Consider the following 72089-nt stretch of genomic DNA (forward strand, 5'->3'; position numbering starts at 1 on the left):
CCTTGTGGTAGGGTATTTGTTTACCAACTCTGTTAAATTGTACTGTCCCAAGTGCTTAATACGGTGCTCTATACACAATAAGTGCTCAATAAATATGATTGACTGACTGAACTCTTTAATGGCACATTTAAATATCTTCGTAAGGAAAAGTGCATGAGTAAACTGAAGGATGCAACTACCAGCTTAGTATGGAGAAAAGAGAAAAAGTGGATTGAATTTATAAGGTCAGTCATCTGAATTCATTTGAAAAACAGGAAGGACAAGGAAAAGCAAAAGGAAATAAGGAATAAATGCAAATTATAATCACTAGGGATTGAAATGATTTTCCTCAGGAATCAGAAAAGGGCTACTTCATTTTTCTGGTTTGCATGCCCCTTGTTTTCTGGTGTTGTCAGGCTTCAGAGAAGAATTTCTGCTCATAGATGCTGTGTTTTAGGTAGATGCAAGTCCAGTTAGGAGTTTTGCATTTCAGAGTTAACCCGGGTGTCTCTGTGCTTGAACACAACTCCTCCTAATTTGGCTGCTTCTAAGTGCTCGTTAACCCAGCACTCTGTTGAAGGCATTGTTTTAGATGTCCAAGCTGCTAATATCAGCTTTTTGATTGCCTTGGAGGCTCTGAGGAGCCATTTATGTTTGCCTGGGGTCAGGTGAGATAATGAGGATGAATTGCCTCTAAAAGGCAGTGCTTGAGATTGGCCTGAGCCTGTGATTTGAAGAGGCTTGTTTATCTTGGCTAAGGGTATTATCTCAAATAGTGGCAACGGCAGGATGGGATCATAACATGTGTATTAAGGACACTCCGCTTTTGTTGCAACTCTAATGTGCTTCATTATTCTTTATATGCGTCTTGTCCACATTGGTCAGAATCCAGTGTAATATTTCAAACTGCATTGCTCTGACACATAGTTGAGGAATGATTATTTGGGAAGATGGATTTACTAATATTGTTTCCTTTGGAAGTGCATGTAGCCTATCAAAGTCCATCTCTATCTTTAATGAGTTATGCATTCTTCCTGGTTATTATTGTGCCCACACCAGGGAAACATATTTTTCCAAACTCCAGTTTTCATTTTGTGACCTATATTTTAGAAAAAAAAAATACTCAAAGCCCACCTCAAGATAGCATGGGTGAACCTTGAAGTTGCCGCACATGTTAAAAGAGACCTGGTTTCCCCCTTCCTCTCTTCCCCTAACAACGACAAACTGTTTTAGTTATCCTTTTCTCTTTCCTCTGTCCTTCCTAAAATCTTAATGCCATCCTCTATGGTCATCCAAGAGTGTTAAGATTGTCCTCAAGGTGGTGGTCCCCAGCTTTAAGGAAGGCCAAGAGAGGAGTACGGAAGGTAATATTAGGGAGAAGCAGCGTGACTTAGTGGAAGGAACACGGGCTTGGCAGTCAGAGGATGTGGGTTTTAATCCCATATCCACCACTTGTCTACTGTGTGACTTTAGGCAAGTCACTTACCTTCTCTGTGCCTAGGTTACCTCATCTGTAAAATGGGGATTAAAAGTGTGAGCCCCATGTGGGACAACCTGATTACCCTGTATTTACACCAGAGCTTAGAACAGTGCTTAGCACATTGTAAATGCTTAAATACAATGATTATTATTATTATTATTATTGTTATGAAAAAAATCTTTGAACAGTAGCTTTCAATGGACCGATTCATTAAAGACAAATGGAGCTGAAATGACCCAGAATGCCTTAGGCACTACCTTTTAAGGTTTGAGGAAGTTATTCTTTTCCATGGTCAATGTCTACAGTGGTTTAAGAGGCAGCTAGGCCTGGAGGAAACAGCAAGGGATTGGGAGTTGACTTGCTTGCCATGTTGTGTGACTTTAGGCCAGTCACTTAATTTATCTTTGCTTCAGCTTTCTCATCTATGTGAGCCTGGCATAAGGAGCAGGGACTGAATTCTATCGGACTGTCTTGTATTTATCCCAGTGTAAATCCTTATTATAAGCACTCAATAAGTATGATAAGTATTGATTGCATTGATTGATTATACTATTATTATGGTTGCTGTTATTATCATTATTATCATCATCTATGACAGCAATTTTATAATGTGAGCAGTTGGCTTCAGGACAACTGGATAAGAGAATATATACAAGACTCAGCTCAACCCGTTGCTACTATTAAAGAAACCCACAATCCTTCCCCAGTGTATTGTCACTAATTCCCACAATATTCCACCAACAAAAACACTCACCCCAATTTGACAAAAGGCTAGTAAAGATTCCAGAATATACTTTTATGAGTATAGTCTGAAATAGACCTTTGAATCAAAGGGGGAAATGGAGTTATGTGCATAGCATTTACAATACTTGGGGTCACAAAAAAAATTATTAAGGTGTTTGTTATAAATCAAAGCCCTCCAACTCACCTAAAATATTATTTTAAAAAGAATCTATTTCACTTGATCTTATTTTAAATTATGCTATCTTTTAAACTTATTACAAACTATATAAGTGAGAGCATTCTACGGTTGACTTTTTTCAAATTAGGAATTCATTTATGACCCTCGAAGTTTAGGCATTATTCTAATGAATGGGAGAAGTAACAGAAATATTAACTGGCTAATTTCTACTCATGAGTCCTTACCGTATGGAACTTGGTGTGATTCTAGAGATACCTTTACACCTTTGAATCTAGGGCAGAGCTATTTCAACTAATTCATTGTTGGTAGCTTCACCCATTTCAAGAAAATTCTTGGTCTTTTTTGTCTCTGGATTGGTTTGAACCCTGCCCTCAGAGGTACCAGAAGATGAATTCATTCCTTATTCTTCCTAGTTCTTTGACCTTATTTAGGTCAGTTTCATTGGTCTACTTTCTTCCAATAGGTTAAAAGCAAGTGATCCATGAAAGAGCATTGAGGGATATTTTTCTTTAAGTAAAGGCAAAGAAAGAAAGGATAGAAAACAAGAAGAAAGGCTGAAAGATTCCTTTCATGTTAATTCCATTAATTAATCAATCAGGGCAACCATTACCAGGGGAAAATAAAAAAAAACCCCATCAGAATGGGGACATGAAGGTTGACTTCTTAGCTTGCTATTTAGAAGTTTAGATTTTTAAAACAATGTATATTATTGTATGATCTGATGTAAAATAATGCAGCACGTCAGATATGTACAATAGCAGAGGCATGATATATCTATGGAATTGAAAAGTTGCATGTCCTAAACAATTGCAGTAAACTGGCTGGGGTCATGGGCTGAAGAAGACCATGGGTAAGAAAATACTGAGGCACAGTCCTAAATAGTGTTGAAAGACAGCAGCAACAGACCGATCAATCAATGGACTATATTGAGCACTGACCAGGCCATCACACTACAATCAAGCCAAACCAGAAGCATATGGAAGATCACGATGCCAAGGCAAAATTGAAAATAATTTAAGTTGTTGCGTGCCACAAAATAATAAAATTAATCATTATCATCAAAATAGGGGTATTTGTTAATAACTTGCTTTGTGCCAAGCATTGCACTAAGGACTGGGTAGATACAAAATAATTAGGTTGGGCAGAGTCCCTGTCCCACATGGGTATCACAGTCTAAGGGGTGGGAGAAAATGTATTTATAATTACCAACATCATCTTAGACTGTCATTAGTACAAACCCAAGTCTACATATTGACACCCAAGTGCTTAGTACAGTGCTCTGCACACAGTAAGCGCTCAATAAATACGACTGAATGAATGAATGATACTGTGCATATATGTACATATTTATTATTCTACTTATTTTATTAACAATGTGCACATATCTATAATTCTATTTATTTACCTTGATGCTAGTGATTCCTGTTTACTTGTTTTGATGTCTGTCCCCCACCCTTCTAGACTTTGAGCCCATTGTTGGTTAGAGATTGTTTCTATTTGTTGCTAAATAGTACTTTCCAAGCGCTTAGTATGGTGCTCTTCACACAGTAAGAGCTCAATAAATACAAATTGAATGAATGAATGAATGAAGTATTTCATCCCCATCTTACAGATGAGGAAACTTAGGCATAGAAAAGTTAAGTAATTGCTCAAGGTCATACAGCTAGCAAGTGGAAAAAGTGAGATTATAACACAAGTCCCCTGACTCCCTTACATTTGCATAGTGTGGAACAAACTATTAGTAAGCATCTGTCTTTCAGTCAAGCTCATACACACACACAGACAGATGTGTCTAGCCATATGTGTATATAAATACATATGTGAATGCATTTGTATATGTATATGTATTTATATGTACACTTGTATAAGTGTATTCACATATAACTTACCCTTCATAATTGCAGCAGCACAAAAACTGATGAACTAATCTCCATTGGGAATTTCCTGCTAAGTGAGTGTATCAAATATTAGTTCATACTTACCAACATTATCTTCTACTGTCATTAGTACGAACCCAAATCTACATATTGATTATAGCATCAGCCAACAACAGGGCTTGAAAGGATGCATCACTGCATCCATGAAAATTGCTGAATATCAAAATCAATCAATCAGTGGTATCAACTGACTGTTTACTGAGAAGCAACTCAGTCTAGTGAAAAGATTATGGGTCTTGGATTCAGGGGACCTGGGTTCTAATCCTGACTCCAATACTTGCCCGCTGTGTGACCTCAGACAAATCACTTAACATCTCCGTGCTTCAGTTAGCTTATCTGTAACATGGGGATTCAATATCTGTTCTCCCTCCCGCTTATCAATCCAATCAATCAATTAATACTATTTACTGAGCACTTACTATATGCAGAACAGTGTACTAAACTCTTGGGAAAATACAACAGAATTAGCAAACACATTCACTGCCCTTAACAAGCCTACAGACCAGAGGACATATTTATAGTCTAATATCTGCAGTCTATTTAGATTGAGACAAGGATTGTATCCAATATCATCATTTTGTAGCTACCCCAGCACTTAATACAATGCTTGGCACATTGTTAGCACTTAGTAAATGCCATTATCATTATTATTATTGTTGTGTGCAGAGCACTGTACTAAGCATTTAGGGGTGAACAATACAACAGAGTAGATAGATGTGATCCCTGCCCTCAAGGATCTTAGAATCTAGGGGAATACTGGAACAGCACTACCTAAAGTCGCACTAGCAGTAAAACCGATACATTAAAAATAGGTGTCAAAACCATCAAGAAAGCACAATAGCAGCTACTGGAAAATGAAGTCACATAATAAGTATAATCACACTAGCTTTGATATAAAAGTTGTTTACCCTGAAGCAATTTATTTCATGGAAATATAATGAATCTCCAGTTAGCAGGGAGGATAATATATACTGAACAGTAATGACATTGCCCAAGAAAAGCCTCACTTTAGATGAGACTGCGGGAAATACCTGCACTGAGTCTGTTAGCCGAAGACAAAGTACAGGACAATGCTTTATTTTTCAAGTTCATATTTAGAAACCTAATCCTAGTTATATTTTTCATACTACAAGCTGCGGATTCTGAAATTTCTTGTAGGTGAAATTAGCTGAATGTGAGAATTATCAGGAATATTACCCTTGCATTGCATACAGATTACCAGTATCTTGTTGTGTATACTATATTGAGTTGCTTGAGATGTACAGTGAATGATTTCATGCGAATTCATGAAAAGAAAGAGAACCTAAAATCAAACCTCTTAAAAAAAAATCTCCTTGCCCAAGGTTCCATTAAAAAAGAAAAAAGTACATAAAACTTTCTAGATATTGATTGTGACATAAATGACTGACCTTTTGATTTCAATTTTTGAAGGCAAAAAGTTTAGATGGCACCTTTAAAAATCATTTCATTTAGACAATTTGTTGTGACACTCTGTGCTTGATTTATCAAATGCAAATATAAACATATTAAGGTCAAAAATCTATGAAATGTCTTTTGTCCTCTTTTAAATTAGTCCCAAATACTCTCAAAATGATATATCATACTTGAAAAATATATCAATCATCATGAAAATTCATATGGTTTTATGGTAATGTTTGTAGGTCTTTTATCATACACTAATTAATAATAATCAGTCAATCAATGAATCCATCAATTGTGAAGCAGCGTGGCTTAGTAGAAAGGGTCCAGGCTTGGGAGTCAGAGGTCATGGGTTCAATTCCCAGTTCTGCCACTTGTCAGCTGTGTGACTTTGGGCAAGTCACTTAACTTCTCTGTGCCTCAGTTACCTCATCTGTAAAATGGGGACTAAGACCGTGAGCCCCACGTGGGACAACCGGATAACCTTGTATCTCTCCCAGCACTTAGAACAGTGCTTGGCACATAGTAAGCGCTTAAGAAATAGCATCATCATCATCATCATCAATGGAAATTGAGTGTTTACTGTGTGCACAGCACTGTACTAGGTGCTTGGGAGAATGCAATAGAGCTGGTAGACACAATTTCTGACCTTTAACAAGCGTAGAGTTAGAGAGAAAAGTCTTCAGTTTCTTATCTTAGATACATTATTTTTATTTAAGTGTACCAGAATTACCCTTGTGCAACATATATCCCATCGTCTTTTTTGTTGTTATTTTGTTTATGAATTAGACATGCCTGTCCACATTATTCTGTCTGCATAAATACTCTTTCTCTTTGTATTCAAAAATGACACTGCTGACATTGTTGCTATGGGAATGTGCAGGTGAAGCTGAAAAGACAGATGAATGACCAGCCGTCCCTCTAGAGTGCTTGTGGAAGGTACTTTGCTCTGTAAATGTAGCTGGTATTTAGCTAGTCACTGTCTGTGGCTCTATATCCTTGCCTTGTGGGTTGTCAGACTTTCAAAAACTAGAGGTTTGATTGCTGTATTAGAGGTTGGTGTGTCACCTAGCCAGTCTATGCACTTGGCTTGGAACCCCTTAGGCACTTTGACTCTCATCCAGGACCAAAGTATTTATGCAGTCTCCCCCTGCAGATTGTAAGCTCCATGTTGGGAGAAATCACCTTTACCAGCTCTCTAGTATTGTACTATCTTCAGTTTAGTGTGCTGCACACAGTAAGTGCCCAGTAAATACTTTTTACTGACCTCACCTGAAACAAAGTTAATCGGGGAAAGGATCAGAGAAGTGATTTAGGAAGATGGGGAAGGGGCTATCGAACAAAAAGGACCATGTTTTTCAAGGCAATAGGAACCAAGTGTAGGAGTGGTGCTCGAGACAAGGAGAGTACAGTCTCCCTCGGAGAATTCTGTGGGAGGGATCTACAGAGCAGGTTTGAGAAGCCCAGCTACGATCGGCTGAAAGGAACTGTGCAGGGAGAATTGAGGAGATTATTTTTCAGGGAAGTGAAAGGCTTCACAAGAGAGGGGAAGAATGCCCCAGTGGTGAATAGCTTAAAGAAAGACAATTTGAGATTTGGACTTTTGTTTTATCTGTTAGCTAATAAAGACTAATATAAGTCCACTAATTATTAAAAAATGGCTAAACTTACTCATGCTGGCTGGAAAACACACTGATTTGAAGCTAAGGATGGAGAGAGGGAGAGAGAAAATTAATAACAATAATGTTTTTGAAGTGCTTATTGTGTGTCAGGCACTGCACTAAGTAAGCGCTGGGGAGACAAGTAAATCGGGTTGGACACAGTCCAATTCCCACATAATCCCCATTTTACAGATGAGGTTACTGAGGCACAGAGAATCCAAGTAACTTGCCCAAGGTCACACAGCAGACAACTTGCAGTGCTGGGATTTGAACCCAGATCCTTCTGATTTCCAGGCCCATGCTCTATCCACGAGATCACACTGCTTCCAGGACAGTGAGAGATTATGAGCAAGGGGTTTGTGATAAGAGAGACAAGATTTGAACTGTGGTGAGTAGGTTGACAGTAGCGTACAAAGTGTTCAGATTGGGTTGTAGTAGGGGGAGAGCTGATTGAGTCAAGGAGTGGTGGAAGCTTATTGAAGGGTTAATTTGAGAGTGCTCTTTGGGGACTTCTAAAACCTTCTCCAGTTCTAGAAAGAGAAAAACACTGATGATTTTAGGAGACTGGGCCAGCTCTAGAGGATCTGAGATCTCCTATCAGCAACTTTGATTGTAATTGCAGCCAAGAGAAGGGCTTTGAGGGTGAGGAAGTCTCCAGGTATCTCGAGAAACTGAGGATCTTGCTACCTGAAAGACATATTAGCATTGTGTGGGTGCCTTGCTTTTCATTTCTTTTTCTAATACCCATCGTATCTCATGCCGCCTAGTTAACATAATTTGATAACCCCTTCCAATATTCTTTTGTCAATGAAAACCTGTGAAATGGCTTGTCACTTAGGCTCAAGTGCCATGCTGTGCTGTTGTGACTCTGGAAAACAGTCTTTGGCATCAAGATGCCTTCTTCCGTAAGTGTTCCTAGAGAGCAGTCATCAATTTACAGATGGTTCTTGATGGCTTTCTCCAGGATTTTTTTGACACTTGTAGAGGTTAGGTTACATGAGTTTCTTGGAACTAACAGTAGATTCCAGGTGCCTTTCTGATTCACTGAGCACTGATGCATGAACAGCCCTTTTCAACTCAATTAGCCACATAAAATGATTAGATGTGTCAGATTTAGATTCTGTATTTTATTAAAAAACGTTTTTTAAAGGACCCATTCTAGTTGCATTTTCATATTTTCAGTCAATGTCATATTTATTGAGCACTTGCTGTTTGCAGAGAACTGTACTAGGCACTTGGGAGAAGATAATAGAAGAATATAACAGAGTTTGTGGACATATTCCCTGCTTACAACGAGTTTACAGTCTAAAGGCGGAGACAGGTAAACACGTAAAATATGTATAGGCACATTAAGTGCTGTGGGGCTGAGCCGGGGAAGGGGGTTGAATAAAGGGAGCAAATCAAGGCAACAGAGAAAGGAGTCAGAGAAGAGGAAATGAGGACTTAATTGTTATTTCTTAAATAAAACTTTCTGCACTTCATTTTAGGAGAATGAAACAGGGGAGTTTCAGGGACCAAGATGAACACAACATAAAAATAAGCTAAGAGAAACAGAAAGGCTGATAAAAGTAATTTACATTTATATATTTTTCCTATATTATTTGTAATTTCAACAGAGAAGCTGTGAGGCCTAATGGAAAAATCACAGGCCTGGAAGTTAGAGAACCTGGGTTGTCTTCCTGGATCTGCCTACTGCCTGCTGTATGATCTTGGGCAAGTCATTAAACTTCCCTGTGCATCAGTTTCCTCATCTATAAAATGGGGATTCAATACGTGTTCTCCTTCCTATTTATGTCATGAGCCTAATGTGAGACAAGGACTGTTTCTGACCTGATTAAGTTGTTTCTAGCCCATTATTTAGAATAGTATTTGATACATAGAAGGCTCTTAATATAGTAATAATAACTGAAAATAATTTTAAAAGTTGGAGCATGTTATTTCCAGTTTGACAGTTCTCATTTGATTAAAAAATTATTAATGTAATTAGAGTGAATTCTCCAGTGAGAACTGATCAAAAGGTCAAAGTAGTCTTAGGAACCTTCGAAGAACATGCGGAGAGTTAGACAGATTCATCAGAGGAGGAATGCATTATGAACTCCAGTTTGTCACCATGATCATTTACTACTGGCACTGCCTCAGATCTGAATCAGTTCCTCCTAAAGTATTTAGATTCCTAGATTCTCATCTGGTATCCAAAAGCCTTGAGAGCATGGAGACACTACTTGAGCTGCTTCATATTTCTCTGCCTTAAAACTTTTGAAGTTGTGTATCCTCAAGTCCCAATAGTTAATTGATTAAATATTAATAATTTTATTTATTCATTAGCTCTACAGTCTTCCTTAATAACCAAGCTTTCTATTGACATAAGCGTTCACGCAGAAGGATAAAACTAAACCAGTTTTCTGCTCTTATGTATAAATAGGCTTAGTCCCATTATTCTACCTTGAACCAGAGGGACAAAACACTTTTATAGGTTATTTTTAAAATCTCTGGACGATAATTGCCACTATACAGTGACAGAATGAGCACATACAGGCTGTTTACCTATATAGGTACAGGGTACTGTGTTGAAAAGGGAGACAGTGTAATTCTATATTCTTTCACTGTTGTAGAGGATGCTTCATTCTCAGGCTAGAAATCACACAACTCTTGCAGCAAGATGATGATTTCCTATATACAATCTGCTTGACCAGCCTGGCACAATGGCTGTCTGGAGGATTTTCCAAGCCCTGGTCTCTCCAAATAGGCAAAGTTATTCAATTAACAAATTTCATGCACTGAACCATGGGATTATGGTACAATTCAATGATGCTTATTGGCAACAATCAATAGTATTTCCTGAATGCCGGTGTTGTGTTGGTATAAAGAAGCATAACACTTTCCCTTCTCTCAGGGAATGTTCATTGTTCCTTATTTTCAACTAATTTCAGATTGTGAGCCCCTAATTGGACAGGTTCTGTGTCCAACCTGCTTAACTTGTATTGACCCCCCTGCCTACTACAGTGCTTGACACATAGTGTGCACTTAACAAATACAGTTATCAGCATCCAAATAGTGGGGAAAAGGAAGAATAAAAAGGATACACTTGGTAGTAGTGGGAATATGCCAGAATGAAATATCTGAATCAATATTTGAAAGTATCAGTATCCAAATAGTGGGGAAAAGGAAGAATAAAAAGGATACACTTGGTAGTAGTGGGAATATGCCAGAATGAAATATCTGAATGAATATTTGAAAGTATATCTCATGTACATAAGGACTAGGGGTTTTGGATTGGGGTGTTGGAAATTTTGTCAGGGAAAGCTTGCTGGAGGGAAGAGTGGTTGAGGAGTTCTCTGAAGATGGGAAGAGTTGTGGGCTGGTGGATTCAGGGAGAGGAGGAATTCCAAGGATTGGAACACAGTGTAAGCAAAGATGACCTGCAGGGCCTCCATGCCATTGTTTCCAATGGCATTCATACCAAAAGGTACTAGGATCACTGACCACTGGACTACCTCTGCCCCCTAGATTTTAGCCTATCCATGTACCAAGGCATCTCTACTTGGATGTCCTCTGTCACCTCAACTTAACAAGTCTAAAACAGATCTCCTTATCTTCCCACTGAAACCACAATGGCTTTCCCAACACTGTAGATGGCACCATGTTTCCTATTTCACAAGCCCATAACCTTGCTGTTACCCTTGAGTCCTCTTTCTCACTCAAGCCACGTATTCAATCTGTCACTAAATGCTGTCCGTTCAACCTTCAGAACAGTTCTTCTCCTCCAAACTGCTACCACATTAATCTGAGAACTTAGCCTATCCACCTTGATTACTGTATTATCCTCATTTATGACTTCTCTTCCCACTCCACTTCATACTTCACTCTGCTAACTGGATCATTTTTCTACAAAAACGTTTAGTCCATGTTTCTCCACTCCAGTGGTTGCTCATCCACCTATGCAATTAACAGAAACTCCTATCCATTGGCTTTAAAGCACTTAATTACCTTGCCTCCAACACACTGCCTCACTGCTCTCCTACTACAACCCAGTCTGCACACTTAGTTCCTTTAAGACCAACCTGCTCATTATACCTCAATCTTGTCTATCTCACCGCTGACCTCTTGCCTGAAGCTCCCCCCCCTACATCTCTACCCTACCCCCTTCCCCTCCCCACAGCACATTTATTACTCTATTCATTTTATTAATGATGCATATATAGCTATAATTCTATTTTTTCTGATGGGATGGACACCTGTTTACTTGTTCTGTTTCGTTGTCTGTCTCTCCCTTCTAGATTGTGAGCCCATTTTTGGGTAGGGACAGTTCTCTGTATGTTGCCGATTTGCACTTCCCAAGAGCTTAGTACAGTACTCTGCACACAGTAAGTGCTCAATAAATACGACTGAATGAATGAGTGAGTTAATCCCTGACAATTACTCTCCCCACCTTCAAAGCTTTACTGGAGGCACATCTTCTCCAAGAGGTCTTCCCCTACTAAACCTTAATTTCCTCTTCTCTCACTTCCTTCGGCACCGCCTTTGCACTTGTATTTTCACACTTTGTTCACCCCTTCCACAGCCCCCAACAGTTATGTACATATCTGTAATTTTATTCATATTAATGCCTGTCTCCTCCTCTGGACTGTAATCTAACTGTGGGCAGGGAACATGTCTACCAACTATTGCACTCTTCCTAGTGCTTAGTACAGTGCTCTGTACACAGTAGGTGCTCAATCAATACAATTTGCTGATTGATTCTTTCTCTTCACTCTCAACAGTTCACTCGGATATCATAAATCTAGCTGGCTATTCATATGATGATCACTTCCTTTCTATTGGTTCAGTAGAAAGAGCACTAGTATCAGAATTAGGACACCGGGTTTCTAGTTCAAGTTCTGTCTGTAGCTGGCTAAAGTTGTCAAAGTATACATGTCCCTACTCCCTCCCTGCACTCCATACTCCAGCGGGAACAATGACTGTCTCAGAAGAGAGTAGTAATGGTATTGAGCAAGCTACTAACACTACCATCCGTTCTTCTCTGCAAATTCTCAGTACTAATGTCTCAGAATTCACAATCATCAACTCTTCCTGACAGAAGAGTACATCATCATCCTAAACAATGCTAAAAACACTGCATTCAGTACAAAGAGGCTTCTATGACATCAGCTGGGGACAACTTATTTTCCTTCTCTCTACCTGTGTGATCTCCTGTACTGAGACCTTCTTTCTCCTGAAAACCTGAAGGCTGAAAAAGGGGGAAAAGGATAGCTGAAAAACGTCCCTGAATGTCCCATTAATGACCTCTATAGTTCCTTCTGCAATGCCATTTCAGGTACTCTTAAGCTTAAAAGCATCAAAGTTTTAATGTAGGCTGGGTCTGTAAAGGCCAGACATATTTTGGGAGGACATCTTCCTGCAGAAAATTGGGCCTTAAATCTGCACAGGATAAAGCTAATGCTAAGCACTAACCCAACGGGGGAATGCACAGTACCTCGCAGCACGGGTCGATGTTTTTTGAACCAGGAACCACTAGCCCCACTCCCCACCAGTCCACCCTGGAAATCAGGTCAACAGCACATCCTCCTGATTGGCAGTGAGTATTTAGGGTTTTCCCAAGCCGGTCCTCTAGGCACCCTTGCAGCAAGCAGCTCAGAGCCATTATCTACCATCATTAGGGTCAATCTGGTAATCTTCCAGGCCAATTAATAGGCATACACAAGGACACTTCCTGATTAGTCTATTACTGAGCACCTGCAGAGAACTATTCTAAGCACTTGTGAGAGCACAATAGAGTTACTATAATCCTTGCCCTCGAGGAACTTACTGTCCCTTAATGAATTCAATCTACAACTTTTTATTTCATATTGAAAACCTAGCTAATAATAGCTGATTCACAAGTCATATATAATTAGCATCATTAAGACAAAACTGGATACCATGACATTTTTTCAACTTGCTCTTATTTTGCCCCATGCAGGCATGGTCATCGGGGAGAGTCTTGCCACACAGAGGAGAATGCATTCAATCCCGGGAAGTAGATTTCTCTTCCCACTTTCCTCTTTCCCTTCTGCATTAAGTACAGAGAACATCAGGCTGAAGTTAATCATAATGCCATTACACCTTCCAAAAAACAAATTGCTCTGCACATAAGCTATAAAAATTATGATTTTCTTATCTTCTGGAGAATGTCACAGAGTTACTAAAAATCATGGCAAGTAATTTTTAAAAAGATGTCTATTTAAAAAAAATTACTTGACAATTTTTAAGTGGGAAAAATGAATTATATGTATCTAGAGGTGATGTTGACATTGAACTAACACTTATTAAGATGACAACATTGAAACTCTATAAGGGTATTTTGCAACAAGGTCTCCAGATGGTTGGCTGAAAAATTAATTTCTCATATTTCCCTTTGAGCCCAAACACCTATTCTTGTTAAATATGCCAATTGTAATGTATTAGCTGAACAAAAATGAACAACAACTGTCTGAAGGCACCTTGGCTCATATAATGTTTATCCACATTAGTAAAATCCCCAGAAAACTTCCATCTGACTCAATTTGCTCATATCTACTCCTGCACTTAGTAGAGTGCCTGGTACATAGTAAGTGCTTAATAAATATTACAATTATTACTATTGTTATTGGTAGTAGGAGAAGAAAATATTAAGGAAGACTTACTCAAACTCAATATTTATTATGCACAGTGGCTGAAAGTTCAGATAATTTGGGCTTCATTTGATCAGAAGCAGAAGACAATTCTAACCTCGACATCCTTGGGAAATGGGTAGGCATAATCATTCCTTTCAAATACAAGTGAAAACCAAGGCATGCTAGAGGACATGTTCAGGGTATCAGAAAAATGACAAACTATAGATTTTTCTAAATCTTACTATTCTGTTATAACTATTACATAATTTTGCCTCTCTGCCTCACCTCTGTAACTCAAAGCACACTCTATTCAATGCCGGCTATCAAAATTTTTTCTTTCTATAGCTTATTTTGGACAAACTACAAATCAAGTGAAGTTGAGCAGTTAATTAATGAATCTGACAATCAGGTTATCTTGCATCTACATCAGCATATAGTACACTGCTTGTCATATAGTCAGCCCTTAACAAATGCCACAATCAATGGAGAGTCCAAAACTACCTCTCTTTCTCGTAGAGCTGATATTTAGTCTAAATTACCCAGTTAATTGCCTCATTTTGACTGTGCAGACCACAGTTCCAAATCACTGAAAATATATAGTTTCAGAGAATGCAGTTTTTAGGTGAATATAGAATGCGTCCAGGTGAAAATTTTGAACTATAGGCCAGATAGTCTCTTCATCATTTTCTAGCCTGGAGCCCCCACTTTAACTATTCTGCTCTCAAGTAATACACTACAGCATGTTATCTATGCCAAATAGCTGACTACAAAATCAGTTGGAGATAATTAAATAAATCCACTCATTGATAGATAATTGCATACCAGAAGTTGATAATACCATGGGAGTGGAGAATATTTGGTCCATGATTCCCCACTTCTCATGATGCTCCACACATTGCCCATCCACCCCCTTACTTCCCTACCACTGGCTTTCAAAGCACTAGCCCCTTCCTATCTTACCTTGTGGATTACTTACCTCAACCCAACATGGTCAATTTGCTCTTCTAACACCACCTTACTCATGGTACCTTAAACGTGTCTGCCTAGGGGCCAACCACTTAGCCACATCCTGCCTCTGGCCTGGATCCCCTTCCCTCTTCATATCCCATACACCATCATGCTCCTCATCTTAAAAGCCATATTAACATCACATCTCCTTCAAGAGGCCTTTCCCAACTAAACCCTAATTTCCTCTTGGAAATTTGGAATTGTACCCTTTATTCACCCCCCCCCCCCAGCCCCACAGCATGTATGTACATAGCCATAATTCATTTTTTCATAATTTACTCATAATTCATATTCATTAATGTTTGTCTCCCACTCTAGACTTTGGGTAGGGAATGTGTCTATCCATTCTGATGTACTGTACTCTCCCAAGCACTTAGTACAGTACTCTGCATACAGTAAATGCTCAATAAATACAATTGATTGATTATTGGAGATGACTTATCTAAATAACCTGTGAGAAAGATTCATGTAGTAGCCAAGAGACCTTTATCAGAAAATAAGCCATGGCCTTTGAATCAAAAGACCTGGGTTCTAATTCCTGCTCTGCCACTTGCCCGCTTTATGACCTCAGGCAGGACACTTCACTTCTCTGGGTCTCACTTTACTTTCTGTAAAATGGAGATTCAACTCCTATTCTGTCTGTTTTCTTAGACTGTGAACCCCCTAATAATAATAATAATTATAACAATAATAATAATGGTATTTGTTAAGCACTTACTATGTGCAAAGCACTGTTCTAAGCGCTGGGGGGATACAAGGTGATCAGGTTGTCCCACGTGGGGCTCACAGTCTTAATCCCCATTTTACAGATGAGGGAAATGAGGCACAGAGAAGTTAAGTGACTTGTCCAAAGTCACACAGCTGACAATTAGCAGAGCCTGGATTTGAACCCATGACTTCTGACTCCAAAGCCCGGGCTCTTTCCACTGAGCCATGCTGCTTCTCCTATGAAACAGGGACCATGTTTGACCTGATTATTTATACCTACCCTAGTACTTGGTACAGTGATTAACACATAGTAAGTGTTTAAACACCACAATTATTATAGTTGTCATTGTTGCCTTAAATGATTTGTTTTATTGTGTTTAATGTGATCACCAAAGGGTGAAGAATTGAGGATGAAGTGGGATGGGACAGGGAAGGAGATAGAATGGAAAAACTGGCCTTTAGCCAAAAGAGTTTGGGGGCACATGCCCAAGGCAAACTGTTCTCTCTCATCCAATATTTTAGTTTGCCCTTTGTTTTCTGCTTTCTGGGTATGTGATCACTGATGTACTTATCTTGATTCTGAACAGAACCTGAAATCAACATGATTTTTTCTCTTCTGAATGTTTTTGGCTGCAGAGCAAAAATTGAAATGAAATGAGGCAGTGGCTGGACCTAGGGTAAATTACGGGTTGCAAAACATTTTTGTAGTTTTAATTTGACTGGAAAACTTCAGTCTTATTATCCAGATTGGGGCCATTGATAAGCACCATAAGAAAATGAATTACTGTAACGAGAGGGGAATGAATAATAAAATGATGAAAAATAGAATACCTAAGAGTCCAGTTCATTTAACACTTGAGCCATCCAACTCTAAATTTGAAAGGTTCTTTAAACTGCTCATTCAAATCCTATTTGTTCTTCAACTTCCCGTTGAGAGGGAGAGTTGGGGTTGGGGGAAACATTTCATTTTAACATAGGGAAACATGGAGAGACAAAGAAGCCTGAAATGAAAGGAAAGCTTTTTGAGTCAATGCTTAGGCCTTTCTCAACACCTCTTATATTTTTATATTTGAAAGGGAGTCATTTCGTTTGAAATAGTTATGGCTGTCAGATACCTCACTGACTATTCTATGGCCCTACCTAATTTTTGGTGGGGGCAGGGGTGACCTTGAAGCCTGGAAATTTGTACTTTTGTACTTTTGTACAATTTGTACTTCCCAAGCGCTTAGTACAGTGCTCTGCACATAGTAAGCGCTCAATAAATACGATTGATGATGATGGAAAGTAACTCAAAAGGGGACATGTGTGTGAGAGGAAGAAGAGGAGGGAACCATTCTGCCTTATATCCTGTAGAAGTTCAGGGTTTTTCCACCCAAATGTTGGAATGCCTAGAAACATATTTTAAATGCCCCAAACTAGGAATGTGTAATAAGAGAGGAGAGCCCTGCTAAAATATTGTGATTAACACAAGGGAAACTTAATAGACAATGCTATTATAGGTGAAAGGCTGCTAATTGCACTCTTCCCAATAACTTATTGATTTTAATCAAATCTTACTAAAGCAGCATGCCAAGAGCAAGTGGATAATGAGCTGGAGAAAACACAACGGTAGGAGATGAACTGAAGAAATTATTCATGTTAGATCTGTACAAAATGGAACGAATATTCTTGATCAGCATTTATACAAATATAGATTTGTCAGGAAGGTGTTATCTAAATTGCTTCTCTCACAGTCTATGGGAAATTACCATAACTGTTAGCATTTTTAATTATTTTGATCTGCTGAAAATAGATTAAACTGAATGGGAAATTGACTTATTAAAGCTTATATAGTTGAGCTAATATGACATTTGCTCATCACAAAATCTTTTACTCTAATAGGCACACACTCTCCCTGTTTCATAGTTTGAAACATATTGCAGGGATTGGAAAGTGGAAGGAAATACCCCGACAATAATAATAATAATAATAATTTTGGTATTTGTTAAGCACTTACTACGTGCAAAGCACTGTTCTAAGCGCTGGATAACCACTCCAATCAAGAAGCCTCTTACAACTGAATAAACCTGTAGGGAAGAATCTGAAAAAAAACCATCTAATATATTTGACAGACAGAACTGAATTTTCCTTGGGAAAAAAATCTTTATCAACTAAATGTAACACTTAAAAGATGGAGAACCCTTGAAATAGATCTTGTGTTATAAGAGCATTGCTCTGTGTAAAAGTCAGCATAGCGGGAAACATTGAAGAGCTCATATTTTGGCCATTCGTTGATGATGAATGCTATATCGAGCGTGAATCATCACTGTCCCTAGGCAATCCCCATCTCATTCTATGAAGTCCTGTATTCATCTCGTGGCAAAGTCTTGTTCAACCACATTGAGACACTGAATTAGACATCAAATATGGTCAAATATCATGGTTTGATAACATATTTAAGGCATACCTTAAATAATTTAGTTACAAAAGACCTCCTTCAGTATTTTCTAAACTAGAATTAATTCAATTCAATTGTATTTTTTGAGCATTCACTGTGTGCAGAGCACTGTACTAAGCACTTGGAAGAGGACAATACAATGATAAATAGACACATTTCCTGCCCATAATGAACTCAGGGGCTAGAGGGGGGAGCACAGACATTAATATAAATAAACATATTACAGATACACACTTAAGCACTGTAGATCTGGGTGGGAGGAGTGCAAAAGGAAGCAAGTCAGGGTGATGCTGAAGGGACAGGTGACTGTGAGCCCGTTGCTGGATATGGACCGTCTCTATATGTTGTTAACTTGTACTTCCCAAGCGCTTAGTACAGTTCTCTGCACACAGTAAGTGCTCAATAAATATGACTGAATGAATGAAAGTGGAAAGGAAGGGCTTAGTCAAGGAAGCCTCTTGGAGGAGATGTGCCTTCAATAAGGTTTTGAAGTGGGGGAAGAGTAACTTTCTGTATAATTTGAGGAGGGAGGGCGTTTCTGGCCAAAGGCAGGATATGGGAGAGGAGTCGATGGTGAGATAGGCAAGATCGAGCATTTTTTGAGCATTCACTGTGTGCAGAGCACTGTACGAAGCACTTGGAAGAGTACAATACAATGTAGTTTAGAAAATATTGAAGGAGGTCTTTTGTAACTAAGTTATTTAAGGTATGCTTTAAATATGTTATCAAAACATAATATTTCACCATATTTGATGTCTAATTCAGTGTCTCAACGTGGTTGAACAAGACTTTGCCACGAGATGAATACAGGACTTCATAGAATGACATGGGGATTGCCTAGGGACAGTGATGATTCACGCTTGGTATAGCATTCATCATCAACGAATGAAGGTTAGCATTAGAGGACCACAGTGGGTGGGTTGAGTTGTAGTACAAGAGGAACAAGGTGAGGCATGCGGGGGCATGGTTACCGAGTGCTTTAGAGCAAATAGGGAGGAGTTTTTGTTTGATGTAGAGGTGGATAGGCAACCACCGGAGTTTTCTGAGGAGCAGGATGATGTGTCCTGATTGTCTCTGTAGAAAAATGATCCAGGCAGCAGAGTGAAGTATGGACTGGAGTGGGGAGAGACAGGAGACTGGGAGGCCAGCAAGGAGACTGATGCAGTAATCCAGGCAAGGTAGGATGAGTGATTGTATTAACGTGATAGCAGTTTGGGTGGAGAGGAAAGGGCAGATATTAGCGATGCTGTAAAGGTGGGACCACGGGATTTGGTGATAGATTGAACATGAGGGATGAATGAGAGAGAAGAGTCAAGGATAATGCCAAGGTTATGGGCTGGTGAGACAGGAAGGTTGGTGGTGCCATCTACTGTGATGGGAAAATGAAGGGGAGTACAAGGTTTGGATGGGAAGATAAGGAGTTCTGTTTTGGAAATATTAAACTTGAGGTGACCGGAGGACATCCAAGTAGAGATGTCTTGAAGGAAAGAGGAAATCAGAGACTGCAGAGAGGGAGAGAGAACAGGGCTGGAGATTAGATTTGGGAATGATCCACATAGAGGTGGTAGTTGAAGCCATGAGAGTGAAATATTTGCTTTGCCACTTGTCAGCTGTGTGACTCTGGGCAAGTCACTTAACTTCTCTATGCCTCAGTTACCTCATGTGTAAAATGGGGATTAAGACTGTGAGCCCCACCTGGGACAACCTGATCACCTTGTATCTACCTCAGTGTTTAGTACAGTGCTTGGTACATAGTAAGTGCTTAAATGCCATCATTATTATTACTATCATTATGAGTTCTCCAAGGGAGTGAGTGCATATGAAGAGTAGAACAACAATAATAATAACAATAATAATGATATTTGTTGGTGCTTACTATGTGCCAAGCACTGTACTAACCACTGAGGTAGATACAAGGTAATCAGGGTGTCCCACGTGGGCTCACAGTCTTAATCCCCATTTTACAGATGAGGTAACTGAGGCACAGATAAGTTAAGTGACTTTCCCAAAGTCACACAGCTTAGAAGTCACGGAGGTGGGATTAGAACCCATGACCTCTGACTTCCAAGCCCATGCTCTTTCCACTAAGCCACGCTGCTTCTCGTAGAAGGGGAGCCAGAACTGAACCTTGAGGGACCCCCACAGTTAGGAGGTGGGAGGCAGAGGAGGAGCCTACAAAGGAGTCTGAGAATGAATGCCAGAGAGGATTCGTATATTTGCTGCTTAGGTATCCAACCCAATTGTCTTATGCCATCGAGTCATTTCCTACAGATACACACACTACGGACACATCTCTCCCAGAATGCTCTGCTCTCCATCTGCAATCGTTCTGGTGTGGTATTCATAGAGTTTCCTTGGGAAAAAATACAGAATTGGTTTACCATTAGAGAAGCAGCATGGCTAAGTGGAAAGAGCATGAGCTTTGGAGTCATATATCATGGGCATGGGTTCGAATCCCGGCTCCGCCACATGTCTGCTGTGTGACCTTGGGCAAGTCACTTAACTTCTCTGAGCCTCAGTTACCTCATCTGTAAAATGGGGATTAAGACTGTGAGCCCCACGTTGGACAACCTGATCACCTTGTATCACCCCCAGCGCTTAGAACAGTGCTTTGCTCATAGGAAGCGCTTAACAAATGCCATCATTATTATTTATTTATTGCCGCCTTCCACACAGTAAAATCGAGTCTCCTCCCTCAACTATCCCCCATATCGCTGCTGCCCAGCATGGGTGAGTTTTGACTTATAGCAGATTGCCTTCCACTTCTTAGCCACTGCCCAAGCTAATGAGATTAGGCCTCTGCTTTACTCTCCCTCCCATACTTGAGACTGGTAGAGTATTGGAAACTCTCCAGGTGTGACCCTGAGAGGGGATCCAACCCAATTACCTTGTATCTATCTGAGAGCTTAGTACAGTGCCTGGCGTACAGTAAATGCTTAACTACCACAATTATCATTATCATTATTATTAGGTGAAGAAAAGCTATGACCTACAAGAAGAATTCTGACGGAGTTCGTTAAGCTCTTACTCTTTTGATTAAGAGAAGGTATATTAGGTACAGGGCCATTTCAATAATAAATTCCAACTTTGCCATAAAATAAATAGCCAAAAGAACATAGTACTTATGACTCTGGAGTCTTAGAGCTTAATTTTTAAAAGGAATGTTAATGCCCACCAAACTACACATATGCTGGATGCACCTTCCAAAGGAGTATCAATTCTGAGGTGGTACTTCAGGTTATCTCTGCACTAAGTCTTTCACAAGACACTAGTCCCCCAAATAACTTTTATTTTATTTGTACAAACATTTGAACCAAAGTATTTTGTCATTTTATCCCATCTGTAAAAAGCATATAAGGTAGTTTGTGAGCCACACATTCATTCATTCATTCAATCGTGTTTATTGAGAGCTTACTGTGTGCAGAGCACTGTACTAAGCGCTTGGGAAGTACAAGTTGGCGACATATAGAGACGGTCCCTACCCAACAATGGGCTCGCAGTCTAGAAGGGGGAGACAGACAACACACATGGATGCGGACCCTTTTCAATCACTTCGCTATTCACTGATGCCATAACTCAGTGCACTGTATTTGCTATATGCCATACTTACTATTATATTGTTCAAAATGATTGTGTATATGGGGGAACATAATTATCTGGATAATTTGATAGTAAAGACCTGGGATGAGAGTTCAAATAGAGCAATAGGACAATTACAACACTGAGCAACAGTCCAACAAACAGTTCACTGCTGTCCAGAATCCTGAAGAAAGACTCGGGATATCAGCTCTTCACAAAAAATGGAGGAGGGAAATAGATGGAGATCTAGCCTATGAAAGGTTTGGGGGAAGAAAGGGAGGGGGAAAAAAGTAAATTTTCATAGTTCAAGGATGAGGGAAGGTAGGAATAGACCGTACGGGAACCTAGCTTCATAGAAGCTGTCAAGGAAGTAATATTTTTTTCTCCCAGGTACTTACTACAGTGCTTTGCACAGAGTAAGTGCTCAATAAATTAATTGACTGATTAGGCGCAATGATTCTTCAGGGAGGAAAAGAAAGCACTACCTTAATAACCATTCCCTCTCTGGTGCTCTGATGTGAGAGGAGGTAAAGTGAAACCCTAATCAATCACCACACAGATCCAGGAGGAGAAATCCCTTTTTAGGGCTATTTGCATTTAGGTACAAGGCACTGCAGGAAATTTCATTAATCTCACGCTGCTTTATGATTTGGAGAAGAGAGAGAGTGATCTACAATAGCTTTAGTCCAGTTACCCACTCCTAAGTACACTTACTGTGGATTGGAAGTAACAATTAACACTATCTCTTGATTTATTTGGGTTTCTCAGTAACTTTCATGTGATTATTAACATTTGTTCACAAATTTCATCTTGTGTAAACCTTTTCAAGTCGCAACAGTAGTTTGGGGTCACCAATTTTCTGTTCCCTTCTCCTATTACAGTAATAAAGTAGGGAATGGTACTTCTTGGAGCTAAAGAAATCTGTCACAGTGCTTAGTTATTGATATCGATGGGGATCCACCTTATTTTACCTTTGTTATAGTTGAAGGGCTTATTTTTCTTCTCCTCTACATTCACACTGTAAATAACTTTATGAGGAAGTCAACACTTTTGATTGAAACAGATTGAGCAATCTCAGCAGACCATCTAACATAACCAACTGCTTAGTACAGTGCTCTGCACACAGTAAGTGCTCAATAAACATGATTGAATGAATAACTGACTGTGAGCCCACTGTTGGGTAGGGACCGTCTCTATATGTTGCCAACTTGTACTTCCCAAGCGCTTAGTACAGTGCTCTGCACACAGTAAGCGCTCAATAAATATGACTGATTGATTGAACTGAGAAGCCATCTCAGGAAAACTGACATTCTTCTAAGAAGCTTACACTGAGCTCATTGTTTCTGACTCCTAAATCTTAAAATAAAAATGATTCAAAATCATGTTAAAAAATCACCCAAGAATAGGTTGGTTAGATACATTTATATTAACATCACCACCTGCAAATTGGAAAGGTGCTACTGAGTAGATAAAAGAAATAAAACAAATTAGATGACTTGTTATCAACCTGAACGTGACTTATAGAAAAAGATACATGTAAAAGAACACTTTGGGACTTTTCCTTCCACAAGAAACATGTTTTATATCATCCAGACACTAAGTAGATTTCTTTCACAAAAACTGTTACATTATCTGGGTAAACATGTCAATCAAAGACTACAACTAGCAATTTACAAAAATGATGCTAGATTTCACACTGAAGGAGTAGGATTCCAGGGGGAAACAGTGTTTGTATTTACCTCTTTGTTACTAGAACAATTTTACTTAAAAGGTTTTAAAAAGAACATATCACAAAAATTGAGTATTTATGCTATCAAAAACAAGCCTGTTATAGTCGTAAAATGTAAATATGAGTGGCTTCTCTTTTGGTTCATTAAATAATCACAAAAATGGTACAAACTGATGATATTTAAGAGCATTTAATGACATTTTGGTTGTTAATTATTTATTAATTTCCCTAGATTTGTGGAGTTTTCACAGACTTAATATTCTATTAAGAGAGCATCTGTTAGATGAATTATCTTGTTTTTTAAAGCAAATTTTAGTTGATTGCCATAAATCTACATAATTAGATATAATTATGATTCTGTATATGCATAATTTATTTATAAGATATAATGAAATAATTATGATTCAAAACAATGCTGAAAATTTACTCCTTAAAATTAGTAAGACTGTTCTATAAAATGACCCTTTACGAGATTAGCAATTTCATAATGTATACCCTATCCCAATTTCTGCAATATGGAGCTTTTAGAGGTAATTCGATTTTAAATAATAATCTGGTGAATTAAGAAACTATACAAATAATTTCACTGGCCAGACTTCGAACAACAATCTGAATGAAGAACAATTTTAAAATATCAAGAAAAGTGTATTGATAATAGGTAAAACGTTTTTCTTACTAGACCATTAATGAAAAAGGCCTAAATAAAATAAATAAAATTTGAAGAGTTTTTTCATGTGATAGTAACTTCCAGGTTGCTGGCATTGTCTTAGAGATATTTAACCTGTGAGATTCATTTTCTGGCAAGAGAGAACAACTAAGACTAAAATTTAAAAAAATTTTGCAAGCTTGAAATTCTTCCTACCTGGAATGTCCTTTGGTGGTGTAACATATTATAAAGCAAGAGAGAAAAACAGACAGAGGGGAAAAACAGGAAAGTGAGAAGAATAGAAAAAAATAAAGGAAGAGAAGTTGCATCCAATCGTTTGATATTGGCAAATGGCAGATAAACTCTGCATAGTAACTGGTGTGTTTTAGTTAAAGCCCTATGTGTTTAGCAGCAAAGCAAGAGAGGGTGATACCTTCTTATCTTGCCAGAATTTTCCTCAGAAAAACCTGCAGGTTTTTTTGTGGGCTGACAGTCCAAAAGCATTTGATTCTCTGATGCAAATGAAAGAAAAGTGAGGACGGATAGAGTTAAATCTGGATATTTTACTCAGCACACACCCACACAAATTTACACGTACCAATTGCAAATTCTCTAAGTGGCTAAAGCTGTAAGAACCCAATTGGTTAACTCTGGACCAAACTATACAAGGTCAGGGATAGCCCAAAACTAAGGAAAAACCCTTTAGAAAATACCCAAGTAACTAGATACACAATGTTAGTGCTCCCATCAAGGAGGATAACCTAAAGGCACTTACCCACTGACAGTTAGTCAGTCAGTCACTCAGTAGGATTTGTTGATCTTACACTGTTCCTGTCTGAACGGGGTAAAACTGACATAGGTTTAAAACTGACATAGGTGGAAAATAAGTTGGAGGGTCTGCCTGTTTCGAAACAGTACTAATGAGAACAGAATTGTAAATGGAAGTTTAGCAATTAGTATGTATCACTTTTCAGCATAGTAGGTTTAGAAAAATGTTGGAGTTTCACTAGGGATTATGTCTTTGTTCCTCTTGACTGACTCTTGTTACTTTGGATTGCAAATGCCCCTGCAATTTCTCTTCCTTCTACTCCACTGCATCTTGGACCTCACGGAAAGCAACTAGGGTGGATGAATTGATGAGGTTTCTATTGTGGGATTAGAGGTATTTACCATTAGTACTTCCTCTAGGAATCTGGTAGGTAGTACTAATATTAGTACCATTAGTACTCATGGTAAATACCTCAGTTAATGCTGATTTTGCCTGCCCAGTGAAGTCATGAATACTTGCAAGGTATGAGGATTAGCCTGGAGTAGCTGCTTATTCACCCCCTCCTTCTCTTTTTCATCCTTCTCTTTTCCCATCTCTCTTTTCTTCCTTTCTTTTCCATCCCTGTTTTCACCATTTTCCTCATGTTATCCATCTCCAACTTGTTATAGAAGTAGTAATGGTATTTGTTGAACGCCCACCGAGTGCAATGCAATATACTAAACATTTGGGAAAGGGTCACAGAAGGACAACACACATGCTCTGCTCACACAAAACTTACACTGTATCTGGGAAGAAAGAGACAATATGCACATTTAGTAGAATCATAATAAATGGATGTACAGATGGCTTGAGATGTCTAGTCAGGAACTTTGACTGATTCCTGGAAGTTAATCTTGAAAGGTTTTTTTTTTAAGGTATTTGTTAAGCACTTACTATGTGCCAGACACTGTACTAAGCACTAGTGTAGATACAGGCTAATCAGGATGGACACAGCCACGTGGGAATCAGTCAATCACCAATTTACAGAAGAGGAAACTGAAACATAACAAAATTAATTTACTTGCCCAGTGTCCCATATAGCAGACAAGTGGAAGAGCCAGGATTAGAACCCATGTCCTTTGGACTCCCAGACTTGTGCTCTATCCATTAGAGCATGCTGTTTCTTGGAATAGATGGGACTTTAGAAAAGCCCTGAAAGTAGGGAATGCTTTGTTCTGCTGGATTTGTGGATGTGGGGGCAAGGAAAGGGGAGTTGTAGGCCAGGACAACATGGTGAGCAAGAGGTCAGAGACAGGTGAGAGGAGAGTAGTGTTGAGATGGGATTTTAAAGAAAGATTCATTTTATTTTTACAAATAGATCAGTGGTGCTCTGGAACTGTTTAATTACTTCATCCCAAAGTACAAAGTACACAAAAAATACTCAAAGGTGAGGATCTATTCTAAGTGCCTTAACCTTGATTTTTTGTTGCAAGGCATCAAATATTCGGGACCTTCAGAAAACTTTGAAAGAACAAAATCAAGTCCCAGATGACTCAGCCTCTGGATTTCTGCTGGTGAGGAATCTCAAATCACTGGTGTTGTTCTGTGAAACTGAAGAACTCTTGGAAGATCAGCCTCAACAGACTGGAAAGCTCAGTCAGGGATCCAAAGGCAGAAAAACTGTGCTATGAATATTTTCATCAAAGTAATAATCTGGCAGCTAATTTTTGAATGAACTGTAATTTGCATGTGGCATTTTCTGTTAAATCTCTTAGTACAGAGCTACTTCCATTTCACGTTGGTTTAGCATTTGTAAGAACTGGCATTTTTCCATGCTCTAACCCAGGCTAACATGGGCTATAATAAAAAATTATGTTCTTCATCTGGAAGTAGGAGGCTTCATTAATAATAGAATACTGGTGAATGCTTTTAAATATTATATGTCTTGGGAAAATAATACAAAACATCACCTTCATTTTAAGAGATGCATTCCAGGAAAAAGAACTATTTGAATAATAAAAAAGTGGCAGTAGCACCATTTTGAGCTGACGTTGGTCCATCACTGTTTCTGCATAAGTAAAATGGAGAACATCCAACTCACCTAGAATGCGTGGGACTACATTCTTGCAGTTAAGGATAACTCACACTCTAGTTAATAATCATTCTGACTCTCAGAGCAGGCACACGAGTTGTGTTTTCCAGCACTGCACTAAAACCACAACCAAACAGGGGCATGTGTCTCATGAATTTTTTTAATCGCTTTAGAAAGTTCTGGCCATAATGTGAAGTGGAAACGTGTTAGAGGAGAACTCAGTATCTTAGAAAATACTTATAATTGCTTAAGGAAATTCCTGAGGAAATCACTCTCCTCTTGGTGTACAAATAAAGGGATATTATTAAAGATTCATTCATTCATATTTATTGAGCACTTACTGTGTGCAGAGCAAAGACATGACTCCAATCCCGTATATTCCTCCTTAGTAGACACCCTGGTAAAATGTGTGTGTGGTGGGAAAAAACATTGATTGCTGACCATTTGTTTATAAGGCAGGACATGAGTTTATGCTTAAAAACTGTATATATGACTAAGTGCTGAAATATACTTTGGACAGAAATTTTTGGATATTTTTATGTTCTTTCAAAAACATTGATCTATGACTGTATATTTTGATAGTTCTGGATAATTAAAAACTGTATTAGTTGGACCTGAGAATAATTTGGATAATTTGCATGTGAAGACAGAGCTGTTGTCTAAATAGAAAAGCAATTTCTCTAGACATTTGGTATCTTCTCAGACTAACCCTACATTAAAAAAGAATGAAATCTAAACCAAATAAATATATATGTACCTGCAGGCACTCCAATTGAGGTTTGGAAATTTAGAAAGCAATTATGCCATTGTCTATTACTGAATTTAGTGAGCTGTGAAGAGACAGTTGGAGTCTTCTATGTTTCTCTGTCATTCTTTTCTTATCAGAATTAACGTCAGAAAAGTATTCAAAAAGGGGCATTAATATTGAGATTTAATAACATAGTTTCAAAACAGAAATGAATGCATATTGATAAGTAAAAGTCTGCAGCAACTGTCACTTCAGTGCTCACATCTTCACATATTACCTATCGATCAGATATTAATATACCTACAGGTGCATTCTGGTTGAGGAGTGTTTTATTCTTGCTGATACTGTCTCTTTATATTATGTTTTAAGGAGGACAGCAATATTTTGCCAATCTTTTACAATATCAGGCTACAGCAAAATTTGACTGTCCACTGAGACAGAGAAGTGGTTAACACTGGGAATACCGCATTCCAATTAGGTTTGTATTTTACTAGGGGCCTGAATTTTGATCAAGGGCTTTTGCGTATGTCAATATTTTATGTATCAGCACATATAAAATCTTAGACTCTGGGGAAGAATGGAAAGGAGGGAGATCAAATGATAGCTTTCAGTCAGCTCTGGCCACGTCAAAATTGGAATGACCTTGTCTGATCCTTTCTCCATCACCAATGGAGCAAAGCAGGGATAGGTTCAGGGTCCAATCTTATTCAATCTATTCTACTTGCTTATGCTCAAGGGCATATCGAAGAATCTGGAAGCAGATGTCAGAATATGATTCCAATCCCCTGGAGATGGCTTTTAACTCTTCAAGTGATGAGAATCATCAAAAGTCCTTGACTCACTCACACAGAAGCTCCAATACAATGAAAGCTGTCCTCTTAAAATAATTCCCAAGATTGCAAGCAGTTAATTATGAACCATTTCTCAGAATCACAAACTGCTCCGGATGAATGATTAGTGTGAAAAAGACCTTTGATTTACACTAGTTTGCTCTGGGCAAATCTGCAATGGCCAAGAGCACCAATGAGGATACAGGGGTGCATTCTATCACTGAATTCTGCTCAAGCAAGGAAAAATAAAGAGGTAGAAATCCAAATTAAGAATGTTAGTGTTCCCTTTGGCACCAATTTGGAGACAAGATTCAGAACAAACTGCAGCTATCAATCAACCTATCATTGGTAATTATTGAGTGCTTACTGTGTGCACAGCATGGTACTAAGCATTTGGGAAAGTACAATAGATACAGTTGATATACATGAGCCCTGGCCATGAGGAGCTCACAGTCTAGAGTGGGAGATAGACATTAAAATAAATTACAGATGGGGAAATGGCAGAGTATAAAGGTTACGTGCATAAATGTTGGGGAGCTGAGGGTAGGGAGAATATCAAGTCCTTAAAGGATACAGAAACTAGAGCATAGATGACATAGAAGAGAGGGCAAAAGGGCGAATGGAGTGCTTAGTCAAGAAAGGCCTCCGGAGGAGATGCAATTTTAGGAGGGCATACAGGTATTCAGGACAATCCAACTTCCTTTTTGACTATCACATATCTGATTTGTAGAGTGATTCACCATCACCACCTGTCTGCAGTATTCAATATTAAACAAGACTGGATCACAAAGAATGAGCTGGAAACACAATCAGACCACCAGGTTGAAGCAATGCTCATTAGATCATATTTATGACATAGCACATTTGGAGAGAATGGACAAAAACACGATACCCAAAAAACTGGTTCACTGGGACTTGAAAAATGGAAGCAGAAGAAAAGATTTAAAGACATTCTGAAACATAATCTCAAACAGTTATCTGTGATGTTATTTACCCTCACTTCCGTACCAAAAATAATTAAAAATGTTCAGGAACCCTTTATCTCAGACGACTGCTGAGAATTCTAAGAGGATATCTCATATCTTATTTAAAAGAACAAACAAACAAAAAAACAAAAAAAACCTGGCAGGTGAAACAGTTTTGGAAAGTAATCATTCAGTGATATTTGAGCATTTACTGTGTTTAGAGCGCTGTACTAAATGCTTGGGAGAATATAATACAATAGAGTTGGTTGATACAATGCCTGACCACAAGGAGTTTACAGACTAGAGGGGGAGGGGGACATCAAAATAAACTACACAAAGGAGAAATGGCAGAGTAAGGCTAGGCTAGGTACATAAATGCTCCGTGGTTGGGGATGGAATGAATATCAGAGTGCTTAAGGAATATACAGCCAAGGGAACAGGCCAGGCTGAATGGAGGACAAAACAGTGAAAGCAAGAGCTGAGGGAAGGCTTCTTGGAGAAAATATAATTTTAGTAGGTCTTTAAAGGAGGGAAAAATTGTGGTCTGATCATTCAATCAAAGATGTTCACTGAGCACTGCCTGTGCGCAAAACACTGTACTAACACTCGAAGCAGTACAATACAGCAGAGTTGCATTAGGAAGCAGTGTGACAGTGTAAGGATCATGGGACTCCACTACTTGCCTGCTGTGTGACATTGGGCATGTTACGTAAATTCCCTGTGCCTCAGTTATCTGATCTATAAAGTGGGGACTAATACTGTGAGTCCCCTGTGGAACATGGACTACATCCAACCTAATTAGCTTGTATCTACCTGAACTCTTAGTACAGTGCCTGGAACAAAGTGAGAATTTTACAAAAAACATTTGAAAAAAAAATAAGTTGGTAGATATATTGCCTTCTCACAGTGTATATTAAGGGAGAGGGAGATCCAGGCCATTAGGAGGACCCTGGGCAAGGGATTGACAGTGAGACAAACGAGAAGAAGATACAATAAGTAGGTTGGTGAGAGAAGAAGATACAATAAGTAGGTTGGTGAGAGGGGTGATGTCTGATTTTTAAATGCAATTATAGTTTCATATCCTCACATTTACTTCTGTTAATGATTGGGGAAGTGGAGCTGTACTTTTTGGTGACTTATCTGTTTTAAAAAGGCTTGGCATTTCACCTTTAAGGGGAAGGCCTGGTTCATCGCTTCGTCCCACATCAAAACTCACCACTGGGATTTCTATCTTCAAACAGGTGAAACAAATGATTTCCTGCAGAGGTGTGTGCTTTTCCGTGCAGTAGGAGGAGAGTGAATGTTACCCAGATGTCAGAACTATTCAAACGGGATTGCCTTCTTAGAGGAAAGCACTGGAGAATGGAGAATATTCGGTAGGGGACTACTCAGATTCTGAATGTTCTGGCCTTCTTGTCAATGTTCTTCTCTCTTTCATTGAGCATTAGCAGCACTTGTGACTAGTATACATGTAAAAGCGGTACAGAGTCATAAGACACCCTTATAACATTACACAGCCTACGATCATTAATATATTTTGATCACTTTTGTTTGAACCTTCCTAGACTAATGGTCTCCTGATCAAAACAACTATCTTACACATTTAATTTTTCAGGAATATCCTAGAACACATTTTCCCCTTTTCTAGTTTTTCTCGTTTTACCATTCACCCAAATGAAGAAGTGCTTAATGTTAGAGGTTTCATGCAGAAAATGTAGTTCCATTAGTAACTTTGGAAAGAAATTGCTCCACATTGTTCCAATGACAAGTAATGTTTCCCAGCATGTGTGCATCTTAAAAGTATTGCAAAACAATATCTTAAAATGAACTTATTAGTATGCACGCTCTGTGGTCACATTTAAGTTCTATTTATAAAATCTATTCTGTTCTGGGCTTAGACAAACAAAACTGAAATGCAGCTGTGTAACACATTGATAATTTTCATTAGTCCTCAAAGCCTCAATAGAATTCACAATTTTATTCATTACGTCTAAATAATCCTGGAATACCCATTGTGAAGGTGACCTTTCACTATTTTTTGTCTTGGCCTTCATGTTGGGGGTGGTGATGGAAAGCACAGAAGATTGAAGGACAAAGAATACAATAAGGGAATGAGAAGGATTGAGGCAAAGAGAATAAAAATCAGCACAAAGTGGGGGCACTCTTGTATCATTGTTAGAAACAGATGTGCATGAGCAAAACACACTAGAAATTCAATGTTATCTTCTTTAGAAATGAGGGACTTTTTTTATTACATTTTGGAAAGAATTCCTGTTCGATCTTGGGTGATATTTTTCTTAGAGGGAATGCCAAAGAATAGACCCACAAGAAGTAAACGACAATTCTTCTTTCAACCTAAACTTGTCTTGGGAAGAAAAGCAGTTCCAACATTTGTAATCAGTCCATCCCCTAGTCCCCTCCACAACCTATTTCTTCCTCTCTGTTCCCCATTGCTCAATTTTTAAAAACTTTTCACAAGGGGCTGGCAGACAGCCATGCATATACAAAGAGTGTTCTTCAGTAAATTAAGATGACACAAATAAATTAGAAGCATAGCATGAACAGTTGAGAAATGAAGACTGCCATTTATACTTCAGAGGCAACCATGATCATGCCTCAACACAGTGAAACAATGTAAAACAGCAACCTGAAATCACTTTATATCATTTTCAACTAAGCTGGCTTGAAAATTCCATTGTCGTTTTAAACAGTAATGAAGCACATGACACAGGCTTCAAGTCTTTCACTCCTAAACAGTATACTAGCCTTTGCAAATGAATGATTTCATTCATTATTTTGTAGTTTTCTCTGTAGCCAAAATCAACAATTCAGTTTTAATAGGATATTCAGTAGCAATGGGTCCCCTACTTCCCAGTCGCTGATGGGGCATTTCCCCCCATCTTTCTTGCCAAGAATGGTACCAGACTATAATTCCTATGTGATATCATATAGTATAATCCCAGGTTTAACAGTCAAAAAGTCTATCTGAAAATGGGATAGGTTATATTCCCCAAGAAATTTCCCCACTTTCTACCCACAAACTGCCTGAACTCAGGAAATCGAGAACACAAGTTCCATTTGAAACAGAAACACAGGTGGAATATATGCATAATAGAACAGCGGTTGGTTTCTGTATTTGTAAAATGATGCCATAAGAGAAGAAATCTTCCTTTGTTATGATTCTAACAGCTCTACTCTGGTCCAGTGAAAAGATCACTACTTTGGGAATGAAGAGACCTGTGTTCTAGGCCTGGTCAAGCATGTGGGTGCTATGCCATCTGTGTTGAACATTTCTGGCTGAATAACTATCTGGGGCATTCTGCAAGGTGGACAGGCCCAGTAGGAAGTCTGAAGTCCAGTGGACTAATGTGGGTGATGCCCAAGGGGACTACAAGAGGCAAAAACCTGCCAGATCATGGCAGTATGGTACACAAGACATTCATACTCTGTTGCAGTCACTTTGGCTGTCAATGGATCATCAATCAATCAATCAATTGTATTTATTGAGTGCTTACTGTGTGCAGAGCACTGTACTAAGCACTTGGGAAGTACACACACAGAAAACTTTTTGGGCACTTTAGGGTGTGCTGTATTCCTTCCTGCCTCTCCACTCATAGCACTCAGTTCTCTAGTGGGAAAGCATCTTGGATTGACAGGGAGAAAGAGCGAGAGTGTGAGTGAAAGTGTGTGGTTTTTCTGTGTGTGTGTGTGTGTGTGTGTGTGTGTGTGTGTGAGAGAGAGAGAGAGAGAGAGAAAGAGAGAGAGAGAGAGAGAGAGAGAGAGAGAGAGAGAGGAAGAAAGTGACCCCAAGCAAACCACTAGCATCCTTCATGCAACAAACCTCATTTGCCATTCCCGATGGTGTCATCATCATCATTGTATTTTCACTATCATTAAGACAATGGTTAGAAAAGTTAGGTGAAATTTTATCCACAAAGATGAAGTTATAATTTTTCATTTCCACAATAAGAAGATATTCTGGGAGATGGATACTCTAGACAGTGGGTCTAGCATTCTCTACATTCCCAGCTCCGGGGGTCTTTGATGATGATCATTTAGACCACCTAGACCAACTCCAATTTTTGAAGTAACCAAGTGAATGGAATAATTTATTGAAAATTCATCAGGATTTTTAAGGAGCCCAGAACTCTCCCCATCGTCCCCCTCTCCATCCCCCTAATCTTACCTCCTTCCCTTCCCCACAGCACCTGTATGTATGTATATATGTTTGTACATATTTATTACTCTATTTATTTATTTATTTTACTTGTAAATATCTATTCTATTTATTTGATTTTGTTAGTATGTTTGGTTTTGTTCTCTGTCTCCCCCTTCTAGACTGTGAGCCCACTGTTGGGTAGGGACTGTCTCTATATGTTGCCAGCTTGTACTTCCCAAGCACTTAGTAGAGTGCTCTGCAAACAGTAAGTGCTCAATAAATACGATTGATTGATTGATTGATTAATTTTAAAATAATTCTGTTATTTTGAGTAGCCCAAGGATTTGTGGGCTTAAGAGCTAGGATGCTAGATCAATGACTTGGTGGCTATATATGTGGTAGTACCCTTTTCTCTCTGTCCTTAAGCCTAGTGACTCCTGCCAAAAGGAAGAGAGAGCTACAAAAAAAGCTCTCATCTGTCATTCACCATCCTCATCAAGAATCCATGAGGTTGTCCAGGAATATCCAAGCCACTTAAGAATATGCTTGATTTTTGAGGAAGAGTCTGTGGGTGAGAGCAAGAGCAGCAAACCATGCTGAGAATTGATACCTTAATTTCTAATTTCTAGACTATGGATTTCCAAAGGACATGAAAAGAACTGAGAAAGAAACCTTGGGGTAAGCACCTGTAAGTCTGTTAATACTGACTTTGATTCTCGAACTAGACTAAATGGTACACTGCTTGTTACTGGTGTGTTTGCAGTGCCAAAAAAATTGTAAATTACTGTGCACACTGCTATTTCTTTAATTCCATAAGAATGAGATAATGAGGATAATGAGGGATGTTTCTTTTGTGGGTGTTTCACAGCACATACTATGCAATTAGAGATAATTTGGACAGTTCCTTTTCCTGGTGTAGATCATTTATAAACTTTTTTAAAAGTGTGTAATGCACTATTGATTAATGTGGACATTTCATTTGTTTCAGCTTATAGTACCACTGAATCCTGGTTAAAGTCCTTGTCCCACACAAGACCACTGCAGAATGTTTAGTGCCAGCTAGAAAATTATTGCTAAATGAGGACACTTCTAAATTATAATATTATAATTGGAGCATCGTGCCAATGTTTAGAAAGTACTCCTGTGCCAATAATGGGCATGGTTTAGAGGTGGAATTCCTCTAAATCTGCCGGAAGATTCTGTTCCTGAAATTGTCATGATCTGACTGCACTCCCTCAGGTGTACACACAAATCTGATCACCATTAAGTGGTAAGTTCCTTGAGGGCAGGGACCATGTAGCTGGAAACAAAGTGGCCTACTCTTGCTACTATCCCTTGTCCTGCTGCAGTAAATGGGGTTTAGTCTCCAGAACTGAGACTGAGATTTTCTGAGACTTTCTCTGTGGGAAAGGGAGAAGGTATGTACATCAGAATGAGCTCCATGAGAGTAGGGATCTATTATGTTCTCCCAAGTGAGTAACATCCTCTGAAAAGAGTAAGTCGGTCAGTCAGAGTGGCATTTGTTGAGGGCTTACTGTGTGCAGAGTACTGTCCTTGGGAGAGTGCAACATAGTATAGTTGGTAGACCTATTCCCTGCCCATCACAAGCTTACATTCTAGAAGGGGAGTCAGACATTAAAATCAATTATGGATTGATATAAAATCAATTATGGATATATGCATAAGTGCTGGGAACTGAGGGTGGGGTGAATATGAAGCACTTAAAGGGTACAGATCTAAGAGTACAGACAATGCAAAAGGGAGTGGGAGTAGTAGAAATGAGGGCTTAGTAGGGGAAGGTCTCTTGGAGGAGATGTGCTTTTAAGGCTTTGAAGATGGAGACAGTGATGGTTGGGCAGATATGAAGGGAGAAACAAGTTCCAGCGTTGAGGGAGGATGAGGGCAAGGGTTCAAGTGGTAAGGTAGATGAGATAGAGTAAGCTGAAGTTGGGAGAATAAAGCATGTGGGCTGCAGTAGTAAATTAATTTGATAATATATGAGGGGGTGAGCAAATGGAGTGCTTTAAAGTCAATGGTAAGGAGTTTTTGATTCATTTGAAGGTGTATGGACAACCACTGGAGGTTTCTGAGGAGAAGAAAGATGTGAACTGACTGGTTTCTTCGTAAAATGATCCGGCTAGCAGAGTGAAGTATGAACTGGTTTACAGAGAGACAGGGGGCAGGGAGGTCAACAAGGAGACTGGTGGAATAGTCAAGGTGAGACATGGTAAGTTCTTGGTCCAGGGTACTAACAGTTTGGGTGGAGAGTGCGATGTTGTGAAGGTAGAACTGTCAGGATTTGGTGACAGATTAAAAATGTGGATTGAATGAGTGAAGTGTGTTGAGATTAATGCCATGGTTATAAACTTGTGAGATGTGGAGAATAGTGGTGTTGTCTACACTGATGAGAAAGATGGGGGAGAGCAGGTTTTGGGTGGTGAGATAAGGATTCCTATTTTGGACATGTTATGTTTGAGATGTTGGTGGGACATCCAAGTAGAGATGTCCTGAAGGCAGGAGGAATTGTGAGCCTGCAGGGGAGAGGGGACCGGATTTGAAAGAGAAATTTAGGAAGCATCTGAATAGAGATGGTAGTTCAAGTCATGGGAACAAATGAGTCCTCCAAGGGAGTGGATGTAGATAGACACTAGAAGGGAATCCAGAACTGAGTCTTGAGGGACTCACATAAATACCTTTGATTGATTGGGAAGAAAGAGGAAATATCAGATTTACTATCAGGAGTCAAAATACAAGATCAAGGCATAATATTTCTACTTGCCAATGCAGTATCGTCTATTCTCCTAATTAAATATCTCTCCAAAAAGCCCAGTCATGGTAACCTCTAAAGAGCATACATCAAAGAAACAATATTTTGTTATTTAGGTACCAGCTCTCTATCTGAATTTCACTGAAAAAAATGCTTAACTGCAGTTTTTCCCTTGTCCAAAATTAATTTCCTTGAAATGTTGCAGAGATAAAATTTGGCACTTTATTTTCTTCTTAGGGCTCCTAGAAATGAGTGCCACAGGTGCCAAACAAACTACTTTGCCCTTCTTGGGTGTCTTTAGAATGGATAGTTCTGATACTTCAGTAATTACAGTAAGTTTGGAAAAATTGGTAATTAAACTAGTAACATCACTGAGACCGGAAGAAGAGAATGGATGGAAGGAAAACAACATTATTGTTCAAGATGGGATGCCATAAGAATTTAGTCCTCTCTGTGTAAACCCTCAAACCAGCTAGGTTATGTTAGTTTGTCTGGATATAGACTCTACACACAAGGTAACATTGTGTCTGGGGCCCTTCTTAGTTGAGCTAATTTATGAAGACTTTCCAGAAGATTGTGACATTGTTACTTTCCAGAAAGTTTTTGGTTTCAGTTTGAATTGTTTCTTATGACTTTTGATCCAATGGCCTGGAGACTAAAGAATAGAAGTTCTTGTTTGTTTAACCTTAGACTTGAGGCAGAAGCCATGAACCAGGAAGAAGGCAACAGATATTTTTAGGGGTTGTGACTGTTGGAGTCTCTGACCAGAACAGAAGCTCATAATGCAGTAAGGATGTGCACAGATGTGAACCACTTCAGAAGTCTGAAACTAAAATCAAATGGTACTCACACATTGGTTCACCTAAAAAGCAGAGGGCACTTGCTATACCAGAGGCACAAATAACATCAAAACTGAAAAAGGTAGAGAGACTTCGTAATATGTGGATAGCTTTTGATTTTGTTTTAAGACTAAATTGAGTAATGATATATATTCCCGGGTGTGTTTTATTATTTTGAAAACTAGACACCAAAAATATGAGAGTTCATTAACTGGCCTTGCCAGACAGGGAAATCTAAAATGCTTGAATTCTTTTCCTCTGTTAAAAATACTGGCTAGTCCCAAATACCTAGGAGAATCAGTAGCACAGATCCTCACTTTGGGCAGGGAATGTATCGGTTTATTTTTGTATTTTACTCTCCCAAGCACTTAGAACAGTGCACTGCACACAGTAAGAACTCAATAAAGGTGACTGAATGAATGAATCCTTCACCAGCTTTACAAGAGGCATTTTTGATTCTTAAACAGCCTATACAATGTTATACAAAATTGTAAAATATGACATTATTTTTAGAAACTTGATTAAGTAGCAAAGTGATGAGACTGTAAGCTCGTTGTGGGCAGGGAATGTGTTTGTTTATTCTTATACTGTACTCCCCCAATCGCTTAGTTCAGTGCTCTGCACACAGTAAGCGCTCAATAAATATGACTGACTGACTGACTAGTAAAGTGAATGAACCTGCACAGGGTAAAGCACTTCTTTTATGTCTGTGAAATGGGGGTGCCTGCATGCTGCCACATGGGTAGAAGGGTTGGATTATGTTCCTGCAAATCTGCTGAGAACGTGTTACTGCTCCACTATCCTACTTATAATCTTTCAAAGTGCCAAAAGGACGCACTGGGGAGTAGTGCAGTGGGCAACAAAGCAGTTGGCTGTTGGTCAGGGAACAATTCTAAACTTGAAATAGCATAGCTGTTTCAAGAAGAGAAGATGGGAGGGGCAAAGGGAAGTTGTTTCTGTCTCTGGAGTCCTTTAAATTGCCATAGGAGAAATGGATGGAAGAACAGGGAGTCAACAAAGGAAAATTGTGTAAAGTGCCCCTAAAGCACCCAACCAGAGAAAGACGGGGAGAAAGGTCCTTTTACTGTAGCTAGTGTCTGACTAGACTACAACTTGTTAACAAAACTGCAAAGAGAAATTAGTGGGGAAGAGAATTGCTGGTATTTAAAGGACAGGAAGGAAGTAGAAATAGGCCACCACATGGCCGATTGATTTTCATCTCTGTCCCCAAAGCATGTCTGCATCACCTAAGTATCCATCTTGGCAGAAATTTGGGAGGCTTGGTTTCAGTATTTGAGCAAGGTTCCTTATCAAATGACACAAATTATCAATCGGTAGCACTCATGTACATATCTTTACACTCAGATGCTTTCCTCTACTTGTAGTTTATTTTAGGGTCTATACCCTATCCAGATATTAAGCTCCTTGAGGGTAGGGACATGAATACTAATTCTGTTGTACTCTCCCAAGTGCTTCAATCAATCAATCAATCAATCGTATTTATTGAGCGCTTACTGTGTGCAGAGCACTGTACTAAGCGCTTGGGAAGTACAAGTTGGCAACATATAGAGACAGTCCCTACCCAACAGTGGGCTCACAGTCTAGAAGGGGGAAACAGAGAACAAAACCAAACATATTAACAAAATAAAATAAATAGAATAGATATGTACAAGTAATATAAATAAATAAATAGTGTTCTTCCAGAGTAAGCATTCAACAAATTCTATTGATTGACTGATTGAGAGAAAATACTGGCTGGAATGCAGCAGGCAGAATAGTATTATTAATACGATTATTAGTAATAATAATGATGGCATTTATTAAGCACTTACTATTTGCAAAGCACTGTTCTAAGCGCTGTAATGATAATAATAATAATGATAATACTTAAGCTCTTACTATATGCCAATCATGTTACTAAGCGCTGGAGTAGCTATAATTCTGTCAGATCCCAGTTTTCATCCCACACAAGGCTCACAGTCTGCCGGGGAGAGAGAACAGAACCTGCTGCAGCCACACATAATCCACAACAATCTCACAGCTGGAGCGTCAGGGTCTGACAGGGAAAGGGAGGCCCCTTAATGGGAAGCATAGTCAGTTTACTGCAATCTAAGCACTATTTTGAAAGTTGATTTTGAAAGGGCCTCATGATAAATTGGTGCATTTTACTTAGACTCTTCTCCCTCCTACTTCGTCTTTGAGCTGCGTGTGGGACAACTTATTAACTTATATCTACCCCAGCTCTTAGAACAGGGTGTGACACATAGTAAGTGCTAAACAAATATAACAGAAGAAGAAGAAGAATTCAACACACCAATCAGGCAAAGTCCTTCAAATCTAAATAAATAAATGAAATAACTGAGTAATTTACATAGGCTTTTGTTCGATTTTCTTCATCATTTAAATTATGAAGTTGCCTGGGTGTGGCTCCCAGGAAGAAAGAGGCAGGACTTCTGGTGACCCTGGGCGGCCTCGCCCCTCACTGAATTGCAGGTGTGGTGGTTGGAGGAAGGGCTGGCAGGGAAGAGAAGTTAAGAATCCTTAAATTATGCTTTTTCTCATTTTCAGCGATTTAGGAATTAATAGAAAGCCACCCTCCTTTAAATTAGGTCTTTCATAGCTCTCTTGGGAACCTTCCTCCAGAACTCATTCCTGTGTTTGGGGCGGGGAGACAGAATCTCTGTCATCTGGCTTCCTCCCCTGGGAATGTGTGTAGATTTTGGGACACATTGGGATTTTGGGTGAGGACAGGATGTGATGGGCAACTGGCAATGTGATGTCTTTGCCCGGTGAACATCCTGGAACTGAATGGCGGGCCCCAGGCTGGGTCATATAACTGGTAGATGTCAATCATAGGGGATGCAGTGCCAGGTTAGGTGGTAGGAAAAACCCCCTCTACTAGGAATTGGTAGATCTGATGGGATGCCCAAACAGATTTATAATCCAACCAAATGCCTCTTATGCACGGAGCAGGGCCATCGCGTGCCTTTGGAAAGCTAATGGTTCTCTGGCAATGAAGAATAAATAAAATCATGACATCTGTTTGTCCATAAGAGTGTCCCTGAGACACAGGTTTCACTAACGTTCCTTTCTTCTTGCTGTACTGAGATTGGAACAATAGGACCCGACAACATATGTATAGACGTATCTAATTAACAGGCATTCAGCATACTACATAGCATGTCAAACAAGAGAAGAGAGACTCCTATGATGACTTTCAACATGCTTAGAATCAAAAGTATCAAGTTGCTGGGTATTGGCTAGTTTGGATATTAAGTACCATAAGGAATCACTCTCCTTTCTCTCTTCCCCTCACCCCTCACTCCACTCATCTCCCTGTCAAACACTGCTTGATACTCTGAGACCACAGTCGATTTCAGAAACAACCATTTGGATTCTCACTAGCATTTCCCTGTTAAAGAAAACTGAAGGATAGAAAGGTAGAGGTAAATGATGTGGTACTCTGAGTGTGCAGAGAGTGAAAGAATAGAACCTGCCTCAACAGGTCATGGAGTCAAGGTTAAAGTCTGTCCCAAGAATGCTAGTTCTATAAAGAGAAGATCACATTGTGTGATGTAAAGAAACATAAAGAGAAAGGCCTTGGACTAAAACCTGTTATATACCTAGCCAGACTTAGAATTGCATAAGGAGCACGATCTTATGTTTATTCATCACTGGCAGAAGCTAATACATTTCTGGATCGACATTTGGCAGAAATATGAATAAACACAGAGAATTCACAATCAGATATCAGAGCTAGAAAGCTGAATACTACTGAGGGATTGATTATGTTTTTGAGCTATTAAGATAATTGGACATCCTAAGTACAGAGCTTTTTGCAAATGATAATGGACCTGCCCTGTTGTGATCTATTTAACAAACACTTGGGCCTTTTCTATGCTTGTTTACATTCCTGTACATCTTGGCTTTATCGATATTCTGTCCTTTGAATTACAGTGTCGCCCTAGCAACACTACAGAAAAAGTTGAGGGCATTTTCATTGTTAACCTATATTTTTGGATTCTCACAAGCATCCTCCTACTCAGTAATTTGGGATGCTTGGCCTCAGGATTTGAGCAAATGTCTTTATCAAATTATGCGCAATATATTCAGCCATTTTCAAATGGTGAAAATAACTTTGGGCACAGAGGGAAGGGTCAGAAAACAGAAACAGAAGCATCTGTTTTCAATGCTTTGATAATACTTCTACTATGGACCTCTATTTTGTAATGATCTATTAATTTTGATCATTGTTAATGTGCCGAGAAACTTCTACTTCTGCAGATTTTCCTTTGAGCCCTCCTGCAGCTTTCATTCTAGCTTGATTTAAATTGTTAAAGAATTTGAAGGAGGGTACATGAAAACGCTTTTTTAAAAATTGGAGAGCACGGTTCTGAACTTCTCCAATAGTCATGTCTATCATATCTGAACTAAAATGTTTTCCTTGAAAAATCATGTCTTTAAAACCATTCAAATGTCACTAAATGGAATCCAGTAACCACCATGACTGCAGAAATATAAGCCTCTACTGCTTTAAGAGAATAGAAAGGCAGCCTGATAGTAGTCCAAAGGTATACATGCTAACATTACTAATCAGTTTGCTCTTTACTTAAAGATTGTAGAGTTGATATGTATAATCTTCAGAGAAATGAGGGATCACATTCATTGAGACAAAATATCAACCAGTTTCATTCCTGGAGATGTATCCTAATACACAAATTCACAATCTTTTTTTTTTATCATGGGATTGATTTCCATCCTAAAGTTTTTTTCTTTTTCTTTTTTTTTAGTTACTCTGCAAGTTTATATTTTGGAGGCAAAATGTTGGGATATGGAATAAATTCTTCCTTCTTCATATTGGCAATATTTTTGGCTCTAACCATTATACATTCAGTAGGCTCTTCATCTTATTGTTTTGTTTTGTTTATTTATTATATTTATAATGGTATTAGTTAAGCCCTTACTACATGCCAGCCATTGTACTAAGCCCTGGGGTAGATAAAAACTAATCAGGTTGCCCTTGTCCCATACATGACCAACAGTCTTAAATCCCATTTTACAGATGGGATTTGTAAAATCACAAATTTGTAAAATTTGTGCTGAAGCACAGCGAGGATAAGTAACTTACCCAAGGTCACACATTAGACAAGTGGCAGAGCCAGGATTAGAATCCAGGTAACATTGTTATTATCAATGTCGTTATTTAGAAGGAATTGTAGGAATTTCCTCTCTATCCTGCATTTCAGAATTGGGGAGGATGCTTGTCGGAGCACTTTTGAATTCGTTTTTCATTCATTCATTAAGCAAAAGATATGAAAGTTTTGTTGCAAAGATTATGTAAGTGTATCTAACTAAAGTATCTACTAATTTGTAGTAATCAATATATGGAAATGGCCTCTGGGCTTAGGGCAGGGATGTAATAGTTCATTACTACTTCTGCTCCTTAAGACTCTAGCTAAGCTTTACTGCTCTGGTCAGCCTTTGTACTGGAGTGGAGAGCTGCTGAATTTTGATTTAATTTTCTTGTTTTCGAGAGGGAGCAAGAAGGGAAATAAACTATGGATTTTCCACTGGATATATAAAATGATAATGAAAAATCTTCTGAAGATAACCAGTTTTTTTCGGTTGTTCAGCAACTGTGAAGTATACAGTGAAATTTGATACTTTTCTGCTAAGTGGGGTAAGGGAGAATTAAAAAACATTACAGCTTTGGTTTTGAACTACATTAGGATATATTGGCCTGTGAAAAGAAACCAAACCAAACTCCACAGAAAAGTAGTAGTTTAATCGTTGTGGCAGTTTTCTTTCCTATACTGCGTAGTCAAAAACTTGTAGAAACATTTTACATAAAGCATTCACAGAAGACTCTAGTGACAGGCAGCAAGGTTTAGCACTGAGGTAATATCTTGATTTATCTCATTCAATCAGCTTCAATTTTCTCCCTAAACAGCTGAACTTTACATTAGGTTTAAGTGTGAATCAATACAAGATGAATGGAATATCATTTTCAACTTTTGGCCAAACTTTCTCGTTTAATGGTATTTTCAACGAATCATTTATGAAATTACATTTTTAAAGCAGAGGCCTTTTTTCTCTTGCATTATATTTTTGAAGTTCATTGTTCTTGGGAGGTGAAAGATTCAGAATGCAATAAAGCAAAATGCCACACTGCAAGTTGCAGGCAAAGGTAATAAACCTGACTTTTAGGTGTAGTGCATTTCAATTATGTCCCTATATCTGGGACATAAAGCCTACTGACTTTTCCATTTTCAGTAAATTAAAAACTGTTCAATAGCACACTTAAGCAGAAACTAAAACATTTTCAAAGACACCCTGTTTATGTTCAACTTTGTTTCCTCAAAGATAGAGCTATGCTATACTAAATGCTACCTTTAAACACAATTTGCATTTCTAAAGGTCACTTTAAGAGGCTAATAATGATTATGATATTTATTAAACTCTGGCGGCGGGGGGATACAAGTCAATCCCTGTCACACGTGGAGCTCACAGTCTCCATTTTACAGATGAGGTAACTGAGGCACAGAGAAGTGAAGTGAAGCCCAAGGTCACACAGCAGAGATGTGGCAGAGCTGGGGTTAGAACCTATGACCCCCAAGCCCGTGCTCTAGTACTCCATGCTGCTTCTCTATAATCCTTAATCCCTACTCCTAAATTTAGTAAGATCTTAAGCAACTATTACTGAAGAAAAGTAGCTTATGTGAAAGAAGCATTTGTTTTGGGTTCCAGGAAATCTGTATTTAATGACATTTTTTGTTTTGGAAAACAACCTGACAATGCTAGGATTCAGAACAATCCTTCAATAGAAAATGAAAGCCAAAGAGAGAGTTCATGGAGTCTCTTGTCTCTTCCAAATGAAAATATTACTTTGAGACACAAATAGAATTAGGGGCTCTAAGACTGTGATTAATGAAACTAAACTGTAGTGAAGCTAAACCATATACCACCGGCAAAACAGCTTTGCTTGAAATTTTGAAAAAAAAGTTCATTTCTGATTTGCATGAAGGATTATTAAAAATCTATTTTGAAAAGATGAGACAGCTGATGTAATTTTATATCTCGGGATTATAAGATAAAACACACAATGAAAATTAATCTAAAAATTTGCTTACATAAGGTGATTCAGTCATGTAATCCTTTCCAACCCACGTAATTGCAACATTGAAAGTATAAGGCTTATGAGCCTCAGATATTAAAGTTATATAGCATTCAGGGACCTACTATATGCCATTTCAATGCACTGTATTGAATATTTAAAAACTCAAGAAAAATACTCATTTTTATGGAATTATGGGAGCATGAGAAAATACAAGTCTGGTACATTCATAATAAGGCCTTTGCAAATATGCAGATAAGAAGGTATACATTGTTTAGATTTATCATCTTTCAATTATTATTACTAACATTTATTAAGGGTTACTTGTGCAAAGAGCTGTAATAAACCCTGGGGTAATTATTCACAAAAAACAATCTAAGAGGGATAGATTTATATAAAAATTCAGATATTTCCTATTTATTTATTCATTTATATTGTTTGCTGAACACTTACCCTAGGCATATAACTGCACTAGATACTTGGGGAAATACAGAAAAAAATATGAACTGAAGAAATACAAAGCCCAAAAGGGCTTGCATTTTAGATGGAAGGCTAACAGAAGAAAAACGAATCATTTAACTTCAAAACCAACTCTTCCTCCTTCTAATCCCCAGTTCTTTCCCCCGTTTTCCTAAAATATTGCTCCACCTACTATCTGCTCTGGGGAGAGTTAGGTCTTGGACAATATGAGGTTAAGTGGTGTCCTAAAAGGGGGCTCATGACCACAAGCCCCCGTGGCAGTAAACTAGAGGGCTATGTTCTCTGTTTCACTCATTATCCACCTCTTGGATGATGGAGCCTAAAATAATAAACTCTCTGCCCCCTTCCAAAGACAGTTGACTTGAACGACAGTCATTTCTTCAACCATCACTATTGGGGCTCATAAATGGCAGGCTGCCTATACCCCTATTTCCCTCTACTCAAACAAGGCCCTACTGAGAGCTCACCTCCTCCAGGAGGCCTTCCCAGACTGAACCCCCTCCTTCCTCTCCTCCTTGTCCCCCCTCCATTCCCCCACGTCTTACCTCCTTCCCTTCCCCACAGCACCTGTATATATGTATATATGTTGGTACATATTTATTACTCTATTTATTTATTTATTTATTTTACTTGTACGCATCTATTCTATTTATTTTATTTTGTTAATATGTTTGGTTTTGTTCTCTGTCTCCCCCTTCTAGACTGTGAGCCCACTGTTAGGTAGGGACTGTCTCTATATGTTGCCAACTTGTACTTCCCAAGCGCTTAGTACAGTGCTCTGCACACAGTAAGCGCTCAATAAATACGATTGATTGATTGATTCAACCTGTGGTTAAGGATGACCACCCCTTTCCAGGAGTAGAAGAGGTTTCCTATCCACAGGATTCAGTGGAAGGAAGGAGGGTAACAAGGACGTCTGGGAATCCCATGTCCAGAGGCACTGACTTTTCATTTTGAGCATGGGGGCGAGTGTGGGAATGGAGACTTGAGGGGCCAAGACATTCTGTGTTGGGCAATGAGAGGGCAAGGGAAGGAGGAGGAAGCAGAAGGAAGGGAAGAGAAGAAGTATGGAAATAAGAGGTAAAAATGTAGAAGGTCTTCCTCCTTCTCTTTCTTACCTCTGATTGTCACTGGGCCACCAGGACCATATGCAAGTGACTCCCTTTGACAGGGCCTTGGAGCCATTTACCCACTTTTTTCACTCTTGCCTTATTAACTTTAGCTGCTTTCAAGATAATAACTATCTCTGGAATATTAATGAGGGAAGCTTAAATTTAAAATTGTTTGTTTCTTAATGGTTTAAGGAAAACTTAGCAAGAGAGTTAACTAATTTTAATTAATATCCCATTGTGATCCCTGTCACACAGTTTATTAATAATAATAGTATTAATTATGGTATTTCTTAAGTGCTTACTACATGTCAGGTGCTGTACTAAGTGCTGGGGTGGTTAGAAGCAAATCAGGTTGGACTCCATTCCTGTCCCATATGGGGCTCACAGTCTAAATCCCCATTTTTACAGATGAGGTAAGTGAGGCCCAGAGAAGTGAAGTGACTTGCCCAAGGTCACACAGGAGACAAGTGACAGAGTGGGGATAAGAACCCATGACTTCTGGATCTCAGGCCTGTGCTCTGTCCACTACACCATGCTGCTTTTCGCTGGACGGTGTATGTATACTTCTTCACAAAGAAGGAAATACAAAGCTCTCCATAAGAATCACATAGGCCACATTGCCATGGCAGTAAAAATACTCACACAATTCCAGCGTTTCAACCCCTGCTCACCTCCAGCTCCCACTTGCATTTCGATGAGAATAATAATGATAATTATGGTATTTGTTAAGCACTTACTCCGTGCTGAGTACTGTTCTAAGTGCTAGGGTAGATATAAGATAATCAGGTTGTCCCACGTGGGGCTCACAGTCTTAATCCCCATTTTACAGATGAGGTAACGGAGGCACAGAGAAGTTAGGTGGCTTGCCCAAGGTCACACAGCAGACAAGTGGCGGAGCAGGGATTAGAACCCATGTCCTCTGATTCCCAAGCCCGTGCTCTTTCCACAGGGCCACGCTGCTTCTCTAGGATCCCCAGCCAGTGCTTGTGCTGCAAAGACTCCACTTTGCATCCTGCTCCCCTAGTACCAGAGAGACCCCAGCTCCTCCATTAATCAAATAATCATATTTATTGAGTGTTTACTTTGTACAAAGCAGTATATTAAACACTTGAGAGAATACAATATAACAGAGTTGATAGCTGTGTTCCCTGCCCACAGTGAGAAACAACGTGGCCTAGTGGATAGAGGGAATGGCATGGCTCAGTGGAAAGAGCCCGGGCTTGGAAGTCAGAGGTCATGGGTTCTAATCCTGGCTCTGCCACTTATCAGCTGTGTGACTTTGGGCAAGTCACTTAACTTCTCTGTGCCTCAGTTTCCTCATCTGTAAAATGGGGATTAAGATTATGAGCCCCACATGGGACAACCTTGATTACCTGTATCCCGCCAGTGTTTAGAACAGTGTTTGGCACATAGTAAGTACTTAAAAAATACCATTATTATTATTATTGTGGAATATTTCCCTGGGAATCAGAAGGACCTGAGTTCTGATCCCTGCTCCACCACCTGTCTGCTGTGTGACCTTGGGCAAGTCATTTAACTTCTTAGTTACTTCATCTGTAAGACTGTGAGCACTATGTGGGACGGAAACTGTGTCCAACCTCATTAGCTGGTATCTACCTCATGTTTAGTACAGTGTTTGGCATATAGCAAGTGCTTCGCAAGTAGACAAAAAATGAATTTACAGTCAAGAGGGGGAGGCAGATATTAATAATCATAAAATACAGAAATGTACATATGTGCTGGGAACCTGAGGGAGGCCTGAATAAAGGGTGCGAATCCAAGCATAAGAGTGAAGCAGAGGGATTTGTGATATGAGGATGCAGCAAGGGGTGAATGCCCAAGCCCCAAACTGTACCCAATGCCTATAGAATCTCTGGGCATTCCAACCTCAACTGATGGGGCAGCCATCATATTGGTGCTACTGATTCTTTTCCAAATCCAAGGGCAGGGAGGATTGACTCTGCAACACCCTCTGTGTGAACAACTAAAGGTAAGGCGATGCCCACATCTTGCCCTTCTTCTTTGCCCCTATGGAGTTGGGTGCCTATGCCCAGAGCCTCGCTATCGTAGGCCCTTCCGACTATGTGAGTACAACCTTCGCTGTGCCTGTTTCATTGTTCATTCCCCTTCAAATATTTAGATAATCTTCGATCCAGAAATCAATGTGGGGCCTGTCCTCTTCCAGAGAGTTACCGTTTCACAGAACAGAAAATGTAGGAGGGAGAAAAGAGTCATCAGTGACTTGGATTTACTCCACTCCTTCCCCTCACTCTTTTTTGATAGCAAGTAGCAATTGACTGCTTGTTGAGAGGGGCGAAGCCATCTTCAAGGACTCAAGGACCAGGGCAATTTTGCCAAATGGCTCTTTAGATTGGGGACAGTTGTCTACAAAAACCCCATGCCACCATTTTACCCCAGTGCTCTTTCTTTGGCATATGCGCTGCCACTCTGCTTGAGTGAGGATTATTTTCTGGCCACAGATCTGATTATTTTGGCCTACTGGGTCTTCCAATATCACCTTCCAATTACCACACTCTTCTATCCCTACTTGCTTGATGGCCCTATAAACAGTTGAGCTCTAAGGTTGTCAGAAAAATTTTTGCTCTTCTTCCAACAAAGGCAAAGGTTCCTGGTACTCAAATAGACACCAATTCATGTTTGACATTAATTCTTGTTTTTGGCACCTAGTTCAAAGATTTTTCCCTTAGTGGGCACAGGTGTTTGTTATCTATTTTCCTCTGAAGCAACAAAAGTTTAGCTTGCTTAAAGATAATAACTATCTCTTGAATATCAATGAGAGAAGCTTACATTTGAAAGTCTTTAGTTTCTTAGTGGTTTAAGGGAAACATCTGAAGAGATGTAACTAGTTTTAAATAATTTCCAGTTCTGATCCCTGTAAATCTATTGTTTAATGCTTGATGGTGTATATTTACTTCTTTAAAAGTAAGAAAAGACAAAGGTCTTATTCATTGTACATGTTTACGTGTTTTGTTTTGTTGTCTATCCATCCAAGACTGCGAGCCCGTTGTTGGGTAGATACCATCTCTATACGTTGTCGACATGTATTTCCCAAGCACTTAGTACAGTGCTCTGCACACAGTAGGCGCTCAATAAATACGATTGAATGAATGAATGAATGAATGAATTCCCTTTTTAGGTTTTCCCACAGGTCAGTAACCCAAGCCCCTTGAGGTATTTATGGGTCTCTTTGATACTTGATGACATTCTTTAATGTGGTCCCCACAAAGTTAGCACTGGAGAAAATTTGGTACAGTTGGCACTTTATGACAAAATTCAGTTTAAGTCTACATCTGCAGGGAAAGTGATTCATATGTTATCCCCCGAGAAATTGGATTTTCCCATTGTTGGGTAGGGACCGTCTCTATAAGTTGCCAATTTGTATTTCCCAAGCTCTGCACACAGTAGGTGCTCAGTAAATACGATTGAATAAATGAATTTTCAACTTAGGATCAGGAACAATAGCAGGGTTGTGCTTAGGCAGCATTCATCAAGGTTAGAGACAGTCTCCCTAATCTATGCATAACTACCTCATCACTATCATTCTCCTCACTTTCATAAGTGGAGTTGTCCCAATAACAAAATTTTTAAAACCCACAGGAAAAAAAGAGGCCATAAAAATTATATTACGATTATCATTCATTCCTGAACATTTAGGATTTAAAACACTAGGAAGAGCAGTATATAACAAGGTCCAGCATCTGCAAAGTGATAGATTTTTTAGTGACTTCTGCCAAATCTTAAATAGCAAGGGAGCTCTATTTGTCAAGTTGTCCTGAATTAAATTCAGAATTCTTCTGAGGGTTTAACTATTGCAGGATTCAATTCTGAATTACAGAGCTTTACTTCGTCTGTAATCCATTTTCCTTGTTTGTCAATGAGTCTGTTTCAATTAATTAGCCAAGTGAAATATTGTAGATTGCAGATATGCAAAGAAAATTATCTATCCTGAAGGTACTATGTTAGCTAATTCGTTAAGGGAACGTGCTGTGGCAGTTGAATATTTGAAATCACCCTGAAGTACTCCAGAAAAAACCTTAAAGAGAAACTTTCTAGAAAATGATATAAAGTGTCAGCATATTACAGAGAAGTGTAGCACTCAAATGTTAAAACTAAAAGGGCAGGTATTGACACATCTATGAAGTGTTGGTGATGTTGGTGATGTTTATAGAAGGAAAATCATTTCATTATATCTGAAAAAATTATATCCCATGATTTTCTAGAATACTTTAAAAGTGGCAAAGAAGGATAAAGTCACAGCATTTAATTGCATTGAAATTTTAGTGCTGTACTAAACAAACTGTCTTGCTACTTGGTTAGAAACTCTCTCCATAGTGGTAGTTCATTCACTTTCTCAAACATTCCTTGGGTAATCAACCCGAGCTAATGCTGCTTATTTTCATTTCTAACATCTGATAACTCATCTAGAATTTCTATAAGATATATTTTAAATTTGGTTTATCTTTTATGGTTTTATAATTTTGATAGGTCAGTTGATCAAAAGTAGATATATTTGAGCCACTAGGTTTAAGAACACCCTAAAGATAGTTTTTAAGAAACAACATTTGATGGATCACTGTCTAGGCATAATCACTATTAAAAAACAAAGAAAATTTAAACAAAGATCACTTTGGTCTTAAAATGTTATTTTTCAGAAGCAAGAAAATACATTTGAGAGCTGATTTTCCTAAATACCTGTGTAGTACAATAAAAATTTCAGTGGTGTTTGCAGAGCCCCATTTTCTTAATGGGAAATTGATGAATAACAACAAACTGCTAGTTAAAAACAACAACCTGCATGATGTAACTAGCTAGTTCTAAAGAGGTTAAAGTAATTCTATGGTTTCTATATTGCCATGATAGATGTCAACTATTCAAATTAATCATTTCTTCACTTTATCCACTGATCTTACATACTGTCAGATACTCTGGGGGGTAAATTTGAAGTGTGGTGCATGAGAAATTAGACACGCAATGCCCATTTACCTAAATGGATTTTTGGTTCTCCACAACTTTCTAAAACTCTACCCATAGGGCATATGTATGCATGTTTCCTTGTTATTTCTATTTATAATTTGTAATTATTAAGTGAAAATATAATCGGTTTTAAAAAGAATAAAATGCTCACTGTGCCTCCTTCTCGCCTGTCCCATGGTCGACCACCGGCCCACGTCCTCTCCATGGCCTGGAATTCCATCCCTCCGCACATCAGCCAAGCTAGCTCTCTTCCTCCCTTCAAAGCCCTACTGGGAGCTCACTTCCTCCAGGAGGCCTTCCCAGATTGAGCCCCCTCCTTCCTCTCCCCCACTTCCCACTCCCCATCCCCCCCACCTTACCTCTTTCCCCTCCCAACAGCACCCGTATACATGTATATATGTTTTTACATATTTATTACTCTATTTTACTTCTGCATATTTATTCTACGTATTTTATTTTGTTAATATGTTTTGTTTTGTTGTCTGTCTCCCCCTTCGAGACTGTGAGCCCGCTGTTGGGTAGGGACCGTCTCTATATGTTGCCAACTTGTACTTCCCAAGCGCTTAGTACAGTGCTCTGCACACAGTAAGCGCTCAATAAATACAATTGAATGAATGAATGAATGAAAATCCCTGGTAATCTAAAATTATCTCTCAGGGTTTTGGAACTTCATTCCGAAAAAGATGGTTTGATATAGAAATGTTTGGCATATCATCGAAAGACAAAGAAAAAAAAAAGCAGATTTTTTTAAGGTATGTTAATTTAACATCTCACCACATTAATGTGAGGGTACTTTCTCTGAATGTCACTGTTACCTGCTACTCCTGGTTTACACATTTTCCTCTAATGTAGACTCAAAACAATTGATTAGGCCTTTCAAATTCAGAATTAGAGTGTTTCAGTCCTTTCCAACCAATTTCCAGGCTTGGCAAGCCTATCCAAACTAGATTGTTGTATTTGTATAGGGTCTGCTTCCATAGTTACTATGCAGTGAAACAGGGATATTAAACTAGAGGAAGAGCATGACTACTGGAAGTCAGTGAAATTTATAGCCTAAGTGTAGTATTTGATCATTTTCATCACTTTTTCAACTTGTATGGTTACATTTGTTATTAGCAATTATGATATAACTCATAAAACCAAAGTAACATTGTTTGTCATTGACCTCTAGCAGCACAAAATTTATTGCTAATGAAAAAGAACCAGATTGACAACACTTAATGCTGACAATCTTGTTTCCCTGAAGTAGATTAAGCATCAACCGGTTTAGTAATGAAGTTCAACCCTGATTTGGTGGTACTAGTTCTGTGAGGAAATAGGTCATTTAATCAATGCTTAGACTTCCTATTACTGCCAAAAAAATTGGAAATTAGGACAGTGCTGTTTCTAGAGTGCTTCTGTTCCACATGGATTTCATCCAGATTCACAAATTGTTCCCCAGTGTCTACTGTTGCAAATTCTTCTGGTTAGGATTTGAATTTCAGAATTTAAAAATGAAAACATCTCAATTTAAAAATGAACACAGGTCCATGAGCATAGATCCAAACTTCATTTGGTGTCCCTGAGAGTGAAGGTAAGGGATGAGTAGTTAGTTTTTTTTTATTTTCCTAATATAGAAGATCTGAGCTAAATTTTGATTTCTTTCAAAAGGAGGAGCCAGTAATTGCAACCTTCCATCCTGTATATGAAGATAAAAATAACACTCATTTAATTTCACTGGAGATCATAAAATCCTATGTGAATTTCTTAATGTACCCAGCAAATCATATCTGTTTTCAACAACTTATGTGAACTGGGCAGACAGTTTAAAATACCCTGGATAGACAGAATGACTCCTAACCCTTCTCCCTTCACAAGAATCTTAGGGACAATAGTGTACATAAGCTTTTGGTCTGTTTTTGCTAGTGTACTTTTTGTCATTTGTGAAAGTTGTATTTCATGTTTAATTCAATTACATCCATCTCCACGCTTCCCAAAATTATTTAAAATTATTTAATGCAACAGCATTTGGCCTTTTCATATGTGGTGCCTAATGAGGGTAACAGCTTTTATGATTTTTTGAAATTTTATTATCATTCTGGGAAGAATCTGTGAGGTGAGTGAACTACAGCAGGCTATCCAAACAACTGCATTATGAACAGCTGAAATTGGGAAAATAAAATCAAGAAGGGTGAAGGAAAAAGTTTAAGGACACTGTGAAATGAAATCTCAGACAATGCTGCATCTCGGCTGAAAACTGAGAGTCAATTACTGAAGAGAGAATGCCCTGGTGAGCTGCTTTCCAGAAATGAGTGACTCTTTCTAAGCAAAGCTTCTTAAGGAATGAGAAACAAGGGAAAAACATAAAAGGAAACAGTACTAGGCATTGTAAACATTAAATATAACGGCACACTGGGACAGTCTTTTTGTATGCTCAAGTGACTTATGACTATGGACCCAGGTTTGAACTCTTCAGCTACACATAATGTCATAGGTGAATTTCACCATCAGTGGTATCTTCTTCAGATATGTGACAGACTGCATATTTCAGATATGTGACAGACTCTAGGTGTTATAGAGCTTTAAACATATATTTAAATTACAATAACAACTCAATTTCAGTCCTTCTCCCACCAACTAAAGCTGGCATTTTTCTTCTCTATTCTTATAAAGCTACGGGTCAAGTTCTTTATGAAGGCAGGTATTCATTTTATAAAGAAAAGTAGTGAACAACTAAGCCATGGTGGCAGGCATTAATTCTAATTCTCTGAGGGCACATATGCAGCAGTAGACTTCAACACAAAGCAGACAAACATCTGGAAATTGAAATAAAATTTCGGTGATGCAAAGAAAATAGTCAGAAGTGTTAGGTCAGTCCCATAGCATGAATGTCTTTTCAAATTTCTTTCCCTTATGTGGTTTTCAAAATAGTGTGCAGTTATCACATTTTCAAGATCAAAGTTAAATGTTTTCTTATAGTATACGAAAGATTGTAGTAATATGAAATAAGACTTTTTGGGATTAAATTCTGGAGTCTTTTCGTCGTACTATCCAATCCATAGCTTGATTTTTTGTTTGTTTATTTTAGTGGCATTTGTTAAGCACTTACTCTGTGCCAGGTAATGTATTTAGTACCGGCATCGATTCAAGATATTCAGATGGGACACAGTACATGTCCCACATGGAGCTCATTGTCTTAATCTCCATTTTATAGATGAGGTAACTGAGAATGGAGAAATTAAGTAACTTGCCTAAAGTCACACAGCAAACAAGTGAATCTTCACAAATATTTGGATATAATGGGTGATGCATCTTTTTTATTCATATACTCTCCCACTGGTAGCATCTAGAGAGTTTGTGTAGGAAAACAAAGGACTTTGCTAAATAAAGCTCATTGACCAATAAGGAGAAGTCATTTCACTCATCTCATGCAAAAGGTCTTTTAGTTGCACCATTATTCCTTTACGATTACAGGCTCCTCAAGGACTACAACTTTTTATGCTACTACTGCAAGTTCCTAACTGATAACAGCAGCCTTTACTGAGTGTCCAGTTGGAGTCTATCATCAAGCAATCATATTTATTGAGCACTTACTGTGTGCAGAGCATCACACTAAGCACTTGAGGGATTACAATATAACAATGGAACAGACACATTCACAGCCTGTAGCACTTTATGCAGAGTAGGCACTCAAGTGCTGTAGGTGATGGTCTCCCACCTGTAATTCTATTCCTTGCTATACAAAACTATTTGGAATAGATATTGGAACGCTCAGCAGACCAACTAGGCAGAAGTGGCATATTTATCATGAGGGAGAAAAGGTTTATCCGTCTTTTCTCCACCAATCCACATCCTGAGTACTATTCTTCTGGTGATTTTGAGTCTCTAAGTCTGAAGTACATGAGCTTTATCGTATCTCTGAACTCCCTTACTTAAATATTCAAATCAACCAAGAATTCTTAAACAGCATCACTGCCCATGTGTCGATGGGAGAATCAGATTGAAAATCTTTCGCATCTGTACCTCCTTCCCTTTAAACACTGTAAACTCTTCCTCTCTAATAATGATAATTAAGATGGTTGTTAAGCACTTTACTATGTAGCAGGCACTGTTCTAACCTCAGGGAAGGTACAAGATAGTCGGTTTGGACAGGGTCCCTATCCCACATAGAGCTCAAAGTCTTAATCCCCATTTAACAGATGAGGTAACTGAGGAAAGGAGGAGATAAGTGACTTGCTCAAGGTCACACAGCAGGCAAGTGTCAGAGGTGGGATTAGAGCCCTTGACCTTTTGATTCCTAGGCCTGTGCTCTATTCACTAGTTTATGCCTGATTTACTATAACTTCATCACTGACTACTCCTTATGCAGCCAAATCCCCTTTAGGCAATCTTAATTGCTTCCAAAAATGAGATTCCTGATACTTTACCCAAATCACACTACTCTTCAAAGCTCTCCATGATTCCTTGCAGTATCATCATAGACCATTAAAATTCAAACACTAAAAGGTCAAGGATCAACACATGCAATCATTGAACATTAAATCAATGAATGCACATGTCGCACAATCCAATTTCCCAACCTTTGTAATGCTTACTCTAGCCTTATTCTAAACTGGCTGTATTTCAAGGAGAGAGGCATAGCCTGGTTTATTGGTAATTGATTTTGTCCATTATTGAGCTTTCATTTTTGAGAATTTTTTTCTGTATCAACAATTATTAGTGGTTAAGACTGGATTTAAATGATTCATTCATTCAATCGTCTTTATACGTATTTCATTTATTTATTTTAATGTCCCCCTTTAGACTGTAAGCCCTTTGTGGGCAGGGACTGTGTCTTCTAACTCCATGTACTGTGCTCTCCCAAGCACTTTGTACAGTGCTCTGCATACAGTAAATGTTCAATAAATGCCATTGATTGATGGCTGGATCAAAAAATCTCTGGGCTTCTGTGCACACTTGGATCATTTCCTAGAAGATCCTCTCTCTCCCCTTCACTAGTTTCTTCCTTGCTAATTCTTCAAATCCTGGCAGGCTCTATTATCAATCAATAAATCAATCGTATTTATTGAGCACTTACTGTGTGCAGAGCACTGTGCTAAGCGCTTGGGAAGTACAAGTTGGCAACATATAGAGACAACCCCTACCCAACAGTGGGCTCACAGTCTAGGCTTTTGGGACCAGGACATAGATTCCTGCTTTGTCATTGCCTTTAGCACATAATCACTTGGATAATAATAATAATGATAATAATAATGACAGTACTTGTTAAACATTTACTAAGTGCCAAGCACTGTTCTAAGCACTGGGGTAGATTTGAGTTAATCAAGCTGGGCACAGTCCCGGCCCGACATGGGGCTCACACCCATATTCATCATCATCATCAATCGTATTTATTGAGCGCTTACTGTGTGCAGAGCACTGTACTAAGCGCTTGGGAAGTACAAGTTGGCAACATATAGAGACAGTCCCTACCCAGCAGTGGGCTCACAGTCTAAAAGGGGGGGAGAAACTGAGGCACAGAGAAGATCAGGGACTTGCCCAAGATTAGACAAATGGCAGAGTCATGATTAGAACCCAGATACCCTGACTCTCAAGCCCGTGCTCTGTCCACTAGGCCATAATGTAGTTAGTTCCTTCGGCCATGGTTCGTGTCTGTCTACTTTTATTATGTTATTCCAAGATCTTAGTATGATCTCTGTAGACAGTAAACCACTAAACAAATATCACTAGGTCAAGAAGAAAGCTGGAAGAGAGGCAGTGGATGCATATTATCTGATTTAGAGTTTGGATAGAAATGGAAGCAACGAGATAGGATTACAGGTGGAAGGTATAGCAAGGCCATACTTAGTGGGAAGACCATTGGCCTGAGAGTCAGAGGACCTGCATCCCAAACCCAGCTCTATCACTTGCCTGCTGTGTGACTTTGGGCAAGTCACTTAACTTCCCTTCCTCAGTTTCCTCATCTGTAATGTGGGGATTTACATTATTATATTGTTATATAGTACTCTCCCAAGCAGAGTGCACACAACAAACTCTCAGTAAACACGATAAACTTCTACGTAGACTGTGAGCTCCATGTGGGACACTCTCTCCCCTGATTATGTTTTAACTACTCCAGCTCTTAGTACAGTACTTGGCATATAGTAATAGTTTAACAGTGCCACAATTTGTATTAGGCATTGTGTATAATCTTTGTCTTTTTTTTTGTTTTAGGATATTTTTGTGTTAGAACTGGTGATAAACTTTCTTCCTTATATCTCATATTATAATACTCAATACATTTCTGCAGTCCCAGGAGACACTCAATAAAACAATCTGTAGAATTCAAGATGTCCAATCAACAGTTCTTTCCATTGTTGTCTGTCTCTCCCTTCTAGATTGTGAGGCCGTTGTTGGGTAGGTACCACCTCTATAATGTTGCCGACTTGTACTTCCCAAGCATTTAGTACAGTGCTCTGCACACAGTGGGCGCTCAATAGATATGATTGAATGAATGAATGAACTTGGGTTGAAATGATATTATCTGTGAATACCTAAACCCAAATGTGAGTAGAATAAATATGTAAGTGGTTAAGTGCTGATATTGGCTTTTCGTGCTATAGAAATTGGGTGGATTTGAGCAAGAGTGTTGGAATTTTCAAGCACCAATATCTATCATGGTATAATGAAACTAATGATAAACCTTTAATTTTATGTTCAATACTTGAGTATCCTGGAGAACAATCAGGAAAATTGTGACTCCAGGTTTACCCCTTCAGACATTCTGACTCATATGATGGATTCAAGGACTCTAATGTCAGAGAACTGGTACTTTGAGACAAGATAAGTGGGCAGACCCTAAACAACTGTGGAATGGTGGGACACTCTACTACATATGATTAGGAAAATACATGCAGTCCCAAAAGTAAGACCTAGACTGGAGCAATTTTCATTTATTGTTCTTATACCTGTAAGAAATGACTTCATTCCATGGGAAGCAACTTCAATGAGTAAAGAGCTAGAGATACAAAAGACCCCTTCTTCAGTCAAAAGAACACCAAATAGGAAAACATTTAAAGAAATAAATGGTGTTCTTGTGCCTTTTATAAGAATCATTATATATTTTAAAGGAAGCAAAGATTAAAAAAATACATGGGGGCAACTAAAGAATGTATTGTGCTTACTGGTAAAAACTCCTTATAAAAATCAGAGATAGAACAGACTGCAAGGCTCACTCTGAATTTCTAGAAGGTCAGATTGTTTTAATGGAAGAATATAAATATATACTTGATATGGATTTTAAAGACCTGATGAATAGCAGACCCTACAATATGAAATCTGTCTTCCATTTTCTCTTATTTTCTTGTCCTTTTCTCTTTTATTGTGTTCTCAAAACACTACACATCATTTGTTTTGAAACGTTCTGGCACAATCAGATACTGGATAATAGAATTACCTCCTAGAATTATGCCAAAATATGACCCCAAAAGAGCATAAACTCTCCTCAGGAGGAGAAAAGGTGGTGAAGGGGGAGAGGCTTGTAGTTGATTGTACTAATTGAGTGCTAAAAGCACTACTTTAAAATGGTAAAATACACATACAGCATCACTATTCTCCCTGTACCACAAGTCTATAACCTTGACATTATTCTCAACTTATTTCTCTCATTCAACCCATGTAATCAGTCACCAATCAAGTTGGTTCTACCATCACAAAATTGCTAAAATGGACCATTCTTTCTCCATCCAAACTATTACCATGCTGATCCAAGTACTTTTATATCTTGCCTGGATTACTGAATCAGCCTCCTTGCTGACCTCCCTGCCTCCTGTCTCTTCCCACACCAGTCCATACTCGACTCTGCTGCCCAGGTCGCTTTTCTAAGAAAAATTCAGTCCCCGTCTCCCTACATTTCGAAACCCTCAAAAACAGAAACACCTTATCGTTGACTTTAAAGCACTCGCCTAGCTTGCCTCCTCCTAGCCTACCTACTTGATTCCCTACTACAAAACATCCCATAAGCTTTGCTCCTACAGTGCCAATCTACTCACTGTACTTTGATCTTATCTATCTCACTGTGGACCCCTTGCCTATCTCCTTCCCCTGTCCTGGAACAGCCTCCCCCATCATATATAATAATATAAAAAATGCCATCATTATTATATATAAAAGACCACCATTCTCTCCACCTTCAAAGCCTTATTAAGGTCTCATCTCCTCCAGAGACCTTCCCCGATTAGGTCATCATTTCCCCTACTCACTCACACTTGATCCCATATATGCACTGGGATCTGTCCCCTTGAAGTATTTGAAATCACTCCCAACCTCAACTTCACAGTACATATCCATAATTTATTTAAATGTCTGTCTTCCATTCTAGACTGTAAGTGTGCGGTAGTTGGGGAACGTGTCTACCAATTCTATTGTATTGTATTCATTCATTTTTAGACTGTGAGCCCACTGTTGGGTAGGGACTGTCTCTATGTGTTGCCAATTTGTACTTCCCAAGCGCTTAGTACAGTGCTCTGCACATAGTAAGCGCTCAATAAATACGATTGATGACGATGATGATGATTCATTCATTCAAACATATTTATTGAGTGCTTACTGTGTGCAAAGCACTGTCCTAAGTGCTTGGGAGAATACAATATAAGAACAGACACATTCCTGCCCAAAATGAGCCCACATCTAGATGGGGAGACAGACATTAATATAAATAAATAGATAAATAATAATGAATTACAGATATATACAGATCTATACATATGTGCTGCGGGAGAGGGAGGGAGGATGAATGGAGAAGCAAGTACGAGTGGTGCAGAAGGGAGGAGGAGAAGAGGAGAGAAGGGCTTAGTCACGGAAGGCTTCTTGAAGGAGATGTGTCTTCAATAAGATTTTGAACTGGGGGAAAGAAATTATCTGTCTGATAAGAGGAGAGAGGGTGTTCCAGGCCAGAGGTAGGTGAGAGGTCAGTGGCACAATAGACGGGATGGAGGCACAGTGAGAGGCTTAGCATTAGAGGAACGAAGTATGCGGGCTGGATTATAGTAGGAGAGTATAAGGTGAGCTAGGAGGGGAAGAGGTGATTAATTTCTTTAAAGCTAAAGGTGAGAAGTTTTTGTTTTGTGTACTCTTCCAAGCTCTTTCTATAGTGCTCTTCTCACAGTAAGTGCTCTATAAATAGCATTAATTAATTGACTGACTGAAATACAGGTTAAAACTCTGAGTTACAACCCAAGGTTAAGGTTTCCTTTCCTTTTTCACAGAGGTACTTCATATTGTATAATCTTTGGCCATATACAAACTAGGCTAGCCAGATGCTTTATGTGTCACATTGCTTAGTCGTACATAACTTTAATATTTTCCCCATTTTCCCTTGTAAAACACCACCCAAAAGTAAGATGGAAAAGAAATGGAAGGCTACAGTGGAACTCAAGTTAAACACGAAAAAAAAAATTAAGACAAAATTTTCAACATTGTCACAAGTGGTTTCTAAGCAACATGCAGAACCACAAAGTAATTGACTGGAATTGCTCATGGGAAATATCCTGCTTTCCCTCTATTAGAGTTTGTAGTGCCTTATAGAACACGAATGTTGTGGCAATCTGGGATGGGTAGATAAAATCTCATAATGCGTTCCTCCTGTTTCCAGGCTTATTTTAAAAGGTAATAATAAGCATCTTAAGTATGGTAAGTATTACATAAAAATAACAAATTTAAAATTGTAGACATTCCAAACTAATCTGTAATGGACTATATCATAGTCTAAGATATGTACAATTCCATAATTCATTTTAATTTCTGTCTCTCCCTCTAGGCTGTAAGCCCCTGGTTGCCAGGGAATATGTCTACCGACTCTGTTGCAGTGTAATCTTCAAAGCTGACAAGAGGGAAAGTGGAAATAAAATTGATGAACTAATCATCAATAAAATAATAAAATATAACTAAATCAATTAATTTCAGAGTACAATTGGGTAGTGAAAACACAAAAAAAGAAAATATGAATTATAAAATTAAAGAAGCATCAAAAGTTGTATCAAACCAATGAACATTTTGAAGCCGGGGGGTAGAGCCAATGATAGCAAAAATGGAAAATAAGTGAAGGGAATATTGGAGAAATGGAAAAACTTTGGAATGGGACAGGGTGAAAGACTGAAAATATAACTAAAATAGATAAAGCAAAGTAAATAATGATAAAAGGCTAAAGGACTTTGAAAAAAAGTTAAACTTCAGTGTAGCATGAAATTGAAATGTAGCTAAAGGACAATATGAAAGTTTGAAAACATAAATGATAAAAGTTTCACAACCTAAGAAATGGTAAAAAAAAAAAAAAAAGTAAATCCTGCGGTACAGGCAACTCTGAAAAGCTAGGTGGACTAGAGACCTAAAGTTAAAATATAGAAGTGAGAATAGGGAGTTCTGAAAGGAAAATAGCAAAAAAGAGAACAAACAAAAAAAGAAAAAAATTGGAAAGTTTTAGATGTTTCTTATAAGGAAAAAAGGTAACATTCATCTTTAAAAGAGTATAGGTTAACGTACAATAAAAAGGATAGGAGAAAATGGAGTGAAACTAAAGAAAATATTAACACAGATTCAAAAGTAATATTGTCTATTACTTTGCCACGCAGCATTGGTTTCCAAGTAGACACCCCCATTTTACAGTTGAGGAAACGAGATACGGAGTTCAGTGAATTTCCCACACAGCAGGCAAGTGGCCAAGCTGAATTTAGACCCACATCTTGTGACAGTTCCACATAGGATTATCAACATTTTGAACTTTTTATTATCTATCTGGTGAAGTCTTCTGAGTGAGTGGATAAGGTGTCACAGCAACTCATTGCTTCTCCGTTTTCTAAGAGGTTTAACCCATGCTGGTCACCTGCTAGAGACAAGGGACAGAGCCGGGGAAAAGGCAGGTGGAACATTTGGTGAGCTTGGCTTCTACCCTTCTTGCAGCACCTTTGTCCCCTGTCACTGACATAATCCCTCCTGGAGCCCTCCTCCACCTCCCCTTAATCCCTTGGAGGGGCAGTAGCCACGGATAAGCAGAGACAATGGAGGGAATATCTTATGCGGGCTTGAGGCCTCCTTAGAAGCCTGAACAGAGCCACTTGGATTTATCAACCAACTCTCCCTGAGGAGCTGGTACGTAGAGACTCTGTACTCCTATTACTAACAGTGACTACGATAGCTCTCACTCTGACCTGAGCAGCTGTATGTAGCTCCGTGAGGCTAGCTAGGAAGACACAATCAGCACTCTCCCCTGACACCCTCAAGAACTGGGATGCAGGTAAGGTTAAAGGTGATAGCAATGGTGGCAAGACGTTTCCCCCTCTTGAGGAGCTGGGGAAGGATTCTGATTTTGACTTTTCAGAAACATTTTTCTCTGCCTCTCAGACTCCATGCCCCACTATGATCTCACTGTGTCAAAAAACTGACTGATGTTCCAATCAATCATATCCTATCTGCAGGAACCAGTCAGAAGACATGGCTCATGAGCATGTCATTAACCAACGTCTTCCACTGAGTGAATGGTGATTAGATATGGATGACCGTAGATGGCCGCAATCCAATCAGATGTACTTTAGGCAATTTGCATCTCTATCATGAACCCCTCATGACTCTTAGTCCTAGGTTCTTTCTACTAGACTATGCTGCCTCCTTAGTAACTGCCATACAAATCCACACAAGAAATTTCTTCAATTAATATGGCATGTGGAGTAAGCGATTCAGACTACCAGAAGATCATCCCCACATTTCATAATAATAACAATTATTATAATAATTGTGGTATTTATTAAGTGCTTACTCTGTGGCTGGCAGCATGGTCTGGTGGATAGAGTCAGAAGGACCTGGGTTCCAATCCCGGCTCCACCAATTGTCTGCTGTGTGACTTTAGGAAAGTCACAACTTCCCTGTGCCTCAGTTCCCTCATCTGTAAAATGGGAATTAAGACTGTGAGCCCCATTAGAGACATGAACTATGTCCAACCGATTATCTTGCATCTACCCAAGTGCTTAGTACAGTGCCTGGCATAGAGTAGCACTTAACCCCACGATTATCATTATTATTACTAATAAGCACTGTACTAAGAATTGGGGTAGATATAAGGTAATCAGATCACAAATGGGGCTCACATTCTAAGTGGGAGGGAGTCCAGGTATTGACTTCCCATTTTGCAGATAGGGAATTGAGTCATAGAGATGTTAAGTGACTTGTTCAAGGTCACACAACAGGTAAATGGAGGAACTGGGATTAGAACCCAGGTCATCTGAGTCCCAGGCCCATGCACTTTCTACTAGATCTTATTTGCATTCTAGCCAAAATCAATCTTATTTACTGAGAGCTTCTTTATGCAAAGCACTGTACCAAGCACTTCGGAGAGTACAATACAATAGAGTTGGTAGACATGTTCCCTGCCCACAAGATGATTACAGTCTAGAGAGATGTATGTTAATAGCACACACTATAGCAGTTGGGTGAGTGAATCTCCTTCACCAAACCCCTTGTGTGCAAATACTTTGTACAGTTGGAGTGAAAATATCATTCAGCAATAGTGACTAAAACCAGCAACCAAAAAGCAGTATTTCTCTTTCTGTGGGTCCTTCACTGGCCTGACTCTGCAAAAATAGGCAAAGGGAACACTTGGTTCCTCAATTCCTGGATTTCAGGGAGGGAACTGCATACTTTGGGTCTCTAACATTTTCTATCCTACTTGCTCCCATATTGTGCCCTCTCCAACTGGGCTACTGCATGAAGATGAAAATTTATGGCCTAGAAAACTATGCTATCGCTTGTAAGCATCAGGACTGGATTAGGAATCACTATCACTACATTGGGAAAGACTGAACATACTGACAAAATATCAAATTCGGTAGTACCTTTTTTGAACCTTAGAAAGAGGGGTCTCTTTCTCTCTTCTCTCCTTCTCTCTACTACGAAATACTAATAATAATCATTATGGTGTTATTTGTCAAGTGCTTACTATAAGCCAGGCACTGTACTAAGCACTGGGGTGGATACAAGCGAATTGGGTTGGAAACAGTCCCAGTCCCCATTTTACAGATGAGACAACTGAGGAACAGAGAAGTCAAGTAACTTGTCCACAGTCACAGAGGTGACAAGTGGCGGAACTAGGATTAGAACCCAGGTCCTTCTAGCTCCCATTCGTGTGCTCTGTCCTTTTGGCCATGTGCTCCTCCAAGAGGATGAGATTTTTTGTTGCCCTTACCCCCAACACACTTATGTAAATATGCTTCTTCCTTTTCCCCTACTTAAAACTTATATGTTTCCCTCCTATAAGGCAGGAAGTGTGTCTATTACACTCTTGTCTCCCAAGTGCTTAGTAGAGTGCTCTGTATTAAGGAAGTACTCAATAAATACCATTGATTGAGGCCATCGATGGAGTAATTATACAGAATGAGCCGTCAGTTCTGTCAGGGAAAAGGGAATAAATTTTTTTCCATTCTGAAGCGTTAGATTTTACTCAGTTTTCTAGTTTTTGCTTTTCTGTCAATTCTCAATTCTTTTGTTTAGCTTTCTGGCCCATGTTGAGAATGTCTATTTCAGACAGGAACAGTTAGGAGTCAAAATGATGAAACATGCCAGAGAGATGCTCAGCACCTCTGGTGGTTACGCAGAAGATTGTGATGAAATATAGGGTTAGCACTGGAATAGGCCCGAACCATGGCTGCATCAATTACCATTACTGTTGCCAGCACAGCTCACAAAAACCCCATTGTGCTTAATAAACATGCTGGATATGAATCTATTGCTCTCGATCCCATTATGAAAATGATAAAGCTTAATGTAAGATCATGAATTTTGTGAGACAGAAGCATTAGTATTTCGGGAAATTTGTATCGAAGTTTATAAATCTAGGGCAAAGTGGGTCTTGTGAGAGATCGTGAGGTAAATTAAGTGCTTTTGCAAATATTGTAGATTGATTTGAAAAGCTCCACACAGAAGCAAGGAATCCGTGCTCTGATATTCATGCCCTAATCATTAAAGTGTTCTTTAAGTGATTAAAAGATGTAAAGAAAATTAAACGAAATTAAATCACATTTGGTACACATCACCATGCTCTTGAATACATTTTTCTATTCTTACATTATGAGTGTTAAAGCATAATGTAACAACTTTACACCCAGTTTAAGAAATATAGAAAAGGGCAACTGTGCTCATTTGCTTCTTAAATGCCAAGTCCATATACAGTTGAACAATTTTATAGTATCTAATTTTTTTTGCATTAGTCATTCCACTACTTTTCAGTGGCATAAATTGAGAAAAATTGCATTACCCGACAAATTTTCAGCAATTTTCCAATACTAAATGTTAGCAAATCATTAGCATGTATATATTGAGTTTTCTTTATATGGGTTTTTTCCCATAGCCTTTGTCTATGGACAAACAAAGAAGTGAAAGTGAAGCTGTTTTAAAAGGCTAATGAAGGACTCAACCTAAATGCAAAATAAAGATCTTTATTCAAAATAAGCCACTCTTTAAGAAACCCATATTGCTAATTTAGAATGTAGATCCAAAAATAGCTACTCTGAGAATCACCCTGGGAAGTTCTCACTCCTCACATACTGCTTCTGTGTTTCTAGATAATCATATAATTGGTTCAATTGCTTCTTATTGCTTAAACAAAATGTAGCCACGGATTGCTCGATACCATGTACACTTCCCACAATGTATGTATTGAGTGTGCACATGTTTTTTTACGTGAGCTAAAAGCCAGGTGCAGAGACAAAACTAGCACTTGATGCACTGGTTAGAGGGATTGCTCTGAAAAACATACCCAAAACAAACAGGATTTTCATTCAGCATTCTGATTGAGTGCCATTGAAAAAATGCAAAGATTGATCTCTTAGCACAAAAGAACAGGAAACCAAGCCAAAAAAGAGCAGATAAGAGAAAACTAGTACATGCTGCTGCTGTTTGTTAACAGTTTTCCGGCCACTAACGATATGCTAGCCTGAAGATTTAGAGACCCATTAATTACATAAACACTGCTCATATAGAAAAAAAACCCGACAAATCAGACTCTCTTCATTTTTCAGGCAAGAAATGGTTTTTATATCTTGATATGATTTCCCATTTAGAGGTTGAACTAGATATCAACACATGCTCTTAGAATGGATACTAAGACATTTCAACATTTTAATAATCCACCATCATGCTTGGTTGCTATTGCACCTGTACAACAAAACAAATCAAACATAGTAGCTAATTCTTCTAATAGCATCTGAAAATTAATCAGGTGTTCAATAAGCCAGTTGCTCAAGGGGTTACAATTATAACTTTTTATTACAAATAATGGTTTCAGCGCTTCCTTTTCAAATACCTTAACTGAAGCTCAAAGTGGTCTTGTCATTATTTTTGGACTTTTCTTGATGCCAAATAGCTGCCTTGTTATTGATAAACGTGTCAAATTTCACCTGACTTTTGAAAGTATTCCACAAGCCACCACATGTAGATGGATCCCAGAACTGGATGAGGGACAAAGTCACAGCGGATCAGTAGGACATTCACTGGGGATGGAAGGACATTATGTAGGACAGCTGTCTGGATGGAAAGCCATGCTCCACCAAGATGCCATAGCTGTGCTTTCTGCGAGCTCTGTATTTGATGTACAGACAGACCTGTACGTCTCGTTTGAAGATAATGCTGATAAATTTTCATTCAGGGTAGACAGATGGAGTTAATTAGAACAATATTTGACTAAACAACCCTTCCAACTAGGGTGGGTGCTGCACTGTAGCCAGTCTTTAGTGAGGACTGTGGGTTTCCAAACCACACAGGAAAATGTACGGCTAAAGGTTGGCAAGGTGAATTCCAACAGTGAAATAAAACTACATTTCCTAGGACGGCGGGAATCTGATTTGTGATCGGTTCCCACCACACGATGGATGGAGCCAAGCACCTGTGATCACTTGGTAGAGGGAGAGGACCATCTCTAGCTTTCCTCCTTTGTCCTGATGCTGGTTAACTGAGGAAATTTTTCATCTACCTTTGTAGTATTGACTCCCCATAAATAAAACCATATATTCTTTCTTTAGTGATAGAAGATAGGCCATGGAAATGGGGGTTGATGATCTATTTTAAAGTTTTCTGGCATAAATTTTAGGGTGTAGTTTTAAATCTCTTTCGGAATTAGTTTTTTTGAATTGTATCTCTCCTTAAAAATATTTATTAGCAGCCATGGGTAATTTGAGTTTTATAGATCTTCAAAGCACTCAGGCACTGCTCCCTTTTAGATTCCATGTCTCATCTTCCTCTTGGATATCTTGTTTGCAGAAGGGCTATTAATGCCTTTTGTTCTAGGAATTTTAGCAAGTTGCCTCCTACATAACAAGATTGCATTATCATTGTCTTATCATGTGTTCTTGGATGACCAATCCTTCTCGCATGGAACAGCTTGGCTTCGTCCTCCTTTATGGCAACATCTTCTCAAAGCATCTGTTCTCCAATTCTAATACCATTCTGATTTATCTTCAAATTTAATTTTTCATCACTACTGTACTTTGTGTGTTAGGGACTGGCTCCCTAACAGAAATTTATTGCTTGTGAGAATCAGCGTGGCTCAGTGGAAAGAGCCTGAGCTGTGGAGTTAGAGGTCATGGGTTCAAATCCCGACTCTGCCAATTGTCAGCTGTGTGACTTTGGGCAAGTCATTTAACTTCTCTGTGCCTCAGTTACCTCATCTGTAAAATGGGGATTAAGACTGTGAGCCCCACATGGGACAACCTGCTCACCTTGTAACCTCCCCAGCCCTTGGAACAGTGCTTTGCACATAGTAAGCGCTTAATAAATGCCAATACTATTATTATTATTATCATTATTGTTATTATTACGGTATTTATTAAGCATGTACTCTCTATCAAACACTTGGGTAGATACAAGTTAAATAGGTCAGACACAGCACCTGTTCCTCAGCCTATGTAGGAGGGAGAAGCAATACTGAATATACATTTTACAGTTGAGGAAACTGAGGCACAGAGAAGTTAACTGACTTACCCAAGGTAACACAGCAGGCTGAGATTAGAGTGCAGGGGTTGAGGTGCTTTCTTTTTTTTACTATTTTTCTGAAAATATTTCTGAAAGTCAATTTTCATTGATTTTTAACGAGTTTTGTTTCTTCAAAAATGCCAGGAAAAGTCAATTGGATCTCTCTGTTTTATTTTATTTCTCAAAATAATGTTGATTTGGAAAACACAATTGCCTAAAACTCTCTGAAATGACAATGTGGTATGGCTCCTACCTAATGATTTGAACATATCTGTAAATTGGAAGATCTATTTTAGAAGTTCTTACATAAATATCAGCTGAGTAGATTTCTTACATTTATTTTGCATAATTACTTTCCAAATGGATAATTCTAGCATTTTAAAGCCAATTCAATTGCCTTCATGGGAATTTCTTTTTATAGTCATTGAAATAGCAGCAGACAGTTCTTGGTAGGTCACAATTATTTTGGATCTCTGCTTAATATTACAAATGAGAATTAGGGAAAACACAATCCTAAATATGAAAATTCAGAGATTTAGAGTGTATTTCAGTACCAAAATAGAATTCACGTAAGCAATTGAGTCTCTGATATTTCCATGTGCTTGTCTCCTCACATGCCTTCATTCCAGAAGCAAAGAACCAGTGTTTCTACTGCTCATGAATGTAAAACATTAGTAAAACTAAATCATCCCACGGGAACACTACCTACTCACAAACAAAGGGCTTGGGAGTCCAAAGGACCTGGGTTCTAATCCTTGCTCCCCATTTATAATCATTATTTATATAATAATTATAATTATATTTATAATTCTATTTATTCTGATGGTTTTGACAACCGTCTACATGTTTTATTTTGTTGTCTGTCTCCCCCTTCTAGACTGTGAGCCTGTTGTTGGGTAGGGACCATCTCTATACGTTGCCAACTTGTACTTCCCAAGCACTTAGTACAGTGCTCTGCACACAGTAAGCACTCAATAAACCCGATTGAATGAATGAATGAATGAATGAATTTTTCTGCTGGGTGACCTTGGGCAAGTCATTTAACTTCCCTGTGTCTCAGTTACCTCACCTGATTAAGACTGTAAGTTCCTTGTGGGACAAGGACCGTGTCCAACCTAACTAGCTTGTATTTACCCCAACACTTAATATGGTTCCTGGCACATAGTAAGCACTTAACAAACACCCCCCAACACACACACACACACACACACACACACACACACACACACTCTCTCAACATAAGTCAAGATATGTTAACATAAGTTAACATCTGAGAGGCAGCATGGATCAGTGGAGAGAGCACAGGCTTTGGAGTCAGTGGTCTTGGGTTCAAATCCCGGCTCCACCAATTGTCAGCTGTGTGACTTTGGGCAAGTCACTTAACTTCCCTGTGCCTCAGTTACCTCATCTGTAAAATGGGGATTAAGACCGTGAGCCCCCCATGGGACAACCTGATCACGCTATGGCCTCCCCAGTGCTTAGAACAGTGCTTTGCACATAGTAAGCATTTAATAAATGCCATCAAAAATAAAAAAGTCACACTGCAAATAACACACTGCATTCCTTGCTATACAAAGTGCGCATGTACAACATTGAAACTATTTTCCATAAAGTAGAAATAAGGGCTACCGATATCAACTGCTGAGTGACACGTTTGAAGATACAGATTTGTTCTTTTTTCTAGGGTACCAAGCAGGATAGTGATAACACCTCACCATATCCTTCAAGAGAACTGCTCTTTGATTTTTTTCCCCCCGCATAACGACATTTCTCTACTGATATATAAATCTAATATGCTATCAGAGTAAAACACTCCATAGATGTATGAAGCTAAAAGAAGCTATGGATAAACAGGCCTAGCAGACGATTCCTTAATTATGGCTAGATACAAATCAGGATATCACAGAATGGAATTTGATCATGAATAGAATTACTTTGAAATGCTTTCACAAAATAAACTTCACCAGGACTGATGTTTTTCCTGGCAATCCAGGGCTTGATTTGTATCTCAGTTGGTGCAAAGCATGTTTACATTATTTGATAGGTTCATTCAGCTGAGAGGACGGATAATCGTTACATTTCACCAGGAGGCACAGGATATGTGTACACATGGGTTTATTTCTCTATTGGATATTTATTTTTCTGATTGAATGAGAAGTGTACAGCCTGTTCTACAGGTATGCTGAAAAAACAATAAAATAGAGATAATGGTACCTGAATATATGCAATTAATGGTGCTTCAGGTTTCAATACTAAGCCATTTGATAAGGATTTTGAACAATTATTGAACCTATTTTCAAAATAATTTTCATCACAGATGATTTCATAGGAAACATGTTTTTCCTTTAACCGTTCCAAAGCAATCAAGTGAGTGCAAGTTAAAAGTGATCCAACATGCCACTTTTTGAGGAGGTCACTCTGCCCGAAGCTAGATGGGACCCATTAGGACCCTGTCTTTGGTTTTGATGGCCAGAACAGATGCTGCAGCCATGGAATTGGTGTTGAAGACTTGACAACAGGGAGGAAGGGTGGAGAAGAGGGACAAGGAGGAGGCAAGAAGAGGGCGGGAGATGCTGTATAACAACTGCCACCTTCTCCTACTACTCAGCAACAGCTGTTGCTACTGTTACTGCCTGCACAGATAATCCTTCTTTGCATAATTCCCGGGAATTTCTAGGGCAGCCAGAATCATGAGGTCTGACGACACCAAATGCTCCCAGGAATTTCCTAGAGGATGGCTTGTTTTGCTGAGGCAGAACAGCTGCGTTTGCCACTGCTGAAATCGCTGCTACTGTCCAGCTTGAGATAATGGTGCCACTGGTGCCCTGCTGTGGCACTGGTCACCTTAACGACTGTTACTTTAGATTTCCATCTGGAAATGTCCAGTTTTTATGAGGAGGATGCACTGGCAACAGAAGAGGAAGTTGGTAAGCCGACATTGGAAGAGAAGGAGGTCAGCCGTTTCTTGAGATGGCCCTCTTCCTTCTCCCCCTTACTCTCTCTCTCTCTTCTTTGCATTTCTCCCTCTGTCTTCTGTCTCTATAGCCTCACTCATTTTCTCCTCTCCATTCCTTCAATCAGTTTATCTGTCTCTTCCTACCAACATGATCTTAATTCCCAGACACCTTACCTGCAGCCCATCTTGGGATACCTAGGAATCTGATCACCTACATTCTGTCTTATTATTAGAACATATGCAAAATTAAATGGGACATCATCTAAATAAGAATATCTGCACTGAAATTTTCATATCTAAAAATGAGGTGAAAACAAACAAACAAAAAATGGACCAAATCATCTGCAGGGAATCAGTTTCATGCTTCTCTCTAGTGGTCTTCTACCACACTGTACCCTCCGCCCCAAGAACCCAGGGACTGGACTCAAAGGACAGTTTTGCTTGCACCATGCCTTGCTTTGCAACACCAGAGGCCTGAAAGACACCATGTGGTGAGATATGTTTGACAAAATATTCTGGCCAGTTTTCAGACTAAACTTGGTTAAAGTTGATCCTATAAATGCTTCGCCAATATACCTCTGGGTAGGTTTGTTTCCAGTTCGGATTATTTCCTTTAAAATATGGAAGTCTATAGCTTTACAGGCTATCAGTTTATGATTCATTCCCACTGTTTTACAGAACCAAAATCCTGTTTAGTTGAGATCAGCTTCTGGGTCCTAGGAATGTTTTAAGAATTGCCTCTCATAAAATCTTGTTTGGTTACCTCACAAAGTCTATTCAAAAAGGCTCAATTGCGTGTGTTAAGAAGGGAAGGAGAACCTAACATGGAGGCTAACCGGTGTGTTAGAATCTAGAATGCAGGATTGGTTTTGTGTATTTCTATTCCAGGGCAACTGAAAGGGATGAACTTGCACACCCTTCAAAATTTGGAAGGCTCAAACTCATTTAGTGCGTGAAGGCCAGAGGAAAGACTAAAGATTAATAGGCTCCCATTAAGAAGATTTGATCCATTTAACTGCTTCTGTCATTGCTAGTGAAATCAGATGTTGTTTATAATGCAGGCTGTCAGTTTATTTCATTCTGTACCCAGAGGAAGTACCATTGCAAAATGTGCTATGAATTGTCCCAGCTCTTCCCCAAATTGCTATCTGTATTGCTTATTAGCAATGACGTGGAAGA

The sequence above is a fragment of the Tachyglossus aculeatus genome, chromosome X1, assembly GCF_015852505.1.
Source record: "Tachyglossus aculeatus isolate mTacAcu1 chromosome X1, mTacAcu1.pri, whole genome shotgun sequence".
In the NCBI taxonomy this organism is placed as follows: Eukaryota; Metazoa; Chordata; class Mammalia; order Monotremata; family Tachyglossidae; genus Tachyglossus; species Tachyglossus aculeatus.